A 72089-nucleotide genomic window follows, 5' to 3' on the forward strand; every position below is an offset into this window, starting at 1 on the left:
CAACACGTGATCATGTTGGGCAATGAGCCTGGAGAGAGCATGGAAACTTCGTCCCCTTCCCCATGATCAGTCCTCTGCATCTCTTCCATCTGACTGTTCCTGAGTTGGGTTCTTTAATAATAAACCAGTAATCTAGTAAGTAAAATGTTCCTCTGAGCTCTGTAAAGGGTTCTCACGAATTAACTGAACTCAAGAAGGAGGTTACTGGAACCTCCGATGGGTAGCTGCTCAGTCGGACATACAGGTGATAATTTGGACTTCCAATTGGCATCTAAAATCCTGGGAAGAGGCGGTCTTGTAGGACTGAGCCCTTGACCTGTGGGATCTGATGCTATCCGAGGAGAGAGTATCAGAATTGAGCTAAATTCTTGGACACAGTGCTGGTCACTGAGAATGGCTTGTCGGTGCAGAGAAAAACTTCTATACGTTTGGGGACCAAAAGTGAAGACTTCAGTGTGAGTAATAAAGGAGACTATGTCAAAACCTTTGACTGAGTGGACCACAACAAACTCTGGAAAATTCTTAGAGAGATGGGAATACCAGACCACCTGACTTGCCTCTTGACAAATCTGTATGTAGGTCAGGAAGCAACAGTTAGAATCGGACATGGAACAACAGACTGGTTCCAAATAGGGAAAGGAATATGTCGAAGCTGTATATTGTCACCCTGCTTATTTAACGTCTATGCAGAGTACATCATGAGAAACGCTGGGCTGGATGAAGCACAAGCTGGAATCAAGATTGCCGGGAGAAATATCAGTCACCTCAGATATGCAGATGACACCACCCTTATGGCAGAAAGTGAAGAGGAACTCAAAAGCCTCTTGATGAAAATGAAAGAGGAGAGTGAAAAAGTTGGCTTAAAGCTCAACATTCAGAAAACGAAGATCATGGCATCTGGTCCCATCACTTCATGGCAAATAGATGGGGAAACAATGGAAATAGTGACAGACTTTATTGTGTGGGGCTCCAAAATCACTGCAGATGAATCATTGCAGCCATGAAATTAAAAGATGCTTACTCCTTGGAAGGAAAGTTATGACCAACCTAGACAGCATATTAAAAAGCAGAAACATTACTTTGCCAACAAAGGTCCATCTAGTCAAAGCTATGGTTTTTCCAGTAGTCATGTATGGATGTGAGAGTTGGACTATAAAGAAAGCTGAGCACCAAAGAATTGATGCTTTCGAACTGTGGTGTTGGAGAAGACTCCTGAGAGTCCCTTGGATTGCAAGGAGATTCAACCAGTCCATCATAAAGGAAATCAGTCCTGAATATTCATTGGAAGGACTGATGCTGAAGCTGAAACTCCAATACTTTGGCCACCTGATGCAAATAACTAACTCATTTGAAAAGACCCTGATGCTGGAAAAGATTGAATATGGGAGGAAAAGGGGAAGACAGAGGATGAGATGGCTGGATGACATCACCAACTCAATCGACATGAGTTTGAGTAAACTCCGGGGGTTGGTGACGGACAGGGAGGGCTGGCGTGCTGCAGTCCACGGGGTCACAGAGTCAGACACGACTGAGCAACTGAACTGACTGACTGACTGAATAAAGGATACAGGCTTCGCAGGTGGCACTAGTGATAAAGAACCTGCCAGCCAGTGCAGGAGATGTAAGAGACACAGGTTTGATCCCTGGGTCAGGAAGATTCCCTGGAGGAGGGCATGGGTGCCTACTCCAGTATTCTTGCCTGGAGACTCTCATGGACAGAGGAGCCTGGTGGGCTACAGTCCACGGGGTCTCAATGAGTTAGAAACAACTGAAGCAGAGCACAGCACAGTAAAGGAGACTCCAAGGGAAGAAACATAGTATAGTAGAGCCGGGTTATTCCCTACATATAGGAAGGAAAACCTGAGGGTTTTTCCTATGTAACTTTACAGAGTCTGCCCTGACTCATAGCATCCAGACAACTGAGCCGTTGGGCTTGCAAATCAGAGAGGTAGGTCAGGGGCAGGCAAAGTATGTGTACACCTGCCCTGGTCTGAAAGCCACTTCAAAAGCAAGTGCCAGTCTCACCTTGTGAGGGCCCTGCCTGAACAAACAGGGCAGACTTCACAGGCTCCTCAGTGATATTCCATCTCCCTGGTTTCCAGGACTTGTAAGCCTTCTGCTTCCCTGATGGGTACATGGCCACTGAGTGCTTCTGCTGCCACAAGGGGCATGTCAAATAAAACACGGAGACCCAGAGGAGGGCTGTGCTGGTGGAAAGTCACAGGGGTGGATCTGGGAAGGAACCTGGGCTCTTGGACAGTTCCCTTGCTGTACATTGCCCTCAAATACATGTGCAAATCGACACCCTGGCTGCAGACATGCAGACATATGGCACTGTTCAGGCATCAAGTTCTAGAATTCCAGAGAAGAAGACAAGGTACTGCAGACTTCAGTGCAGTGTTTCCAGGTGCGGCCCTGGAACAGGGCTTCAAAGCTTGGAGAACACAGGATTAAATAAAGTGAACCAGTTTCTTCACTGCAGGATGTTTCAGAACATTTAAGAGCTAATGCATTAAAGAAGGCTGTCCAGGCTGGCCTCGCAGAGCTTTCTGAGCAGATAAACACCTTTGTATGGAGCACCACCTGGGTTAGCATTCTGAGACTCCCTGCAGATGAATGCTAATCTAGTCTAACCCTTGTTTCTTTCAGGTAACAGCTTTGTGAAAGTGTGTGAAAGTGTTAGGTGCTCAGTCCAACTCTTCGCAACCCCAGAGACTATAGCCCACCAGGCTTCTCTGCCCATGGAATTCTCCAGGCCAGAATACTGGAGGGGGTTGCCGTTCCCTTCTCCAGGGGATCTTCCTGACACAGGGATAGAACCAGGGTCTCCTGCATTGCATAACAGCTTTGTCAAGATTTAATTCATGTACCATACAGTTCACCTATATGAAGTGTACCATGCTGTGGTTTTCAGCATATTCACAGAGATATGAAACCTCCACCACTACCTAATTTTAGAACATTTTCATCACCCCAAAGAGAAACCACATACCTCTTAGGCATCATTCTTAATAATCTCCCCCTCTCAGCCCCGGGCAGCCACTAATCTCTTTTCTATCTTTACAGGTTTGCCTAGTCTGGACTTTCCCTATAAATAGAATCGTGTGATACTTGTCCTTTTGTGTCCGGCTTCTTTCACTTGGCATAGTGTTTTCAAGGTTCTTCCATGTTTCAACATGCTTCATTGCTGAATATCCTTGTGTGTTCCATTGTATGGATATACCACACTTTGTTTATCCATTCATCTATCTCTGGGCATTTAAGATGTTTCCACTTTGGGGCTATTGTGAACAGTGCTGCTGCAGACGTGGCTGCAAGAGGTTATAATGAGGAGTTGGACTTTTTTGATATTTGATCACTGACAACTTTTAAGCCTACCCCTAATCTCTGCTTTAGAGTAAACACCAGGTTTTTAAATAAGCCAGTAATCTAGTAAGTAAAATGTTTTCTGTGTGTGCTATTTCTGTGTGTGCTAAGTCACTTCAGTCGGGTCCAGCTCTGTGCGGCTCTATGGACTGTACCCCTTCAGGCTCCTCTGTCCATGGGATTCTCCAGGCAAGAATACTGGAGTGGGTTACATGTATTCCTCCAGGGGATGTTCCCACCCCAGGGATCCAACCCACATCTCTTATGTCTCCTGCATTGGCAGGTGGGTTCTTTACGACTAGTGCCATCTTCTAGCCCCTCACCATTCAAGTGGCCCTGTTCTCTGTCGTAAATGATATTTTACATCACAGGTTCCATTTGTTTGCCTTCCTCTGTGACTTACTAGAAGAACAGGGGCCTGTAAGAAAAGGCTGTCTGAAATTTAAGATGATGACACCAATCAGCCAGGTCAAGGCTGTGAAAGGCCATCACCCCTGGGAGTCCTGTGCAGCTGTGCTACCCACAACCCCCGATGACCCATCACTCGGGGCACAGGCAGCAGGCACTACACAACCAGACTGCGTACCGCTTTGAGGAGGAGGGTGTGGACAGCTTTAGTGTAGTGACAAAAATGATGCTAAATGCCCTCTAGCTTCTTCTTAACTTTAGACCGAAGAGTCTAAGGACACCGTATGGGGTATGAGACCAGTTTTACCAAAAAAAAAAAAAAAGCGCTTTAACTGTGAAGATGTTTCATGAAGAGACCCACACAAGAGGATAGTCACTAAAAACTTTGGTGACCAGTGGTGGCAGAAGAAGGGGACAGACGGCCCTGTGATACCTCCTGTAGAAGCCTGGAGGGAGTGTCTCCTCTCCCACAGGCACTGCTATCAAATGTGGGGGAGGAATCAAGTAGGAGCTTGGGATGAACACAGAAGGGCTTCCCTAGTGGCCTGGATGCTGCCTGCAATGCAGGAGACCTGGGTTTGATCCCTGGATCAGGAAGATCTCCTGGAGAAAGAAATGGCTACCCACTCCAGTATTCTTGTCTGGAGACTTCCATGGATAGAGGAGCCTGGAGGGCTACAGTCCATGGGGTCACAAAGAGTCAGATACGACTGAGCAACTAACATCTTCACATGAACACAGACACAATACTAGATTGAAAATAGATAACTCATAAGGACCTACTGTATAGCCTAGGGAACTTTACTCAGTATCTTGTAAAAACCTATGTGGGTAAAGAATCTGAAAAAGAATGAGTATATATATATATATATTTGAATTACTTTACTGTATACTTGAAACTAACACAACATTGTAAATCAACTATACTCTAATTTTAAAAAAAGAACAATCGGTAACAGAGCCAAGAGTCGCTGGGTCCCAGGATGTGCTGGACTCTGTCAAGACTAAGCAATCAAGTGTTCCTGGCACCTTGGGTTCAGTTTAGTTCAGTTCAGTCACTCAGTCGTGTCTGACTCTTTGTGACCCCATGAACTGCAGGTCACCAGGCTTCCCTGTCCATCACCAACTCCCAGAGCTTACTCAAACTCATGTCCATCAGGTCGGTGATACCATCCAACCATCTAATCCTCTGTCATTCCCTTTTCCTCACGCCTTCAATCTCTCCCAGTGTCAGGGTATTTTCAAATGAGTCAGTTCTTCGCATCAGGTGGCCAAAGTATTAAGAGTTTCAGCTTCAGCATCAGTCCTTCCAATGAATATTCAGGACTGATTTCCTCTAGGATGGACTGGCTGGATCTCCTTGCAGTCCAAGGGACTCTCAAGAGTCTTCTCCAACACCACAGTTCAAGAGCATCAATTCTTTGGCACTCAGCTTTCTTTATAGTCCAACTCTCACAGCCATACATGGTTACTGGAAGAACCATAGCTTTGACTAGATGGACCTTTGCTGGCAAAGTAATGTATCTGCTTTTTAATATGCTGTCGAGGTTTTCTTCCAAGGAGCAAGCATCTTTTAATTTCATGGCTGCAGTCACCATCTGCAGTGATTTTGGAGCCCCCCAAAATAAAGTCTGTCACTGTTTCCATTGTTTCCCCCTCTATTTGCCATGAAGTGATGGAACCGGCACCTCAGGTGCTAACCACTATACTGATCTCCATTTTAAAGGTAGGGAAACTGAAGTAGAAAAGTGTGAGCTGACTAGAGAGAGGAGCTGGGTAGCACCTGTGTAGGGCTGCAGTCAGGCAGGGAGCGTCCCTCCTAATATGACTGCAGACCCCACTGGAACATGTGTGCTTCCCTGGAGAGCTTGGTCCCCCACTGCCAAAGAGGGAAGGAGAGTTCTCTCCCAAGGGACTTGACATTCCATTGCAGGAGCCCGTGGTTTTCTCTTAGTTTTTTAACTTTTGTTTATTATTGTTGTGGTTGTGTTGTTGTTTATTGTTTTTGTTTTAATATTTTGCCACATTGCTGCTTCCCTCTGGTTATTGTACTAGTACTGAGGGGCCCTGCTGGCGCTCTGGTCAGTTGGCCTGAGAGCCTTTTGTTCCTCTCTGGCCCCAGGGCTTCTGGGCTGTCACCTCACCCAGGTGACAGCCATCCTCGCTCCACACCCATTATAACAGCATGGGTGCCCAGGTGCCCAGCAGCCCAGCACTGAACCTCCAAGGACAGACTGCAGCACCCTAACATGCCCACTGTCCTCTGGCAAACCAGAGGGAGGTGCCCCCCACGGGGTGTTTCCTGCTGTGAAGTTGGCTGAACCCCTTAGAAACAGAGATCACAAAACATAAGCATGGGAAGACCCTGCCCTTCCTTCACACAAGCAGCAATTATGACACTGCTTTAGGGGACTCTAGGCTGAATTTCTTTGTCTGCCATCAGACAGGAAATCCAGTCAGCTGAGGTTCTTAAACCAAAATCTGATGTCTCTTGGAGGTAATAGCTCTGCAGGCAGCTTGACTCTCAGGGCTGCTGGCTGCTTCTTAATGGAAAGAGATTAAAGAAATAAAAGGAGTATGCATGCATGCTAAGTCACTTCAGCCCTGTCTGACTCTTTTGTTACCCTGTGGACTGTAGCCTGCCAGGCTCCTCTGTCCATAGGATTCCCCAGGCAAAAGTACTGGAGTGGGTTGCCATGCCCTCCTCCAGGGGCTCTTTCCCACCCAGAGATCAAACCCATGTCTCACGTCTCCTGCACTGGCAGGCAGGTTCTTTACCACTCTTAATAGAAAAAGATAAAAGAAATAAAAGGAGCGGAGCCCCCAAAAAGATCTGTGTAGAAGCTGCTTGGCAGCCTTTCTCCATGTTTGAACATAGAAGAGGGAAGAGTTTCTATTATAAACTGGATTTGGGGCACAGGGAAGGAATCCTCAATCACCACAATGCTCTCGCTGGGCTGGGAGCAGGTGCTGAGTCGGGCCCGGGTTCGAGCAGCAAAGAGGGACTGGGCGCCCAGGGCTGGGAGCTGGCCCGCCCACATCCCTCTACCCAGGTGGCTCCAGGAGGCCCCTGCTGGCAACGATCCCCAGGTAAACCTAAACAAGCCTGGGGTTGAGGGAGGTCATGCCCAAATCCTAGCAGAAACTTGGCAGTCACAAGTCGAAGCTCTGGGCCCTGGGAACTCAGACCCCAGGATTTACACAACAAAGGGGCATGCCCCAACCTGGCTTTCGGCTGTGTCTTTTGAATTGTAGAATTCGAGCTGCAAACACCCGGAGGAGACACCACCACCCGTCCTGGCTTCACTTTCTCCCCACGGCCGATGCCTCCTGCCTTTGCAACACGTTCTGCCCTTTGCTCTCTCCTGGTCTGCCCGGAGCTGGCTGATTCCAGGATCCAAGGATCCGGCCGGCCTCGCCGCCCGCATCCCTCTGCCAGCGGCTTCCCGGAGGGGAGGAGGGTGGGGGGAGGAGAGAGTTCCGAGAAAGCCCTCAGCAGAAGGCAGGATTGCGGACTTTGAGCTGCACTCAGCCTCTGTTCCTCCTGCACTTGGTTAGCGGAAGAAGGTGTCGGAACGGCAGGGGGATGTGTCCTGGGAGAAGCAGTCCCGGCTGTCGGGCTGTTTGCGCAGGAGTGGGAGAAAGAAGGAAGGCGGTGCCAGGCCGGAAGTGCCCAGTTTCAGAGAAAGGAGGCGTTAGCGACCACGAGGAGCCCACAGGAGGCAAGGCAAACCCGGGCAGCCCCCGTGCCAAGGCAAATTCAAGTAGTTCTTCTGAATCGGCAGCTCCGCGTCAGCGTTCAGGCCAATGAATTCTGCAGAATTCATTCCCAGAGGCCTGGGGAGCCTGCAGGCAGGACTGAGGTGGCCTGAGTTCAACTGGTTTGGCAGAGCATCAGACCTCTAGAGCCTTCACAGTATTAAAGCGGTGGGGTCCCAGGGAACTGCTCCCTACCCAACTCAGGCATTCACTCAATTTACCACCTGAAACTGCCTCTGAGCGGCAAGATAAGCACCAAGGAGAGGGATTCTCTCATTTTACAGACAGAAGCCTAGTTCACAATGGTCCAGGCAAAGCTCAGGGGCATACAATCAAGGGCTCACAGCCAGTGCCCGTGAGAGCTCGGCCCCAAGGAGCTGCTCTCGGCCCATCCTGGGGTCAAGTTGAAGCTCCAGAAAACACACTGGGAGGCCGTCTGGTCCCTACCAGGCCACACCCCTATGAGATAAGAGATGTCAACCCATTTTACAGTTTGGAAAACTAAGCTTTAGTGGAATTAAATGACCTGCTTTCATCTCCCAGAAAAGGATACTTAAGAGACTGGAACCCAGGTGTCTTGGGGACCACAGTCCACACTCTACCCTCTCAGTAGCCCACAGCTGCCAGGAGACTTTGCATTTCCCCAACAGCCTCTGACACCTTTGGCACAGGCCCATAGTTCCCAAAGCCTGGTATCTAGACCTGCAACACCAGATGCGACATGTAAGCCCCAGTCTCCACGCCAGATCTACTCAGTTTGAGACTCTGGGGTGGGCCCATTGGTCTGTGTGGTCGTAAGTCCTCCAGAGTCTATTACACTCCTCCAGGTGAGAAGGGCAGGTGCTCTGGAAAACTAGGCCATGAATCTAGGGCAGAGCATTCCTAAAAAGGAAAGATATGGCCTGTGCAATACCCACACAAACCCTACCCTCAGCCTCACCTTGGGCTGCAGTGAGAACAGGGCAGCATCTGTGTCCACCTCCGGGTCTGCATGCCTGAGGGGTCAGCCCAGGTGGAAGGTGAAAGAGAGAACCCGGAACTGACCTGCATCTGAGCTGGCCTGGGGGCCAGGCTCCACCACCACCTCGCCTGTACCCTAGCAGGGATGGATGCCGCCAGCATGTGGCCCCAACCAGGGATATTTGATCATTTCCACTCTGCACTGTCCACAGGGTGGAGTGTACAACAGACAATTCCAGGGAGGTGACCTTTTCAACTAGGGAGTGAAGTCAATGTGAACTTCAGACAATTTAAAAATAGAATTCTAAAAATAGCTCTGTGGAAATGGGAGGTGTCGCAGAAGTTACTGGCGAGGCCAGGCAGGGTGGTTCCCACACAGCCTCCCCGCCAGAGTAAGCTGCATCTGACCCCCAGCAGGCCTCCAGACAGAGAAAGATGCAAAAAATTCGGATGGAGTATAAAAGGGGTGTTGTGATGGGAAAGGACTCAGAGCTTGGGGGTGGGAGCTTACCTCATTTATGTTACCCATGGGTTCACAGATTGATGGTCCTTTAAATTCTACATTTAGGTCTGGATATGCTGCTATGAGTAGGAACTGGCTAGTATATATATAAGCATGCAAGTTCATCATTTTTTACCAAGTTTTATTTCCCCTCCAGACTTTCCAGACCAGAACATTAGCATCACCGCCCCCAGACCCTCTGAGTCAGAGTCTGCTTGTTCCCAGGGCCCTGGCTGTCTCAGTGTCCAGGAAAGTCTGAAAAGCTCTGCTCCAAGCTCCTGGAGGCCTGCCCCAAATGCCAGGGCAGGGCTGAGGGTTCTGTGGGAGTCCTCCTGCAGTTGAGATCTCAGCACACAGGGCTGCTGTTCAGTGAAGGGGCTTCCTGCAGCCACAGAGGACTGTGAGTTGGCTTAGTGAGACCCAGTAGTAGCTCCCCTTGGATAGAGCACTGAGAATCTGGTCCAGACACCTCCTCAGGGCTCCTGTCCAGATGTGGGCAGGTGCCAAGCAGAACTGTGGATGCCTGCCATCGGTGCTGGGACACCTGAGGTCACTGTGAGCATGGGGTCTCCTTCTGCCTCCCTGCCCCTGTACACCCAGGGAGCGAGCGTCTAGCTCATGGGTCCCTCCACAACACTTCATAAAACTCCTACCTGGCTCCAGGCCAGGCTCCCCATGGGGAGTGAAACCTGCTGGGGATGGATGCACAAAGCAGGAAATGACAATGTGAAAGCAGAGGGGCCAAGCTGGCCTCAGGTGTTGCTGAACATGGAGAAGGACCAGCCAGGGGACCAGTCTCCTGTGAACAATCTGGCAAGCCTGGCGTTGGTGAGTTCCATATACGAAGGTTAATGTTTCTATGTCTCTAAATTGATTTTTCTCTTCTCTTGGAATTACTATTTATATTGAAGTACATTTACATATGGAACTGAGCACTAATCTTAAGGGCGCAGTTTAGTCTTGACAGTTGTATACACTTGTGTCACAGCCCCCACGTCAAAGTATGGAACATTTGCCACCCCAGAAATTCCTTCCAGAGATGACCACTGTTCTGACTTCCACCACCAGTGGTTGTTCTTGCATGTTCTTAACCTTCATATGAATGGACTTAAACTGTGTGAACACCCTATGTCCCAGCACAAGGTTGGTGAGATGAGCCCATGTTTGAATTTATATCCATTGTCCTTGCTGTGAAGGATGCTAGCATGTAGATAAAAACGCTTTATTCAGAGAGTGGTGGATGTGAGACTAATATCAATATTAGTAAAGCTGATGCTGACAGTTTTTTTAATTAACATTTCTTTTAATTTATTCAAATGAAATACACATTATGTGTTTTAAAATGAACAATTCAGTAACATCTAGTATCATTAGAGTACTTTGCATTCTTCAACCTTATCTAGTCCCAAAACATTTCCATCACTCTGAAGTAAAAACCCCTTACTTAAACAGTTTCTCCCTACCCTCCTCACCCTCTTTGGAAACCACCAATCTGAATTCTGTCTCTGTGAATTTACCTACTCTAGGAGGTTCACATCAATGCAATAATAGAATATGGCATTTTTGTGTCAGCTTTTTTCATTGAGCATCATGCTGCCCATATTCATCCACGTGGTAGTGTCAGCACTTCACTCCTTTTATGGCTAGAGTCTATTCCGCTGTGTGGAAGGACCACAGTTTGTGCTACAGACACTTGAATTCATGTGTTGTGGATTCAAGCACTCATTTCTCTATAGAGTAGGTATCAAGGAGCTGATGGCTGGTCATGGAGCATTTGTAGCAGGCATTTGGTTAACCCTCACTGGACACTACCAAGGGCTTTTCTGGTGGCTCAGATGGTAAAGAATCTGCCTGAAATGCAGGAGGCCTGGGTTCAATACTTGAATTGGGAAAATCCCCTGGAAGAGGGCATGGAAACCCACTCCAGCACTATTGCCTGGAGAATCCCTCGGACAGAGGAGCCTGGCAGGTTACAGTCCAAAGGGTCACAAAGAGGTGGACATGACTGAGCGAGTAAGCACAGCACAGATACCACCAATAGCTTTGACCTGAGAAGGTCACAATTCCTGGGTTCCTAAGCAATGGGGAAGGTCCTATGAGGGCTGGTCAGCCCTTGCAGTCAGCACAGACCTCATATTCCACTGGACAAACGTGGGCGCAGACTGGGAGCCTGTCGTCCAACCTCCCAAGGTCAGGATTGAATATAATGTGTGTTAAGGCTTCCCAGGTGATCCTAGTGGTAAAGAACCTGCCTGCCAATGCAGGTTAGATGTAAGAGACTCCAGTTCAATCCCTGGGTCAGGAAGATTCCCCTGGAGGAGGGCATGGCAACCCATTCCAGTATTCTTGCCTAGGGAATCCCATGGACACCAGAGACTGGCAGGCAGCAGTCTGTAGGGTCACACAGAGTCAGACATGATTGAAGCGACTTAGCACTCAAAGCTTAGACTCAATGGACTCCCCACCTCACTCAGCTTGTTGGCATATTCTGCAAGCATCCTCACATTAATGCCTTCTCAGACAGCTGGTCCCTCCATATAAGGATGGTGACCAAAGAGACATCTCCAACCTCACTGGCACTGAAGCCTTGAGGGGTCAACGCATAATTCCTTGCCCTCAGTCAGGGGCCCACTTGCCGGGCCCACTTGCCATGCCCACTTCAGGAGCCTCTCCTGGGTCACTGCTCTTCACCGCAGGACCTTGAAGCAGGAGACCGTTCACAGAGCAAAGGTGATCGAAAGGTGCCCCTGCAAGGCCTGGCCAGATATTCTCACCTCCTGTTGCATTTCCCTGGTTGTGCATTGCTTTCTGGTGCAGCTCCAAGGCAGGTGATGGAAACCCTGGCGGCCCACCCAAGCAGTAAGTGTATCTGGGCCAGTAGAGCCTAGTGCCTGACTACTCAAGTAAGGAGGCACTGAGACCCTCACCGAGCAGGTCCTGCAGAACAAGAACACCCCTCTCATTGTGCAGGTCTGAGAATGCACACAGTCTTCCAATTCCTTGTATTCCCTGAGGGTGCGGTTCATGGATTTCCTTTTCAGTAGAATATACATTCCAAGGAAACAGACACAAGATCTCACACAATGCAAGGTGTTTTCTGCACGATTTCTGTGGTAGCCCTTAAGTAAATAAATCAGTGACTTTTGATGTGCTTTCTGCTGAGGAGAAAATAGCTAAGTAAATACAGCACCTGCCACAATACAGGAGGAAGGCAGGGACATCCGGTGCATGGTTCTCTGCAAAGTTATTTATCTCTGACCCTCGGGAAGGCTCCCATTCTGAACAATTCAAGGGGCTGTGGCCTGCGTGAAAAACCAGCAGGACTTGGGTTGATTTTTAAGGTCCTATAGAAAGCTGTTTTCTCCCTCTTCTTTGATGTTTTCAAACATGTAGGATGATGCCTACACATTCATAAAACAGAACACAAGCACAGCTGGGCTAATTTATCCCCTACAGAAATACAAAGAGTTGGAAGGAGGTGGGTGATCCCAGATCAACCCCACCAGCCCCTTCTTCCTGTGAAGGAGCTGGTATCTGAACTAACATTTCCTGAGCATCTGAATGGCACAGAGAGGGAATTAGATGTTCAGGGTACCATGGCCCCGGGTCCCTACCTTCCAAGATGAATCAAAGCCAAAAGGAAAAAAAATCAATTTACTTATTACTTTATATGTGGTGGCTCAGAGGGTAAAGAGTCTGCCTGCAATACCAGAGACCCAAGTTCAATCCCTGGGTTGGGAAGATCCCCTGGAGAAGGAAATGGCAATCCACTGCAGTATTCTTGCCTGAGAAATCTCATGGATGGAGATGCCTACCAGGCTATAATCCATGAGGTTGCAAAGAGTTGCACATGACTGAGCAACTTCACTAAAGGATCATTCAAGTTTTGCTTCAAAAGCAGAAAGATGCCCCATCATTACCATCTCACTTTCATTCATTATCTTTAGCCACAGACATTTTCATACAGGTTACCTACTGGAATGCCAGGGAAGGGGGCCTTTCTTAATAGATTGTATGTGCAATGCAGAAGTCTGAACCATAGTCACCACCTGGATGGACAGGACAGAAAGTAATTAATTTGTTACTGATTGAGAAAATTATTCTAAAATGCAATTATCAAAAGAAATATAAAGTAGTTTTTTTAAAGTAGCTAAAATTCATCAAATGTTTTCTCTGTGTGAGGCACTTTGCCTTACCAGTATCACATTTGAAATAACATCTGAAAGGATGCCTTTCTTCCAACCATCCCCAGCATCTCCTAAACATCTGTTAATAACTGGGAGCTTTGACTGTCTCTGCAGGCATCTTCACGTCTTTGTGCTACTTCCCATCACCTCTAATCTCTCTTCAGAAGATGGTCATTGGCTTCGTGGGAAGTGACTTAAATAACCAGAAACAGGTTCATTTCCAAGATCGGTCTTTAGGGAGAGTGCAGTTCACCTGGAGCCCAAGCATATTGGGGAAGAGGAGGAAGAGAGAAGAGAGATGACCCCCAGGGCAGAGCCTAAAGTCACCAGCAGAGTCCTAAGAGCTCTTGACGCTCAGGAGAAACAGGAAGGCAACAGGCTCCTCTTTGAAGGGGCATCTGATATCAACACACCTCAAATCATCACATACATTTAACACAAGGGGTTAAACAGGAACCGTGGGCCTTTCTGCCTGCATTTACTGGCTTCCTTATTTGGCCCGTTACTGAGTCCCCATGGCTTTTCTCAACTGTCCTGTTTCCATGAAATGTCAAGAATCCCTCGTGAGCAAGCAGGAGCTGCCCGTGCAGAGTTGCTTGTTCTAGAAAATTCTCCCTCCCTCCACGCTCCCCACTGGGAACTCAGGCAGAATTGTTCTTCCCAAATCAACACTTGGTAAAAATAATCTGAGCCAGGGAGACACGTCACCATGGACTCTGAGGACCAGCTCCTGCTCTGCCATCTATTCTGTAGTCAGGATATCTGTGCATTAATGTGGGGCAAGGGATAGAGGGTGGTTGCTAGGAAGAAAGGAATGGTGAGGCCACCTGCCATGGAAGAGGGACTGCCGTGGAGCTGGACCAGTCACCAATATCGTGATCTTCATCTCCAGGTCATTCCTATACTGCTGACATCCTGACACTGCTTTCCTTGGAATTTGGCTGTCTTCAAAGAGGAGGGAGGTACATCTGGCTCAGTGTCTGGGCTTTATCACCTCTAACGTGCCTCACATATCCTCTAGGATGAGGCTGGAGGGGGATGGCGATTAAAGATGGCTGCCCTTTTTTTGACACTCACACACCCCATAGAAGGCGGGTTGCCTATGTCCCGTCCCTCTTGAATGCAGGTGGATCTGGATTTCCTTTCATCAATAAAGTATAGCAGACAGGACAGAACATGGCACCAAATTGCGGGCTCAGGCATTATAAGAGAGCTGCAATCTTTGCCCAACTCATGGACCCTCTTGGGAAACCCTGAAGCACCGTTAGACAGCCAGCCACCCCTGGGTGCTCTGAGGAGGCCCTCTGAATCATCACCCCAGCCAGGTTCAGCCTGCAGCCACCCCTGCCAATGTGCCAGATATGGGAGCCAAGAGTTTGGACCACCAGACACCCATTTGCCAGTGGATAGCCACCAACTGAACTCAGCCCATGCTACCTGGAGCTGAAAAACCATCCAGCCATGCCTGGCCAGCATCCCTGGCCCACAATATCCATAAGATCTAACAAACTGTCTCTAGTCTCTGAGTTCTGCAAATGTCATTCAGGAGATAACCAGGAGCACCCTTGCTGTCTTCCTCACACTATTTCCAGCTCATGTCGGACTGATGTCAAGGTCCCCCTTCACCCCATTAAACCAGAACAGAGCCCTGCTCACAGCTCTCAGGGCAGACCCACACACTTGCTGTGCCTGGAGCTTTCTGACATGTGGGGTTCCATCTCTAGGGACACAGGAAGGAAGGGCAGCAGCTGGGGGCAATGAGCCAATCCTAGGAGGCTTGGTGGGACATCTCTCCTCCTCAGAACCTCCGTGCACTGGCCACATGGAAGCTCTCAGTCTACTAAACAGAACCAGTCCTCCAGGCAGTCACGCAGAATGGAGTTTCTCAACCTCAGCACCATGGACTTTGGGGATCAGGTGATCTTCGTGGGGCTGCTTCTTTGTACCACAGAACACTTGGAAGCTTCCTGGCTCCCTACCAGTTGTGACAACCAGATGTGTCTCCAGCATCGTCCAAGTTCTCTGATGGCAAAATGTCACCTGGTCCAGAACTTCTGCCCTCCAGTGTTTTGACATGGCCAGGTAGAAGCGATGCCTGACTCCACGAGAACTTGCAACCCCAGCAGGCCAGGTCACAGAGCTTATTCCTTCAAATGCCACCTTGGGAAATCTTTGCCTTGTTTGGATCACTCGACAGATACTGATTTCCTCTCTTTTATGTGGTCCTGAAGGGAGAAGGATCCCAGGTGGTTGCCCTCCCCTGGAGGCACCATCAGGACCAGGAGGTCATGTGCACTCACCCACTGCAGCCTCTCTCCTTCCACTGGCACCTTTGAGCTGGGAGCGAGGATGCGGATGGCAGGAGAGGAGTGTCCAGAAACCAGTGCCCCAGCCCAGACATTGCCCAGGACTCTGCACACCTGCCACCAGCCCCCAGGCAGCTCTGCTTCGAGGAAGGTTGCTCCAGCTTCCACGTGAGGCTCTGCCAGCAAGTCCCCTGGGAACCACCCCTCCTTGGAAGGAGAAAGGCAGACAGGTCCCATCTCCTGCCATTTAAGTTTGTAGCTGCAATAATACTCCAACCCAGCCTGAGTAGATAAATGTTGTGAAAAATGGATCCTTCCTGCCACAAAAAAAGAGAATAACCTGTTGGCCTTTGGAATGATTCAGTTGGCAAGTATATAACCACTACACCTTTAATGCCAGGGTGGTGGCCAGAAGGGTTCCTAAGAGAAAGTGCACAGTCAAGAGAGGGGGACGCAGGGATGCCCTGAAGGTGCCTGTTTGGCAGATGCATGAAGCCCTGGGTGGCTGAGTGTGCCTTCTCTTGAGGGTGAGAGTGGGGTGAGGAGGGGGCACTGAGAAAGTCCATTCTCTCACGAATCTCACGAGAATGAGAGAGAAGAGATAGGAAGTACATGTGGGGCAGACTGGGTGACGGTGAGTAGTTGTTTAAAAGGAGACTCTTGATTGCATTTAGAAACGGTGAGAAAGACCCAGTGGTGGGGAGGGTGGAGTGTGTTGCTGAGAGGAGGCACCTTGGAGATGGAAGGGCCTGAAGACGCGGATGGATGGATGGGTGGGTGGATGGATGAATGAGTGGTTGGAAGGGTGACTGGGTAGGTAGATGGATAGCCAGACTTGGTGATGAGCTGCCCTGCAGGGCATACTCACCCATCCCAGAACTGGCTTCAGATCCAAGCTAACATCTCCATCTCCACCCATCATGAGGAATATGGTGGTCCCTAGATCAGAGTCCAAGACGTCTGCCCCACCTAGCCACAGTGATGCACTCTACTTGCCTCTTGATGGTGGAAATGAAAACTTAGGAGTATCTTTGCACCCAGTACTTCTTCATCTGAAGCTCAGTGCCCCAAGCAGAGTAACCATTGCTAACTCCACCTGGAGGAAGGACAATGCACACCTTTCGTATTCATAAAATGCATGTCCAGGAGGAGAGGCAGGAGGCATCCAGCTCAGAGCCAGAAGAAATGAGCACACGAAGGAGAAGTGCAGGCAGGGACTTCAACAGGAAGTTCCGGGGCTGCACGCAAGCACATCTGTGGGGCATCTGTGGAGGAAACTGAGGGAATGTGAGCCAGACTCTCTACTTTGTCCAGAGGGTCAGGGAAATAACACCTAAGCCACATTCCTAAAGGATGACATGGATGGCCAGCGAAAGCCTGGGTATTCACTTGCCAGTCCACTCCCAACTTTGTCCTTGCTGGTGTTCCTGTGAAGGAAAGTTGCCTGAACCCTTGTCACAGGCTTCTCTGCAAACTTCTGAGCACATCAGTGTCACAAAGCTCTTAATAGCCAGACTGGATGCTTCCTGTCTCTGGAGCAACTTCCTCTCAGTCTGTTTTGTTATCTTACTTTCTCTTATTGCCATTTGCTGCACAGAACTTGATGCCTGACTTGGGGCTGTTATTGGAATTTTGTAAACTGTGACATCACAGCATGATATGGTGCCATAGTTTTCTACATACAGGTTCTCTGGACAGATTTATATAAATTCAAGCCCTCTGCTTTCCTCTGAAGGTCAGTTACAACTCCAGAAATAAATGCATAGCCAATTTTAAAATCTAAAATTTACTTACAAAGTGATATTTTAAATGACGCACCATAAACTGTGAAATCTCAAATAAAAATTGTGCCTTGAACAATAACCTAAAATTGTCAAAAGAATTTTTCACAGCTTCATTTTATGATATTGTCCTCTGAGACAAAAGTACATTTATTTATTTCATGCATTCAGGATTTAAATTCCAAGGTATAAGTTTACTGAAAATGCATTTCCACACATATTTGAGTGTTTACACCTTGGTGCATTGAAACAGCATCCCCAAGTATTCAATTTCTTTGCTTTTCATAAATACAAAGCTAAAATTTTATTTGTACTTCTTTATACTCCAAATATACATTTGAGTGGGGCTTCCCAGGTGACAGCAGTGGTAAAGAACCCACCTGCCAATGCCGGAAATGTAAGAGACATAGGTTTGATCCCTAGGTCAGGAAGATCCCCTGGAGGAGGAAATGACAACCTCACTGTAGTATTCTTGCCTGGAGAATCCCACAGACAGAGGACCCTGGAGGGCTACAATCCATAGGGTCTCAAAGAGTTGGACATGACTGAAGGAACTTAGCACTCGAGCACATACCTTTGAGTAGTTTCCATCCTAATGAAGACAGAAGACTGGATTTACCATGCTCGGTACTCAGCACCTTCCGCTCACCGTGCATGTTCTACTACTTTAAACAGCCCTATACGGCTCCCCAGACGCACACACACACATACCAATCTCCTGTGCAGTGGAAGGAGAGGGTTGGAGGGCATGCCCCCTTGATCTGAAGCAACCACCCAGTCATGGTGGCAACTCTTGCAGGGCCCTGGGCTCCATCCTCCCCATTCTGGAGATGGCCTTGCCCTTAGCACCCACCTCCCACTCCGGCAGGTCTGTCCAGAGGTGGGGCCTTGCGTGACACCCTGCACAGAGACACTTGGAAGCCGTGAGCTGTCTGTCACAGCACCTGAGGCCATGCGCCACCCAGGCACCTCCTTTTCCCTGTGGAGACTTGCACGTTGAGAGACAATCCAGAATTTGTGACACCTTAGTCCTCTTTCCACAGCTTTGTCATGCATTTTCCATCTCCCCCGAAGCAGGGCAGTTTCCACGAGGAGACAGTGCCAGACGCATTGTATTTCATCACGTTTGATTCTCTGTCAGCCAAGAAAGCCTGTTCTTTTCAAAAGAGCAATTTGGAGCAGTCTCCCTCTCTCCAAACCATCTTTCCCAGGGCTCAAAGTTATTTGTTTATTGTCAAGAAGTATTCATACTGTTTTCCTGGTGCCACCACAGAGTGGAAAACTCTGCCCCACCCTCCTAACCGCAGGAAACAAAGTCACTCTCCCCTCCTGACCCCTACCTTCACTCATATTCATCCCGCTTGAGGAGTGTCTCGGGTACTCCCAAGAGAAAACAGGTGATTATTTCTTCCAGTGAGCTCCCCAAAGGCATGGATGCAACTTTTAGCCTTGCAAGGAGCTTGGAGGAGCCTGGGGAAGAGCCAGAGAGCTCCTAGGCCATGGTGTCATAAAAGTGATGATAATAGACGTTTCTTGAGTGCCTGCAGTATGCCAGGCACTGGATGCTCTTCTGTGATGACACACCACTCCCTAAAGAGGTGATTCTGTCCAGAGGAGGAGAGTCATGTAACCGAGATGTTTTCCAGATCTGGGGTTCATTCACATGCTGCTAGACCCAGATCTTACAGGTTTAACATCCTTTCTTTTTCTTCGTGAGAGTCCACACCCTGCAGAGGACCATGGGGAAACACACACGTCAGGCCAAGATAGTGCCATTAGGAATAGAAAGACTCATCCTCACAGCTTCGGCATAAAGGGCAGCAACAATGGGAGAACAAGAAGGAAACCAGGGAGGAGGTACCCTTGGCTCCCCAGAAGCTCAAGGCCAGCTCCATAGGGACTGGGATCCACCTGCTGGTAAGAAGCAGAGTCAAAAACTCAGAACTTTGCACTGCTCTCTGGATGCCCATGGGTTCATGATCAGCTACTGATGAGACAGTCTTATTTGAGACGGTGGAGTGTATCTGCAAGCTCCCCAGTCCTGAGAACCAAAGGGAACTGCTACACAAACTGGGAGCCAGAATCTCCCCAACTTGATAGAGGCCCAGAGAACGCCAAGATCTGGGTACCAGATCCAAGGCCAGAAAAGACGAGCCCTAGAATCCCAGTCCCAATATTCTGTCCAGAGTAGGCTGTGACAGTAGAAGACTCCAGAACACACTCTGCTATCTGCTATCTTGCAATCGCATTTTTTCCCAGGTGGGAAAGAAGGAAGCAGCAACTGCCTGCATCTCCTGGAGACCCTGCCAAGGGCCAGATGTTGAAGCAGACTTCCCAACACAAAGCCAACCCTCTGAGGGTGCAAATCCTGGCTTCCGGCTTGGAGAATTATTAACTTTGTGTTTTCAAACGCAGCCGCTTGCCTTCGGCCTTAAAGAGCATTCAAGCACGGAGCTCAGAGTGTGCAGACCGCTATCTTGCCAGGCCACGTGATAAACGAGAACACGATCATTGATGTCAGAACTCATATCCCGGAGCCCATAAAAGTGGGTAATAAAGCATAAGGAAGCTTTTCTCAGAAAGGCAGGTGGTTTCAGTTTTGCTGAACTTGGGGCACACGGGAAGGGAATGGCCAGGAAATGGATCGTTTGGGGTTGTTTACTCAGTGAGGCTGTTCTTATGAGTGGGTAGTAAATCCACCTCAGGTGGCTTCTTGTAAACCTTGCAGCACGAGTGTAAACAGATCAGACCAGGTGTCCAGACCCCACGATGGTCTCAGTCATCACCCTGCCAGCCGTGGGCTGGCTGCTCACTTTGCTTTTTGTACTTCTTGATAGCCCCCTCTGCCTCTTCCCTATAACAGATGCTTAAAGGAGGGTCCTAGACCAGCCCCATCAGTAAAACCTGTGAGCTTGTTAGAAACGTACAGTCTCAGGTTCTCCCTGCTTGTGCTGCTGCTGCTGCTGCTGCTGCTAAGTCGCTTCAGGCGTGTCCGACTCTTAGCGACCCCATGGACTGCAGCCTACCAGGCTCCTCTGTCCATGGGATTTTCCAGGCAAGAGTACTGGAGTGGGGTGCCATTGCCTTCTCTGCAGGTTCTCCCTAGACCCACTGAATATGAGTGTGTGAGGACAGCCTATGCCTATGCCCTAAATAAGCTCTCCGGCCAGTCTGATGTCCTTGAACAGTTAAAAAGCATGGATCTCCAGGCTAACTCCTAACTGCTTCTCTGACCCCAAAGAGTCCTTCCTTTAGACCAGGCTGTCTCCATACAAAGATGGGTGGATGGGTAGGATTACCACTCCCAAAGGCTTCCCAGGTGGCGCTAGTAGTAAAGAACCAGTCTGCTAATGCAGCAGACGTAGGAGAAGCAGATTTGATCCCTTGGTCAGGAAGATCCCCTGGAGCAAAGCTTGGCAACCCACTTCATTATTCTTGCAGGGAGAATTCGAAGGGCAGAGAAGCCTAGTGGGCTACAGGCCATGGGTCTCAAAGAATCGGACATGACCAAAGTAGCTTAGCACACACTCATATGCACCAATTCCAAACCTCAGCAACCAAATCATTCCCTCGCTTGGGTTCTGGAGGTTTTCCACTGCCTCCTTGGTAGATTCCCTCACCCCAGGGTTTTCATGGCCCTTCAATTTTTTTTTAATGGCGGTAAAATGCACATAACAAAATTTACTTTTCTGACCATTTTTAAGTGTAAGATTCAGTAGTATTAAGTACATTCACATTGTTGTGTAAGAGTTGCCATCATATATGTCTAGAACTCTTTTTCCTCTCTGAAAACTGAAAGTCTCTATGCATTTAGCAATTCTCCATTCTCCTCTCTCTGCAACATCTGGCAACCACCATGGTACTTTCTATTAATATCTCTATGAATTTGACTACTCTAGGTCCCTCATATGAGTGGAATTATACAGTGCATGTCTTTTGCGGCTGGCTTATTTCACTTAGCATGTCTTCAGATTCATCTATGCATGTCATAGCATGGGTCAGATTTCTTTCTTTCTGAAGCTGCATAATATTCCATCGCATGCCCATGCATTGCATGTGTGTACCACATTCTGTTTTGTTTATCCATTCAGTCAGTGATACATGCTGAGTTGCTTTCTACCTTTTGACTATTGTGAATAGTGCTGTTATGAACATAGATGTTACAAATATCACAATGATATTTAATATCTTTGAATTAAGAATGCATTTTTTAAAATTATATACTCCAGAGTAGAACTGCTGGATCATATGGTAATTCTCTTTAAATTTTTTTAAGAACTACCGTACTATTTTCCACTGGAATTGTACTTTACATTCCTACCCTCAATGTACAAGGGTTCCGATATTCCCATATTCTACCAACACTTACTGCCTATTTTTGAATGGTAGCCATTCTAGCCGGAGAAAGCAATGGTAACCCACTTCAGTACTCTTGCCTGGAAAATCCCATGGATGGAGGAGCCTGGTAGGCTGCAGTCCATGGGGTCACTAAGAGTCGGGCACGACCGAGCAACTTCACTTTCACTTTTCACTTTCATGCATTGGAGAAGGCAATGGCAACGCACTCCAGTACTCTTGCTAGGACAATCCCAGGGACGGAGGAGCCTAGTGGGCTGCCATTTATGGGGTCGCACAGAGTCGGACACGACTGAAACAGCTTAACAGCAGCACCAGCAGCAGCAGCCATTCTAGCTGATATGAAGTAGCATCTCATTGTGGATTAGATTTGCATTTCCCTAATGATTAAAGATGAGAAGCATCATTTTGTATTATGTAACTTCCTTGAGGAAATGTCTATTCAAGTCCTCTGCCCATTTCTTAAATCAAGTTGTTTGTTTTTGTGTCCTTGGGCTATAATGCTCTTCATATATTCCAGATATTAATCCCTTCTCAAAAATGTGATTTGCAAGCATTTTCCTCCCTTCTTCAGCTTCACCTTTCGATTGTGTCCTTTGGTGCACAGAAGTGCTGACTTTGATGTGGTCTGGTTTCCCCGTTTTTCTTTTACTGCCTACTCTTTTGGTGTCATACTTGAGAAATCATTGTCACATCCAACGTTGTGACATTTTTCCCTGTGTTTTCCTCTAGCATTTTTATAGCTTTAAGTCTCACATTTAGGTCTTTGATCTACGTGGAGTTTGTTTTTTTTATGGTGTAAGGTAAGGTCCCACCCAGCATTCAAAAAACCAAGATCCTGGCATCCAGTCCCATCACTTCATGGCAAATAGATGGGGACACAGTGGAAACAGTGAGAGGCTTTATTTTCTTGAGCTCCAGAATCACTGCAGATGGTGACTGCAGCCATGGAATTAAAGGACACTTGTTCCTTGGAAGAAAAGCTATGGCAAAATTATACAGCATATTAAAAAGCAGAGACCTTACTTTGCAGACAAAAGTCCATCTAGTCAAAGCTATGGTTTTTCCAATAGTCATGTATGGATGTGAAATTTGGACCATAAAGAAAGCTGAGTGCCAAAGAAGTGATGCTTTTGAACTGTGGTGTTGGAGAAGACTCTTGAGAATCCCTTGGACTACAAGGAGATCAAACCAGTCATTCCTAAAGGAAATCAAAACAGTGAGATTTCCTTCAGATGTATTCCATATGAATTTGGGGATGGATTTTTCTATTTATGCAAAAAATGTCATTGGAATTTTTCATATGGATTGCTCTAAATCTATAGATAGTCTTGGATAGTGTTGATATTTTCATGAGATTGCATCTTGCAATCCATGAACAAAGGATATCTTTCTGTTTATTGGTGTCTTCTTTAGATTTGTTCAACAGTCTTTTGTGGGTTTTAATGTACAAGTCTTTTACTTCCTTGGTTAAGTTTATTCCTAAATAGTTTTTCCTTTTTAATGCTTTTGTAAAAGGGATGGTTTTCTTAATTTCCTTTTGAATGGTTTGTTGTTCCTGTATGGAAGAACAACTGGTTTTTGTAGGCCAATTTTACATTCAGAAACTTTGTTGGATTTATTCATTAGTTCTAAGAGTTCTGTGGTATTTTTAAGATTTTCTACGTATAACTGCAAAGTTTTCTGCATGTTTAGTTCTAAGAGTTCTGTGGTATTTTTAAGATTTTCTATGTATAACTGCAAAGTTTTCGGCATGTATGATTATTTCTACATTATGAAATGGTGTTGAATTTTATCAGATGCTATTTCTGTACCAGTTGAGATGACCATATTTCATCCTTCATTCTGGTAATACAGTGTCTTATATCGATTGATTTTCATTCATTAAAATCGTTCTTGCATTTCAAGAATAAATTCCACATTTCGTGGTGTATACTTATTTTTATTGTGCTTTTGAAGTAGGTTTGCTAGTTTTGTTGAGAATTTTTGCATCAATTTCCATAGAGGATATTGTGGTTTTCTTGTAGTGTTTTCATCTGGCTGGGATACCAGGGCAATTCTGGCCTCACAGATTGAGTTTGGAAATCTTCCTTCCTCTTGAATATTTTAGAAGAATTTGAAGAGGATTGATGTTCATTCTTCCTCAGATGTTTGGTAGACTTCATATGGTCCTGGGCTTTTTTGTTGTTGGAAGATTTGTGATTACTGATTCACTCTCCTTACTAGGTATAGGCCTGCTCAGATTTTCTATCTCTTTATGATTCAATCTTGGTAAGTTTTATGTTTCTAGAAATTTGTCCATTTCATCTAGGTTATCCAGTTTGTTGACATACAGTTGTTTACAATTTTCCCACGTAATCCTTTTTATTTCTATAAGATTAGTTGTAAAGTATTTGTTTTTATTTCCATTTTTAGTTATTTGAGTCTTCTCGTTTCTTTAGTCAATCTAGCTAAAAGTTTCTCAAATTCATTGATCTCTTTGAAGACTCTTGGTTTCACTGAGCTCTCTACTGTTTTCCTATTTTCTATTTTATCTCTGCTCCAAACTTTATTATTTTCTTCTTTCTACTAACTTTAGATTTAGTTTGTCCTTCTTATTCTAGTTCCTTAAAGTGTAAATTTAGATTGTTGGTTTGAGATGTTTCTCTTTTAAAATGTAAGCCTTTGCAGCTATAAGTTTCCCTTTTAGCACTGTTTTTGCTGCATCCCATAAGTTTTGAATGCTGCCCTTTCCTTTTTATTTGTCTCAATGTATCTTCTAATTTCCACTATGATTTCTTCTTTGATTCATTAGTATTTTCAGAGTGTATTGCTTAACTTCCTTGTATTGGTGATTTTCTCATTTTCCTTCTGCTATTGATGTCTAGGGCTTCCCTGGTGGCTCAGTGGTAAAGAACCCACCTGCCAATGCAGGAGACGTGCGTTCAGTCCCTGGGTCTGAAGATCCTTTGGAGAAGGAAATGGCAATTCATTCCAGTATTCTTGCCCAGGAAATCTCATGGACAGAGTGTGGTGGGCTACAGTCCATGGAGTTTCAAAAGAGTCAGACATGACTTAGTGACTAGACAACAAAATTGATGTTTTGTTTTACTCCGTTGTAGTTGGAAAAAATAGTTTGTAAGAGTTTAACCCTTTTAAATGTATTAAGACTTATTTAATGATCTAACATATGGTCTATTCTAAAGAATGTTCCATATACACTTGAGAAAAAATACATATATCTGGCTACTTTTGCTGAAGTATTCTGCATGTGTCTGTGAGATTCAGTTGTTTCATATTACTGTCATGTCTTCTCTCCTTTATTGATCTTCTGTTTGGTTCTTCTATCCAGCACTGACAGTGAGATATTGATGTTTTCTACTATTATTGTGATCTGTTTCTCCATTCCATTCTGTCAATGGTTGCTTCATATATTTAGGAAATCTGATGTGTGGTGCATATATATTTATAATTGTTTTATTGTGATGAATTGACTTTTTTGTCATTATATAATACACTTCTTTGTCTCCTATAACAGTTTTTGACTTAAAGACAGTTTTGTCTGATCTCATTTGGGTAATACTTACATGAAGTATTTTTTTCCAACCTTTCACTTTCAAGCTATGTATGTCCTTAAATCTAAAGTGAGTCTTTAACTGGTTTCTAGAGTTCCCACAAAGTTGCTTTTGGTCTGCATGTCATTTACTTCATATTTCTATAGAAGAGCGAGGACTTACAACTTTCTAGTCTGCCATCTTGCTGACATTGCTCCCACATAGCACTCCATTTTTATTAAATCAATATGCCCTATTTCTCCCTTGGCATTTAACCTATACCTTCTAATCCCAGATGGCTCAGTGGTAAGGAAGCTGCCTGCCAATGAAGGAGATGCAGGAAGATCCTGGTTTGATCCCTGAGTAAGGAAGATCCCCCTGGAGTAGGAAATGGCAATCCATTCCAGTATTCTTGCCTGAAGAACCCCCATGGACAGAAGAACCTGGTGAGCTATGGCCCATGGGGTCACAAAGAGTCGGACATGACTGAACACACACACACAAACACACACACACACTCACATACATTTGATCCCTAGAGCCCTGTGACCACATCTTTTTCTTAACACATGCCTCATTTTGTTTGAGAATACTTTTTCTTCCTTACTTAAGTTTGAGAATCCCTGTGGACTTGATGGAAATTGATTCCCAGGATCATTTCCTTGTGAATCTGGGTCAGGCTATTTCAGGTGGAGCCCAGATATTTTTATTTGTAACTAGTGCCCGAGGTGATGGTTAACCAGACAACTCTGAAAAATAATGTAGTACAGGCTGCCATTGATATGTGAGCTGCCACTAAAGTTTTCCAGAAATAGAGCCTTGAGCTTATGTTGGTATTGCCCACACTTGATGAAATGCTAGATAAGAGTAGTATCTAACATCTTTTCTCACTTACTTCATGCCAGACACTCCAAAACTCTGCTCAGATCTCCCTCCTCTACAGATGGCTACATGGCCCCTACATCAAAGTGATGAGCTATGAAACAGGCCAATGGGAGCCACTTTGCTGAGCTGCTGGGATTTTATGGGGCGGGGAGGAATGGCTGTACATCCCCATCATGTTGCTCCCTGAGATGTGTACTTCCTTTCCCTTTGTTTCACCTGTACCTACAGTCCACTTTCACAGCCCTGACCCCTCACAACAAAAGTCAGTGTATTTGCCACCCTGCCCAGACTGAAATTTTCAAAGTCAAGGAATTTGTCTCTCTAGCACCTAGCATAATGCTTCTGCCGTGTGGAAGCTTAATAAATATGCATTCAAAGATTAAATGCAAAGGATAGAATGAGAAAAATGGAAGTAATCCTAGGTCAATTGTTCTCAAACTTTAGTGTGCATCAAATCCCCTAGAGAGTTTGTGGAAAGGCAGAGTTGTGATTCAGTATGTCCTGTGGGGCCATCAGCTGCTTGTCCTCTCACCTCACTTCAAGAGTCTGAGGATGGCCTCTTCCAAGCCATCTGTTTGATAGATGCTCAAGTAGAAAGTATGAGATAAAGAAATCATCTTTAAAATATCTGAGTCACTTTTTATCACCACCCCCAATTTCACCTACAGCTGCTGTGGCTAGTGCCAGGACAAGCCCCATCCAAGCACCACACAACTTCCGGCTTTCTAATGGCCTCCAACGATGGACAATCGTCATTACTAACCTCTAGAAGGGTCAACCAACACCCATACTAATGACTGTAACATGGAAAAATGGAAACAAAAATATAGAAGATCTCTAGGGGAAAATGAAATCTTGAATTGGTTTGGTGTGTGGGCGCCAACTATATAAAAGCACTGAAGTAAGTGTCAAGGGACCAGAGAGGAACTTGATGTTCTGAGGACCACCCCGCTCCAAGTCTACAAGGGAGGGAGAACATAAGTGGATGTGTTCAGGAAACCACGAGAAGCACAGCGGTAAAAGTGTCAGCAGGACACAGGAATGAGAAGTTAACCTTTGTTTCCACAAAGACGTGAAATCACGGAGAAGTTCTGGACAACACAGCTTCCAGCCTAGACCAGATGCATGAAGATGCTGGGGATGCTGGTCACAAAGACGCCTGGACCAGCCCCAGGGCAGCTCAGACCCACCCCATCACTCCCTGCCATGGACAGTCTGGCTCCAGCCATACAGAGACAGCATCTGCCCATTTGCTTTGCTGTCCTCTCAGAAATACACTGCATTCTGAGGTGCCTGCTAGATCAGGGGATTTAATAAAAATATATTTGTTCAAAGCCAGGAAGGTGAATTTCCTATTTCCTGTTTGTTTTATAACTTCTTATATTGCATTTTCCCTTTCCTATTCCTCAGTCAAAACACATGCTGTCGGGAGACTGAGGTCTCTGTTTTATGACATTATTTCCAGGGGGTGTCCAGCATTCCTCCTGTTCCAACAGGTGACTATCTGTTGACTTTCACATCATCTGTCCATCTTTCCCAAAGCATTTGACTAGCATTGATGAGACATGCTCACCAACCAGATCGCAGTTGCAGATGATTCTGCATTCTAGCCTGACTGTGCATTCCCATCACCTAGTTAAGTTTCTCCAAGAAAGCAATGGCACCTCACTCCAGTACTCTAGCCTGGAAAGTCCCATGGACGGAGGAGCCTGGTAGGCTGCAGTCCATGGGGCCGATAACAGTCGGCACGACTGAGTGACTTCACTTTCACTTTTCACTTTCATGCATTGGAGAAGGTAATGGCACCCCACTCCAGTATTCTTGCCTGGAGAATCCCAGAGACAGAGGAGCCTAGTGGGCTTCCATCTGTGGGGTCGCACGGAGTCGGACACGACTGAAGCGACTTAGCAGTAGTAGCAGTAGCAGTTAAGTTTCTAATCCACCAGTGCCCAGACTGGATCCCAGTGAGATAAATCTGTATCTGTAGGTTTAGTATCCAGACCTTGGCATTTTGTGTGTGTGTGAAGTCGCTCAGTCGTGTCCTACTCTTTGTGACCCTGTGGACTGTAGCCCTCTATGCTCCTCTATCCATGGGATTCTTCAAGCGAGAATACTGGAGTGGGTTGCCATTTCCTTCTCTAGGGCATCCTCCTAACCCAGGGATCAAACCCTGGTCTCCTGCTTTGCAGGTAGATACTTTATCCTCTGAGCCACCAGGGAAGCATTCTGTAAACTCCCTCAATGGTGGGCAGTCACGTGCAGACAATGCAGGAGTCACAGCTCTTTCCCAGGAGAACCGCCATCCTACAAGTGTGATGCACAGTGGAGATGTCCCCATGGAGAAAGGGCAGGTGACGGGCATGTCACTTAGCAGAATCCCCTCCTTCCATATGCAGAGACCAACTCGGCCATCTTTGTGTACCCACCGCAGACTCACACAGCATTTTTCAGCAGGTCATCCAAGCAGCGTTTGCTAAACCTGACCAAAACACCATTCCCTTTAAAAGAAAAAAGTTTATCATGGCTCTCCTGTCTGGCCTTTATTATTCTTATCATAATGTGAATTAAATATGTATACATTTAGGTATATATTTCATGAGTTTTCAGCTTTTATATAACTGTAAAACAAAATAATTTTCAAATCTTTTACTATAAAACTGCAGACCCAATAAAGTAAAAATAGGTCACATTAATGTAATTTGACAAGTGATGTCATTTTGCAGAAACTAATTTGCCAGTATTGGGCTTAGAACAGGAGGTTGTCTCTTCAGGGCTCATTTTATAGATAATATTTCTGGATTTTAATTTGAATAAAACAAATACAGGGGATGTCTCTCCTATAACAATGCTGTTTTGAGGATATTAATAACTCCTAACCTGGAGAATCCCAGGGACGGGGGAGCCTGGTGGGCTGCTGTCTATGGGGTCACACAGAGTTGGACACGACTGAAGCGACTTAGCAGCAGCAGCAGCAGCAGCAGGCTTTGTTTGCTGGCTCAGGATGGCCCATTCTTCCAAGCCCAGGCTCAGTCTCTCTGGAAACACTTCTTAGGTCTTCAGTCAATGTCCTAGGTAGGTCCATTGATTCATCTCTGTCCTCATTTAATACTAGGCAAATTTCAACAGCTCCCTTTTCAAAATACATCCCAACATCTCCATGTCCATCTTTTGCCATCCGTTGGCTGGACCACAGCCCTGTCTGCTCCACGATCCACCCACACCTAAGCCATCCCTCACATGTGTAAACAGAACACTGCCCTGCAGTTCTACTCCTGTGGGAGCCCCATGGGTTCTGGCCCTACCCACCTTCTCCCTGGCTCCCTGCCTTCCACCATCTTCTAGTTTCTTAGACACATAAAGCTCAGTCCCACGTCAGGGTCTTCACCCATGCAGTTCCCCCTGGCAGGAGTTCCTCCCCGTCCCCAGACCTCATGACTCATCCTTCAGCACTCAGCTTTCCTGATTCCTTTATCCTCCCATCTGAAGAAGTTCTCCCTAGTATTGACTCCCAACACTCCATATTCTTTTCCTTCATGGCCCACATTGAAGATGTCTTTCTCAGTTTACTTGGGGACATTTACTAAAAGCTTGTCTCTCATTAGGCTATCAGCTTCATGGAGGGAGACGCTCCATCTCTTTGTTCACCCCTGAACATCTACCCCATGACATTAGCACTGAGTACAGTAAGCATCCAATACATGTTGTCTGAATAAGAAGTAAATGAATGCATTGTTTAGCCATTTGAGTAGGCAGGCAATAGATGTTTGTTAAATGGATAACCCTTTTTCTGAAAAGGTGCAGTAATTACTGTCATAAGGATACTACCAAAATAAACATTTTTCTTTCCCTGAAAACATAAAAATAAAAAGAACACTGCCCCACAGCAGGCTGTAGGATTCCCACTGTGCACTTGGAATAAAATCCACTCTCTTCTTCATTCTACCCAGCCCCCACACTCTGACCATTGCCAGCTACTCCATCGTCATGAGGTACTTCTCTGTCCACTTTGGCTGATGCAGCACAACCCTGGCCTCTTTCTACTTCTCAAACTCCCTAGGCACCTCAGACCTCGAACCCTTATTCCAGCCCAAGTCTCTATGTGGAAGGCTTCCCTCAAACTTGTGTCAGCTTCAGGCTGCCTCCTAGAAGAGGTGAGAGTAAAACCCCCATGGCTGGCCACTTCCCAGCTCACCGAGGTCTGTGTAGCACTTGGTGCTCTCTGCTACTGTGTGTCTTCATTTCTTTATGTTTGGAGGAAGGTAGCCATGTAGGTGGGGCTTCCCATGTGGCACAGTTGTTAAGAACCCTCCTGCTAATGCAGGAGATGTAAGAGATGCGGGTTGATCCTTGGATAAGGAAGGTTCCCTGGAAATCCCTGGAAATACAACTCACCTGTGTATTCTTACCTGAAAAATTCTATGGACAGAGGAAGAGTTGGACCTGACTAAGCAACTGATCACACACACACATTCATTTAGGCAATGCAAGTTTCTGTAACAAGCCCCAGAATCTCATGGCTTAGTCAGATGCAATTAAAGTTTATTTTGTTGTTGTCCAGTCGCCAAATTGTGTCTGACTTTTTGTAACCCTATGGACTGCAGCATGCCAGGCTTCCCTGTCCCTCACCATCTCCCAGAGGTTGCCCAAGTTCATGTCCTTTGACTCAGTGATGGCATCTAACCATCTCATCCTCTGTCACCCACTTCTCTTGCCCTCAATCTTTCCCAGCATCAGGGTCCTTTCCAATAAGACTGTTCACATCAGATGACCAAAGTATTGGAGTTTCAGCTTCAGCCTCAGTCCTTCCAATGGATATTCAGGGTTGATTTCCTTTAGGGTTAACTGGTTTGTTCTCAAAATCAAAAATGATTGTTCCACTGGGCAGGTAGACCTCCTCCATACAGTGGTTTAGGGACCCAGCCCTGCCCATCTTGAACTTCGTCTACCTTGACCACCTGCCAGAGATGGGGAAGTAGACTCAGCTTCAACCCTTGGACAGCAACCTCTGATCTAGTTATTCCCACCTCAGCATGTGCCCTGTGCAGAATCGATTCCCCACCACTCTTCTTGCTAAATTCTTGTCAACTATTCACTTCCCTGGCCTTTGGCCTTTATTTAGTGGGACAAATGCCATGAGTCAACATGCAAATGCAGATAAAGAAGTCACAGAGCATGTCTGTGTGATGAGCATCTGGGTCATTCCTGATATGCCTCTATTAATCTTTGAAGTTATCATTAAAACCAATGCCCAAAATGTATGTGTCTGTGTGTATAAAATAAATGAAGTCCATCCAAATGAGAAGGACCAAATGCAATTATTCAAAGCTTGCTGTAGCCAGGGAATCAACCACCATTCCTTTCCTTTACCAGAGACTCAAACCTTCATAGAGAACAAGAAGAGAAGGTGTTAAGAGTGGAGGTGGTGGGCCTGGGGAGGCAGGAGATGGGCCAACAAGGAGGCATCCCATCTGATTGGTTAGGGAGCACATTTCACTTTCTCTGGTTGGTCCAGTGTTGGAAACAGGACAAGAAAAAGGGAAGCCAGTGGTCGTTGACTAAGTTTTGACAGTCCTGGGCTGGTTACTATGGAAACTCTGAGTCAGAATTCTGTTGCCAGATGTGGTCTGGCCATTGTTTGCATACTCAATATGCCACTCCATATTCAGTATATCAGTGTGTGTGTGTGTGTGTGTGTGTGTGTGTGTGTGTGTGTGTGTGTGTGTGCTTAGTCACTCTGTTGTGTCCGACTCTCTGTGTCCCCATGGAAATTCTTCAGGCAAGAATACTGGAGTGGGTTGCCATGCCCTTCTCCAGGGAATCTTCCCAATTCAGGGATCGAACCCAGGTCTCCTGCACTGCAGGTGGCTTCTTTACCATCTGAGCCCCCAGGGAAGCCCTCAATATATCAATACCTGTACACATACACATTACATACGCACACATCTTGTCCTCAATTTGATGGAGAGCCTCTATTCAAAAAACTTTGCATAGAAAAAAGTCATATTTCTCAGCACTTATAATATTGTATTCATTCACCAGGTATTTATTGACGATCAAGAATATAAGGATAGAAAGGAATCGGGCTGTCCTCTGAGGATACAGCAGCAAATGAGACACACATTGTCTCCAACCTCAATTAGCATGTGGTCTTACGGAAAACCCTAATTGCTTAGATTGTAACAACTTATGATTTCACAGTGCAGCCACCGGATCCTCCAGGAGGGCACATGTCATCTATGAAAGCACTGTGAGTGGGGGATGGGGGGGCGGGAAAAGAACAGAACCAAGCCTCCTGAAGAGGAGACCTGAGGGAGCAGGTCTGGGTGGCTGCAGAGCCTAGAGGTGGCCATCCAGAACCACTAGGGGAGCCTCATGAGTGCAGATGCAAGGAGGGAAGCCTTCTAATGAAAAGGTATCAAAACAGCCTGAAAAACAGAGAAAGCAAATGTTCACACTGACCTCTGAATAGAGGCTTCCCTCCTATCCACTGGGTCATGTATCCCACAATGTAATTTGTTCCTTTGGGCTTCCCACATGGCTGCTGGTGGTAAAAGGATCTGCCTGCCATTGCAGGAGAAATTAGAGACATAGGTTCGATCCCTGGGTCGGAAGATCCCCTGGAGGAGGGCATGGCAACCCACTTCAGTGTTGTTGCCTGGAGAATCCCATGGACAGAGGAGCCTGGTGGGCTACAGTCCATGGGGTCACAAAGAGTCAGACACAACTGAGCAACTGACACTCAATGTCCTGAATCAGGGCCCAGGGGTTGAGGACCAGCCATGGCCAAGAGACAAGTGATCTCACCTCTCATAGAAGGAATACCCTTAGGGTGAAACTGACAGCCAATCAGTACATCTTAAACACACACATTCACATGCACTCACATATACTCATACATCCTCAGACACACATTGTTGTTGTTGTTCAGTTGCTAAGTCATGTCCAAATCTTTGTGTCCCCATGGACTTCAGCCTGCCAGGCCTCCCTGTGTTTAACTATCTGCCTGAGTTTGCTCAAACTCATGTCCATCAAGTAGGTGATGCCAACCAATCATCTCATCCTCTGTTGCCCCCTTCTCTTCCTGCCCTCAATATTTCCTAGCATCGGGGTCTTTTCCAGTGAATCAACTCTTAGCATCAGATGACCGAAGTATTGGAGATTCAACTTCAGTATCAGTCCTTCCAATGAATATTCAGGGTTGATTTCCTTTAGGATTGACTGGTTTGATCTCCTTGCAGTACAGTGGAGTCTCAGGAGTCTTCTCCAGCACCACAATTCAAAAGCATTCATCTTTGGCACTCAGCTTTCTTTGCAGTCCAACTTTCACATCTGTACATGACTGCTGGAAAAACCGTAGCTTTGACTATACAGAAGTTTGTCAGCAAAGTGATGTTTCTGTTTTTTAATACGCTATCTTGGTTGGTCATAGCTTTTCTTCCAAGGAGCAAGCATCTTTTAATTTCATGGGTGCAATCACCATCCAAAATGATTTTGGAGCCCCAGAAAATAAAATCTGCCATCATTTCCACTTTTTCTCCATCTATTTGCCATGAAATGATGGGATCAGATGCCATGATCTTAGTAACAGTATTTATTAAGATTTTTAAAGGGCATATATTTTTAAACATGCATATATTTTTGAATAGCAATGCTACATCTGCATGTGCGTCTGTGGGTGTGCACACGTGCACACATGCATTCTCAGTCATGTCTAACTCTTTGTGACACCATGAACTGTAGCCTCTCAGACTTTTCTGTGCATGGGATTTTCCAGGCAAGAATACTGGAGTGGATTGCCATTTCCTACTGCAGGGAATCTTCCCAACCCAGGGATGGAACCCATGTCTCCTGCCTCACCTGTATTGATAGGTCAATTCTTTGCCACTAGTGCCACCTGGGTCCCCTATGTCTGTTAAGTCATCCTAAAAAAAGATTGAATGAATAACTTTACAGTTAAAATAAAGTTAATATAATCTTTCATATGCAAAACAAGCCATTAAAGCAATATTCACCAATATAGTTTTTTACTGTGAATGAAATGGTTTGTTTAAACAAATGAAAATACAAACAAACCAAAAAGAAATGAACTTGGTCTTGCTTATTCCAGATAAAATAATGGTTGCATCCAGTGACTATCAGTTCCTTCCTTAACCCCCCAAAAATCATTCAAAATCATCTGTTTGTGCCATGGACAATTGTCAAACTTACAAATTGTGGATTTCCAGAATCAATTTTTTATTTGCTTAAAACTAAATATATTAGCCCACAAAAATAGCTTTGAAATATTCACATTACCAATCTCCCAAATTTTAAAATTAGAAAATCTCTATCAAGATAGATGAAATAATCAATAAAGTATTAATAAATATTATGATTTAAATAATAAAAAATAACTTCATCATTGTTTCCAGACTTTATGACCACCATGCAGATATCCAAGTAGTCAGGTGACTTTGGATTCTAATTTCATGCTCATTCCAAACAATGGAAATCAGCTAATACTCTCTCTTTCTACTGGGACATAAATGCTTAATCTGGCCAAGTATCAAAATCAGCCTAGATGAAACTAAGGACCGGGGTATAGGATGGCATAGAGTGGTGAATTCTATGAGAACACATAGTTAAATGTTCAACCCATGCAATTAGATGATTGCAGAACTGATGTGCTAGACATCTTAGGTTCCTCTTGCTGCTGTAACAAATTATTATAAGCTATGTAACCTGCCTCTTGAGAAATCTGTATTCAGGCCAGAAAGCAACAGTTAGAACGGGACACAGAACAACAGACTGGTTCCAAATAGGAAAAGGAGTATGTCAAGGCTGTATATTGTCACCCTGCTTATTTAACTTCTATGCAGAGTACATCATGAGAAACTCTGGACTGGAAGAAACACAAGCTGGAATCAAGATTGCTGGGAGGAATGTCAATAACCTCAGATATGCAGATGACACCACCCTTATGGCAGAAAGTGAAGAGGAACTCAAAAGCCTCTTGATGAAAGTAAAAGAGGAGAGTGAAAAAGTTGGCTTAAAGCTCAACATTTAGAAAACAAAGATCATGGCATCTGGTCCCATTACTCCATGGGAAATAGATGGGGAAAAAGTGGAAACAGTGTCAGACTTTATTTTGGGGGGCTCCAAAATCACTGCAGATGGTGATTGCAGCCATGAAATTAAAAGACGCTTACTCCTTGGAAGAAAATTGATAACCAACCTAGATAGCATATTCAAAAGCAGAGACATTACTTTGCCAACAAAGTTCCGTCTAGTCAAGGCTATGGTTTCTCCAGTAATCATGTATGGATGTGAGAGTTGGAGTGTGAAGAAGGCTGAGCACCGAAGAACTGATGCTTTTGAACTGTGGTGTTGGAGAAGACTCTTGAGAGTCCCTTGGACTGCAAGAAGATCCAACCAGTCCATTTTGAAGGAGATCAGCCCTGGGATTTCTTTGAAAGGAATGATGCTAAAGCTGAAGCTCCAGTACTTTGGCCACCTCATGCGAAGAGTTGACTCATTGGAGAAGACTTTGATGCTGGGAGGGATTGGGGTCAGGAGGAGAAGAGGACAACCGAGGATGAGATGGCTGGATGGCATCATGGACTCGATGGACATGAGTCTGAGTGAACTCCGGGAGATGGTGATGGACAGGGATGCCTGGCGTGCTGCGATTCATGGGGTTGCAAAGAGTCGGACACGACTGAGCGACTGAACTGAACTGATGTGACTTCAAACATGAATTTATTGTTCTGGAGGTCTAAAGCCCTAAGTCTATTTCTCTGGGTTAGTCTCAAGGTGCAGACCAGCCTGCCTTCCTTCTGAAGGCTCCAGGGGAATCACCTGTTTCCTTGCCAGCTTCAGGGGTTCTTGCATTCATTGGCTCATGGCCCTTCCTCCATCATCAGATCACATTGCTCCAGCCTCTGCTTCCATCCTTTTAACTTTTCTCTCCAGCTCTACCTCTGACCCTCCTGCTTCTCTCTGATAAGAAACCTGGTGATGACATTGGATTCACCTGGATATTCCAGGATAATCTCTCCATCTCAAGATTCTTAAGTTAATTCCATCGTCAGAGGAGCTTTTGCTGTGTAATGTAACACAACGGCAGGCTCTGGGTATTAGGAATGTGAACATCTTTGGGGAGCCATTATTCAGCCAGTGTACTAAATAAATAGCAAGTAAAATGGTGATTTGGATCAGTCTACACATTTACTGGGGAATCACTATTTCCTTAAAACCCTTCAGGAACTCCAGCTAGAGGTAAAAGTGAGCACTTTAATGTCCTGAGAATTTGACGTTCCACATGCAGAGTTAAGAGCAAGAAAGAGACTGGGAGAGGCTTGAGTAGGCCCATGGAGCACTCGTCTCCTGGACAACAGCTGAGCTGGCTGGCAGGCACTGTGGAAACACTCTTTCTCTGCAGCTGCTTGGAAGGCACCTGCTCAATGGATTAAGGAATGACTAGATTTCCTTGGACTTGGAAGCCTCTCAAGCCCTCCTTAAAATAGATATTTCCAGAAAAGTAAAATGGAAATGAAAAGTGTTTATCTATTAATATTTTATAATGACTCTGAGACATGGATCAATGCCTGGATCCTTGGGAGCAATGAGAGGAGACACCAGAAAGATGAATCAATACCATGGTTCACCTTTCGCCTTTCAATGTGACCCTCTTCCCGCATCTCCCCACTATCTTCCATTCCAACAAATTTTTAAATTAAATCTCTCAGTTTTGAGTTCTCTGAAGTTCAAGGGAAGCCCCTGAAATCATTATTCAAGGAACTCTTATGCACATCTGTTGTGATATTTCGGAGAAGGCAACGGCAACCCACTCCAGTACTCTTGCCTGGAGAATCCCATGGACGGACGAGCCTGGTGGGCTACAGTCCACGGGGTCATGAAGAGTCGGACACGACTGAGCGACTTTCACTTTCACTTTTCACTTTCATGCACTGGAGAAGGAAATGGCGACCCACTCCAGTGTTCTTGCCTGGAGAATCCCAGGGACAGAGGAGCCTGGTGGGCTGCCGTCTATGGGGTTGCACAGAGTCGGACATGACTGAAATGACTTAGCAGCAGCAGCAGCAGCAGTCGTGATCTTTGAGATGCTCTGGCCATTGTTCACAAGAATCTTCACCAAGAGTCAATGTGTGCCACTCCAATGCCAGGTTTCCCCTGGTTCTTACCTGTCCCTTTTCCATATGCAAAGTCCATCAGCGAAGCAGCCAACTCTATCTTCAAACCATGTCTCAGACCTGCCCCCAGCTCTCCAATCCCATTGCCAAAATGCAAACTCCACTGCCCCGCCCAGACCACGTGACTGCTCCCTGACTGGCCTCCCCCACCTCCCTCCCTCCTGGCCTCTTCTCCCCCAGCTCCATGTGGGATGAGCCTGCTCCATCTCGCCAGCCTCTCCTCCATCCTTCCCTCATTCACTCTGCTATGATCTTGGCTTGCTTTCTGTTTCCAGCACATGCCCCACTCTGCCACACTGCAAGGCTCTGCACATGTTGTTCCCTGCCCCTCATCACCTTTCCTTTTCAGTGATGGGTCCTGAGCCACCAGCCTAAATGTCTCCTGGACTCTCCCGGAGAAGCACAGGCTCTCCAGTGACTCTCCTCCTCCCCTGGGTACCATTTGCTTCCTTCACGCTGCTTATCACTAGCTGTAATTGCCTTGATTGATTTGCTCTTTCACTTGTTTCCCTTCTGTGTCCTTAATTAGACTATGCAGGAAAACTGGTGCTGTTTCCTTTTCCTGAAGCTTCCTCCCACAGGAAGGGAGTTGCACCCAGGCTGACACCTCTTGGCGACTCTCCATCTCTCCTGACTCACACCTTCAAAGGGAGGGTGAGGGATTTTACTGGGAAAGAACTAGGAATACTTCGTGTTAGCACCCCTGTTGGCAGAGAGCAAAGATCTGATCTGTGCCCCCTTCACAAGCAGTGGGGGGACAGCTGATGCCCAGTGAGGCCTGGTCACAGGTGAGTGAGTCTCCATTTCCTGAGTGTCCAGACCAGCATCTCTTGCCTCATTTATTACTTAAACTTGTTATTTGTTGTTGTTGTTCAGTCCTTAAGTTGTATCCAACTCTTTGAGCCCATGGACTGTAGCACAGCAGTCTTCCCTGCCCTTCACCTTCTCCCGGAGTTTGCTCAGACTCGTGCCCTTTGAGCCAGTGATGCTATCTAACCAGCTCATCCCCTGCTGACCCCTTCTCCTTTTGCCTTTCATCTTTTCCAGCATCAGGGTATTTTCCAGTGAGTCAGTTCTTCGCATCAGGTGGCCAAAGTACTGGAGCATTAGCATCAATCCTTCCAATGAATATTGAGGGTTGATTTCACTTAGGATTGAACTGGATTGATTTCCTTGAAGTCCAAGGGACTCTCAAGAGCCTTCTCCAGCACCACAATTCGAAAGCATCAATTCTTCAGCACTCAGCCTTCTTTATGGTCCAACTCTCACATCCATACATGACTGCTGGAAAAACCATAGTTTTGACCTTTGTTGGCAAAGTGATGTCTCTGCTTTTTAATGCACTGTCTAGGTTTGTCATAACTTTTCTTCCAAGGAGCAAGTGTCTTTTAATTTCATGGCTGCAATAACTATCTGCAGGGATTTTGGAGCCCAAGAAAATAAAAACTATCACTTATGATGCCAATATTCTGACTGTTGTATATGTGACCTTTTGTCTTATTTGTCAAATAGTTGAGCTATGATCCCTAAAATGCTTTTTGTCATCCACTCCCCATGCCAAACCAACAATTGACTGTGTCCTCAGTGAGAGCCCAGCACATGCCCAGCACAGGGCTTGGTCCCTGTGGTGACCCACAAGCTGGCACTGCATCACTGGTCTGAATAGACTCGTAGGCGATGAACTGAGTGAGTAAGTGGAAAGTGATGGGAAGAAATGCTTCTTGAGCAGGACGAAAGCCTTGATGACAGAGAGAACATCCAGCTCCTGCTCAAGAGGGTGACAGCCCACAGGATCCTGGCCTGCTCAGCCGGGGCTGGCTCAACTGGCCATGGGCCTGCGTCATATGCATGTGAGCCCAGTGTTGGTGGTCAGTGGAAGCTGATAAACAGCCTCACTGCCCCTCTCCCCTGTATCCACTTGGTCTTGCATTAACATTTGATTCCACGTCTTAGTCGACTCTAGCAGCCTTAAGAAATGCCACAGGGTAAGACAATTTAACCAGAAAACATTCACTTCTCACAATTCTGGAAGCTGGAAGTCTGAGATCAAGGTGCCAGCAGATCCAGTGTGAGCCCTGTTTCTGGTTTGCAGGTGGCCACCTCCCTGCTGTCCTCACATGGCCATGTCTCTTGCACAGGCACAGAGGGAGAGAGCTGGCTGACTCGGTCCCTTCTCATAGGACCAGCCTTCCTCATGGATTCGGGAATTACATCCTTAAAGCCCTGTATCTAAATACAGTCAGTCACATTGGAGGTTAGGGCTTCACCAGATGAGGTTGTATGTGCCTGCATGCTAAGTCGCTTCAGTTCAGTTCAGTTCAATTCAGTCGCTCAGTCATGTCCGACTCTTTGCGACCCCATGAATCACAGCACATCAGGCCTCCCTGTCCATCACCAACTCCCAGAGTTCACTCAGACTCACATCCATCGAGTCAGTGATGCCATCCAGCCATCTCATCCTCTGTCGTCCCCTTCTCCTCCTGCCCCCAATCCTCCCCAGCATCAGAGTCTTTTCTAATGAGTCAACTCTTTGCATAAGGTGACCAAAGTACTGGAGTTTCAGCTTCAGCATCATTCCTTCCAAAGAAATCCCAGGGCTGATCTCCTTCAGAATGGACTGGTTGGATCTCCTTGCAGTCCAAGGGACTCTCAAGTGTCTTCTCCAACACCACAGTTCAAAAGCATCAATTCTTCAGCGCTCAGCCTTTTTCACAGTCCAACTCTCACATCCATACATGACCACAGGAAAAACCATAGCCCTGACTAGACGGACCTTAGTCAGCAAAGTAACGTCTCTGCTTTTGAATATGGTATCTAGGTTCAGTTGTCTCCAACTGTTTGTGACCCATGGACTATAGCCTGCCAGGCTGCTCCATCCATGGGATTCTCCAGGCAAGAATACTGGAGTGGGTTGGCATGCCCTCCTCCAGGGGATCTTCCCGACCCAGGGATCAAGCCCGCATCTCCTACGGCTACTGCACAAGCACATTCTTTACTGCTGAGCTACCAGGGGTGCCCAGATTAGTTTTGGGGGGGGGGCACACAGCTCAGTTCATTACAGCACATGAGATGCCCTCACTGCCTTTCCTTAACCCAAGTCAAATGAAGTGCAGCCCAGTAGTGAGTCCATTCCATCAGAAGAATGTGATGACAAAGGAAGGACAGCTCTTTCCTTGGACACCAATCAGAGCATTCTCTGAAGATGACATTTTAGATTCTTTTGAATTACCCTTGTACTTCCCTTGAGATCCACTTGAGCCCAAATTGGAAAATGGGCCCATCTGCTCCTCCCTTCATTTCTTTGTCTGATTTAATTTCACCACAAGAAACCGGGGAGCTTCCATAGAAACCTACATGGATGATGATTTACTTTTAAATACCACATCCTCAAATGAAAATCCAATTTAAAATGGAGAGCAACAACAATATTCTCAGCAACTGGGGACTGACTTCTGATGAAAGCATCTTTTTCAAATCATTACTTTGCTCTGAAACCTTAGATTTCTGTCTCTGTCTTCCCAAAAGACTAGAATTGAGCCATGGGTACTCAGCCTTCACCAGTAAAGGGAGTTTCCCTCTTGCCAGGGGTCAACTGAACAGGCCAGCAGTATCAGGGGCCAGAAAACAGCCCTGAAGTTTGGGTGCTCATAGGATATGCCAACTGCTGTAACAAGGTTCCCATGAGCGTGCCAGGATTAAAAGCAAACTCTCAAAACTGACTTCCTTAAGCAAACCCATTCCAGGAAGTCAGAGATGAAAAAACATTTCAAGAGAACAGCTCAACCCGTGTGGAGCAGGAACCAGGAGATCCTGGATGCTTTAAGAAGACAAAAAAAAAAATTCACTTGAATCTCTAAACTCTGTTTAAATATTTGAGGACATGAAATAAAGCTGTGTGACTCTTAAGACACTTACAAAGAGACGAGGCTTTTTCTCCATTTTTACCCAGTATTTTATTGATGTTTGTATTACAAACATTTTTAAAGAACCACCCAATTCTTTGCCTTCAGAGTGCAACCTGCAGTTGGCCTCCTGTGCCTACTCAGGGCATCCATAATGCAATGTTCACAGGCTGGGCTGTAAACCTAAGTCCAAACAGGGGCCCCCAGCCTCCTCCTGCCTCCTGCCACTCCACCCATCATGCTCCAGAGTCCCAGAGACTCTCTGCTGTTTCTCCAACATTCCAAGAAATTTCCATCTCAAGGCCTTTGCATTCTCAAATCTTTGCCTGGAACACTCTCTTCCTAGAGACCCACCTGGCTGTCTCACTCATGTTTACTCATGGTATCTATCTACATATCTCCTTTCATGAGGCATCTCTGACCATACACTGATCCGCCTCCCCCTTTTGTCACTCTTCCTCATAGCTCTTATCACCATATGCCAGGTAATGCTGACTGTCCCATATCCCACCCAGGAAGTGAAAGCTTCAGGACAGAGACCTCATTCAATTGATTCTGTTGCTTGCTGTATCCCACATGCCCAGAACAGAGCCTGAACATAGCAGATTGTCAGTAAAAACTTGCTGAGTGAATGAGCAACCATATCACAGGCCCCACTATATCAGGGACTTCTAGAAAGCAGACAATGTCTCATTTATATTCACATGCCCAACCTGTGGATCAGTATTCAACAAATGCTAAGATCTGATTGCCTGCAGCTCTTCCATAACTGTGTATGTGATGACTTTGTTTGTGTTTGTCTTATCTCAGCTAGAGACAGGGCTATACTCTGCTTTGGACCTCTATAATCATGTTTGTAGGTGAGACAAATGTCAGGTATGTGATAGACACCTGCAGACCAATCAAATCTGCAGAGATCAAATGTTAGTGAATCTTTAATGCTTTAGAGGTCACATCCAGAATGTTTAGGAACTCAGGATTTTCATTTTCTATTGTTTTAAACTCAGACAGCTGGAGGTCTGGGAGCGTGGGGAGGTTCTTATCTGCTTAGATGGAGGGGAAAAAAAAAAGAAATACCCCTATTTTTCTGGAAAGCTCTGTTAGGTGTTCATACATCATAACAGACCAATTACACTGTGATAATGGCCCAGCTTATGTCTCAGTGGTTTAGCACAGCTAGCATTCATCTTGCAGTCGTCTCAAGTCCACCAGGGAACCAGTTATTCCTTTGCCTATCGGATTGGCATTCTGAGTCACCTACAACGTGTCCATATCAATATACTCTTCCTCAGTCAGAGAGGCAGGAAAGGAAGAAAGACAAGCACCAGTAAATAAGTACTTCTTGGCCTAGAAGGGACACATCAATGCCCCTCCTGTTCCACTGATAACAGCAAATTCAGGAGGTACCACTCTCTCAGGCAAGTACAATGTGGAGCTCACGTTTGGGCACAGCAGAGAGACCTGCCTTGGGGGTCATTCCACTGTTCTTTAACTTCAGAGAGACTACCCTGGGGTGCAGACCCCTATGAAATCCTTCAGGGAAGGAGCCCTATCCATATGAACCACAGAACAGTTACTTACAGGTATATCCACCATAGTATCACCTCATGGCAACTATGACCCCAGGTTCACACCACTCTGAGTCATGGTACTACACAGATGATCAAGAAAAGGGCTGAACAAAAATGGGCAAAATGATGCCCTGGGAAGTGCCAATGTGTGGAAGTAGAAAGATCCAGGAAAGGCGCTGAGAATAAGCAGCTAGTAAGATGGGAGATGCAGAAAATGCCTCCAGGAAGACCCTGAAGACCATGTTTCAAGGGGGAGGGAGGGAGCCCCTGTGCCAAAGGCTGTTCCCAATGTGACTTTGTCACTTCCTCGACGGGGGCAAACTTTATTTCTCAAGCTCCCTGTTGAGTCCATGACACTTTGACCATCACAACCCAGAAGAAGGAGCCCACACCTGCTCTAGATGGAGATTTAAGTGACCTGGTAGTTTCTGCTTTTTGTCTCCTAAATGCTCACCTTTGAAATGCTCTCTCTTGGAACCCAACATCATTCAATGAGAAGTCCAAGCCACATGACGAGGCCATGGGCAGGTCCTGTGGTTAAGGTCATGCCAAGCTCCTAGCCCACGGGCAACACCAACTGCTGGTTGGATGAGTGTGCCATCTTGGATGCACAGCCCAGTCTTGCCTTCAAGTGACTTCAGCCCCAGAAACCATGTGTCAGCAAACTCATGAGAAGCCCAGCTAGAACTATCCAGCTGGGCCCAGTCAACCAATGAAATCATGATTCATCACAATATATTGTTATTTAAATTGGGGGGGGGGCACCTTTGTCATGCAGTGGTGGATAGCTGGAGCCAGGACTGACCCCTGGATTTAGCTTTGTCAAGGTCAATGGTGACCTTGGAGGGGAGAAAAATTGGACTGGAATGGACTCAAAGGAGGAAAGGGAGAGAAATGAAAACAGAATTGTTCAAGGAGTTTGCTATAAAGAGGAGCAGAGAAATGAGGCAGCAGCTGGAAGGAGTGGATAGAGATTTATTACAGCATGTGTAAATGCTAATGAGAATGATTCTGTAGATAGAAGAATTGATGGTGCAAAAGAAGAGGGGAAATTGTTACAACAAAGTTAAGGAGAGCCGATGAGTGTGGGGGTTGAAGGAGACTCTAGCTTTCTGTAGGAGTGCTGATGGCTCACCCAGCGGTGAAGGCCGTCTTCACCCTGCGGGAGGCTGACACATCGCCAGGAGACAGGGCAGTGTCCACGGCTGCACATGGAGGCTGACTGATGTGGAGGAGAGCAGGTTCATATCTGGAGGCTTGTACTTTCTCTGTGGAAGATGTAAGTCATGTCTTCAGTAAAGAGTGGGAAGGGAAAAGATGGGTGGAAGGTGTGAGGAGAGAGAAGGGATGATGTAGAAACTTCAGGGAGCCAGGCAGGGAAGCGGAGGCAGGAACTGTGTGTGCTCTGAGTGCTGGAGGAACATGGGCGAGTTCTCCCTCCCCAGGAGGATGCTGGAAGGCTTCACAAGGAGGTGACATTTATAGGGAATTTTAGACAAAGGGGAAGAATTTGCTGAGTGGATGTAGGTGGAGGTGTTGGGTTCATATTTAAGAAAAGACAATGCAGGGAAACATGGAAACAGGAAGAAATGAAACTGCTTTAATGCAAAGACCATCAACATGTGCTGGGTCAAGACTTTCCCCAGCCTTAGGGACAGGCAGGATTCACACAGGTGCAGAGTACAAACACTGGTGTCAAATACACTGCGATAAACCTACTATTTTGGATATATGACGAACATTAATCAACCAGGACATTTATTCATTCGTCCAACAAACTGTTCTCATGTTCTATAGTAGTTGAAATTTGTTTTGCCTTTAAATACCAAGAAATATGTTAGTCTCTCTGTCACATTCAACTCTTTGTGAACACATGGACTGGAGCCTGTAGGCGCCTCTGTCCATGGAGTTCTCCAGGCAAGAATACTGGAATGGATAGTCACCCCCTTCTCCAGTGATCTTCCCGACCCAGGGATCAAACCCAGGTCTCCAGCATTGCAGGCAGATTCTTTACCATCTGAGCCACCAGGGAAGCCCATTAGCTTGAACAAAAGAGAAGTCTGTTTCTCTTTTTCGTAAAAGACAACAAGACCTATAAAAGAAGTGTGGAGGTCACCAGTTTGGTTAACTAGCGGGGTAAATTCAAAATGCTATCAGGAGCATGAGCTTTATTCTAGATTATACCCAACCATTATAAGCATTTTGCCTCTTCCTTGAGTTTCCAAATAGCTACCAGAGCTCCAGCCATCACATCTGCATTCCAAGGCACACCCACTCTTTTTAAGGACATGTACTGAACCCAGTTTTTGTCCTTCCCTAGATTGCTAGGGCTCAGCTGCTTCTCTGTCACCTCCTCTCCTAGACTGGTTATCTCAGCATCTCTGGGGTGAAGGCAGGCTGCATCACAGGCTCTATTGCTCCCACCAGACAGCATGAGCAACTCTGGTACCCATGAAGACTCTGACACTTTCCCTCACTCCTGGGCTCAGATGAAGCCCCACATCATTGGGGGTTGGACCTAGCCTTCCCCAAGGCTACCTCAGAAGTGATACACACAGGAGAAGAAGTGGGGAGGTCATACCCTATGGTTTAAAATTTGAAAAACAAGAGGTTTGAGACAGGATGCTGGCATATACACTGGTTTCCCTTCCCCTCTCCCCCAGATGGACTGTTATTTGGAGAGGAGTTCCGGATGACCGAGTAAACTGGCATGTTTCTCTGGGAAGCTTTGAACAGCTCCGTGAGGCATCTCTGTCTCTCCTGCCAGAGTCCCTTTTCCTGCCCCTTGCTGCTCTGGGATGACACCTCCCAATGAAGTCTCTGTACATCCACTTTTCAGGCTGTCGCCCAGGGAAGCACATGGTGCTTCCAGAGTCCACACAACGCTCAGGACCACATCTCAAGAGGGGGATGTAGGAGCATGGCTATAGCTAGCCATAAAGGAGCGGGGACATGTGGCACTGACTGCCAGAACGATCCCAGCTAAAACCTGGAGCTCTTGTTACTAAGGAGGAGGAGAGAACGGCCATCAGGGGAGATAAACTGTGGGCTGGAGCAAGGCACGTGTTCAGGGAGTGGGCCTACCTCACTTAGAAATTTTAAGCACTACAAGCAATTAATGCCATGTACTGCTAACACAATGAGCTTGTGTTGGTAAGCAGGTGGGTGGGCTTTTCAGTGTAAAGCAGCACTGAGACACATCTTCCCGGAGCCTTGAGTGGTGGATGCCAGAGTGACCCAGGTGATTTCCGAGGAACCAGTGAAGAAGAGAGAGCTGTAAACAGATCCAGCAGCTCCACACCCATACCAGGAATGACACACTTCCAGAGAAAGCTTAAGATACAAATTCCTCGTATTTGCTGGCAGTTAAAACCCACACTAGTATCAGTCCTTTTTGTAGAAAAAGCAGTCCTGGCTGGGTGACAGGAAGGAGGGATTTGTAAGTTCCTGCAGCTCTGCACAAACACCGTGGAAATGTGGAAGTGTCAGTCTCTCAGTCGTGTCCAACTCTTTGCAACCCCATGGACTGTAGCCCACCAGGCTCCTCTGTCCATGGGATTTCCCAGGCAGGAATTCTGGAGTGGGTTGCCGTTCCCTTCTCCAGGGGATCTTCCCCACCCAGGGATTGAACCAAGTCTCCTGCACTGCAGGCGGATTCCTTACCATCTGAGCCACCACAGGGTGCCCTCCAAATGCATGGTGCCCCTTCAGACACTCTGCTTACTCCCAACTGCAGGGCGCCCCCAGAACTTCTGCACACACCCAAACACAGGGTACCCCATGGAAACCTCTGAGACACTCACTGTTTCTGGGAAGAAAAACATTCCAGTTAATAGTCAATTGAAATGCATTTAAAAGAATGAAGGAGAAAAAGATTGAAGCAATTAACCAGCATTTCCACTCCTCTGCTGACCTAATTACATACCACTTGCAGACATACTCAGGCCTGTGACATTCAACATTCTGGGACAGAGTGCGGTTATCACATTGGCTAATTTAACTGTTTCTGGATTTGAAGCTAAAATCTCTTGAGTTTTCACTAAAGGTCCTTATTTGGGACTTGGAGGTTTTCTAATCAGAGATAAAAAAATACATGAAGTCTCCATTCATGGAAAACTGGGAGTCTGTGAAATGGGAATTGAACAAAATGACTTTCAGTGTATCAGGACTTAACTTCAGAGGAACATACGTTAAGATGGCCCAGCTTTCTGTCCCACGGGAAATGGTATTTCAGGGAAGCTGGACAACTGTGGTGAAACAAATCCATCTGGTGTCAACCCAATAATGTGGAACAGATGAGCAATCCTGTCATTCCAGTACTGTCATTTCAGCCAACCCAGCAAGCAACGTTGTCACGGCAGGTTCCCATCCCTAATTTACAAATGAAGAAACTGAGGCTCCGGAGATGCAAGGATCTTCTTTGGGCTAAACAAACACAAATTTGCCATTTGGTCTTTTTGAGTTGAAATCCAACAGTATTTCCACCGTGATCCAGAAACAAGCTTTTGGCAAAATAAATTCATTTGTGTTCATCACTTTCCAAAGGGAACCACTGACCCACATTCCTGCAGGATCCCTGGAGTGTAGTTAGAAGTTTCAAGCTGCAGCCCTGGGAGAGTTCGAACCTGTCTTTTGTGTCTCCACTTCCAGCAGCAGAAAAGTAGTCTGGCAAGAGTAAATGATCAGGACACAGTATCCCTCACCATCCAAACTGCAGTATCAAAGCAGGAACCGAATATTATTGGCCCCTGAAGGACAGAACTGTCCACATTGAGTGAAAGGCACAGGTGTAGATGCTGAGGAAGAAAGAAGAGAACTTTCCATGCACAGAGAGGTCTGGTTTGCTTGCCTGCATCAATCAACATATCATCAGTTTCAACACAGTATGATTCTTGTATTGGACAAAAAGGAACAAAGTCATGCTGGGCAGGTTCATATTTTTCATCAGACCCCCTACTTGCCCATGAACAAGCCGTTACTGAGAACTAGAAAGTGCCAAATGGGATGGAAATAGAGGTGAATCCTAAAGAGCCCCGCACGGAGGAGAGCTGTTAGTCCAAGGACGATGCTGCTTGGGGCCACAGAGCATGCCTTAAACAAATATTCTGAGTCTTACCTGCTGTCAGGTTCATTGTTGGCCTCAAGTGTTGGATGCTAACCAATGCCCATCTCTTCTCCTGGTGGTATCCTTGGATCCACAGCATTTCCCACGACGTAGGTATCCCTGGATCCTGAGCTGGCCTGCTGATGAGACAATCTGTGATAAATTCAAGCAAATGTACCAGGGTCACATCCCACTACTGGGACTAGGATTTTCACTTGCATCTTTGGTATCTAGGTCTAGAGTTTGTTCCCTTTCAGCAATGCCCTTTCCTGAATTCTAGGTTTTGTGGACAACAGTTTCTAAGCAACAGTTACTAGGTCAGAAAATCTCACATTTTTTCTTGCAAATGCACCATTTATACAAACCTGTGATGAATGCATCACCAGCTGGCTCCTTAGAAACCTTACACTGGGGAAGGCCATAGGACACACCAGCATCCGATATGGGTATGCATAGTCCCTTTTAACTACCTTTGAGAAGACCTTTGTACTATTAAAATTAGAGGAAATGTGAGCTGCAAAAGTCCCACTGAAGTGGCCCTTGCTCTCAGGAGGAAGTATGGACTGTGATACTGAGTCTGTCTTCTTGGGCCTCTGCCTTTTTAAATTTGAGGGAAAACAAAATAGAAAGGTAGAATATTTACAGACAATCACTTTTAATTAAGAACAAAGGGACCCACCAGTCCCTAATCAGTACTAAAACATGTCAGAGGAAACAGCACAGAGTGAAAGGAAAAGAATACCGGCCTTTGTATTCATGTCTGGGAACGTTCCCAGACGGCATCATTGCTCCATCCACCCAGGCTCACTAGTAGGTCAAGTGTTATCCCAAATGCCTTCCAGGCACCACTTGGCACTGATATCTCTGAAGACACTGCCTGTGATTCCTTCAGAGGAAAACAGTCTGATGATAAGAAAATGTGAGGTATTTAGTGGTAATGTTCTTAAAAAAACATCTTTTTAAAAAAGCGACCTGGTAAAGAATGGGAAGATGGCAGAGGAGGCTTTAGCCAAGACACCTGGCAAGCGCCTAGGAGACATAGCTCTCTATCCCTGAGGGCAACACCATACACCAGGAGCCCACATCACTCTGAGACAGGTGTCTGAGCAATGGACACATGTCACCCACCCAGCTTCCAAGAGGCAGGAGAAGGTCCATGCAGGTGACTGCACCTGATATGTTAAATATCACAAACATCAAAACCTCCAGCTATGGGCATCTTCCCCCCACAACACAGAGAATCCAGCTAGGAGCCAGCATCCCGAGAGAAAGAGCTGTTCCCCATGACCCGCTCTCATGGATAAAATGAAACCCCACCAGAGATGGAAAAAGAGAACATATAATTTTATGGTGCCCAGGTTAACAAGAAGGAGGAAAAGGGAACAGATTTTATATGCTGAATATGACTGTCTTAAGGCTTCCCTGGTAGCTCAGCTGGTAAAAAAAATCACCTGCAAAGAAGGAGCCCCGGTTTGATTTCTGGGCCAGAAAGATCCACTGGAGAAGGGATAAGGTACCCACTCCAGTATCCTTAGGCTTCCCTGGTGGCTCAGATGGTAAAGAATCCACCTGCAATGTGGGATACCTGGGTTCGATCCCTGGGTTGGGAAGATAACCTGGAGAAGAGAACAGCTACCCACTCCATTATTCTGGCCTGGAGAATTCCATGGACTATTCATGGAGTCACAAAGAGTCGGACATGACTAAGCAAATTTCACTTCACATGACTGTGTTAAAAACCTTTAACCAGGCTCTGAAGAGGGAAAACTCAGTTATTAGATACCAGAAATGAAAAACAAAACAAAAGCAAAACAGGAACAAAAAACTATGCTTCCCAAGGCCCCATTACCTGGAAACAGGCACAATGATATTCTGGGTGGGAGGCGGGACACGGACCCACTCAGGCCACTGAGATCCCAGTGCCCAACGGTGAGAACGAAAGGGCTGCCCATAAACGACCATCCCTCCCTGTGAAAAGAGGAGGCTAGAGGAATTCCAGCTGCCAGTCCTGGGATGTGTCAGGCAGGATTGCCATCTGCCTGGGGCCCTAAATGAGAAGAAAAAGGTTTCCCATGAGAAATCAAAACCTCAGTCTGTACCACATGCATGTAAGGATTCCAAATCTGCTCTGTTCATATGGTTTGGGGGATCTTAAGCCAAGAAATGAATGTGGAAACTTGTCCTGGACGGGTGAAACCTCTGGGCCCCCCCAACAGAAGAAAAACAAAGTCATTCCATGGGAATATTTTCACAACTCAGGATACACGTGACTCAGTCCTCCCACACGTGATTCGGGCCCCAGTCTGCTCAAGGCTTGGTCTCCACACGCCATTTCCAATTTCTTGTTAAAACTCTGCTAAGCGTGCAGATTGCAATCTCTGAATTTCCCACAAAAAGGGACCAAGGCTCCTTGAGGAATGGCTGACTCTGCACCAGAGCAGAAAGTGTACAAGACACAAGGGGAACAATTGCTCTGACCTGAAAGCAAGGACACTAATAAAACATGAGGTTTCTGCAAAAAGGAAATAAGGAGCCACTGAAAATGGGATCTAATCACCATAGAAGGAACAGTAAGAGCAACACCAAAGATCGTAAGGACAGAGCAGCAGATTAAAACACAAGAAGATATTTAAATCATTGAGTACATAATAGTACTTTCTTCAAAAGTTATTATAGGAATGATCTCATTATTTTAAAAACTGGCAAATAAAGAAAAAGCATCAAAGATTTATCCTGGTTTCCCTAAATAAACTCTTTCACTAGGTAGCTAATGAGAGAAAATGTTCTCTTCATAGTAATATTCCAGCTACTAAATGATGAAAAAATGCTGGAACTAGAAATCTAAATTTTGTACTGTTAATGAGATTATGTATCTGGAAAATGAACATCAGTGGCTTTTGACATCACAAAGACAGACAAGCAAATATTATATATTGTCTGATGGAAGTACACATCATCCATGAAATAGTCTGGCCCCCAAACAAATCAATCAATCAATTCAATCTAAATGCAAAATAAATCTCTGAATTGGACTAATAGTTTGTAAGAAATACCGAAGACAGAGGAACAAGTAAGTTAAATAAAAATATGGGGAGGACATCAACAAGATCCAAACAGTTGGGAATTCTACAAGGCAAATGACTGAATTTGAGAAAATAAGCCAGAAAGATAAAGAGGGAAGTCACAGATTAAAAGAGAGTTATAAGGCATAGCAATCTTTTCCAATATAAGAATCTTATCTAAATGTTGTTCAGTTGACAGTCATGTCCAACTCTGCGATCACAGGGACTGCAACACGCCAGGCTTCACTGTCCTTCACCATTTCCCGGAGCTTGCTCAAACTCATGCCATCCAACCATCCCATCCTCTGACATCCTCTTCTCCTGCCTTCAATCTTTCCCAGCATCAGGATCTTTTCTAATGAGTTGGCTCTTCGCATCAGGTGGCCAAAGTATTGGAGCTTTAGCTTCAGTATCAGTCCTTCCAATGAATATTCAGGACTGATTTGCTTTAGGATTGACTGATTTGATCTTCTTGCAGTCCAAGGGATTCTCAAGAGTCTTCTCCAACAACGCTGTTCAAAAGTGTCAATTCTTCAACACTTAGCCTTCTTTATGGTCCAGCTCTCACATCCAAACATGACTACTGGAAAAACCATAGCTTTAACTATACGGACCTTATCTAAATAGTCATTCAAATAATTAATAAAAAATTTAATTATACATCATGAGTAAGTGGGATTCTAAGGTACATAGGACTGATTCAATATTTGAAAATCAATTAATCTATCACATCAACGGGCAAAAGAAGAAAAAGTATACCATCATATCAATTGATGTAGAAAAAGCATTTTAAAAAATGCACATATCTATGATTTTTTTAAAAATTGGCTAGTAGGAATAGAGTAGAACTTCTTCACCTTGAGAAGAACATATACCCCCACTACACACACACAAAACAAATTGAAACAGAAAGCTGCTATAGTTAATATCATAGTTAATTAATAGTAAGAAAGTAGACGTTTTCCCCCTAAGATGTGAGATAAGGCAAAGATGTCTCCTCTTACCACTTCTACTCAGCGTTGTATTAGAAGTGCCAACTAGTACAATAGGAGAAGAAAGGAAATAAAAGAATGAATTAGGAAAGAAGAAATAACACTCATTTTACTCACAGATAACATGATTGACTACACAGAAAATCCCAAAGAATGAACAACAACAACAAAACACATCTTGAAATTAATAATCGAGCTTAGAAAGATTGTAGTATACAGGTTAATATAAAAAGTCAATTGCTTTCCTATCCTGGTAATGAGTAATTAAAATTTGATATTAAAAACACAGTGTCATTTACAATAACATCAAAAATGAATTTATGTATAAATCTAACCAAAAATACACAGGATGTATACGCAGAAAATGACAAATTATTAGGGGGAAAAAATCAAAGATTGTGATTGGAAAACTCAATATTGTTAAGAAATCGGTTCTTCTCAACTTGATTAAAGACTCAATGAAATTTCAATAAAATATCAGCAAACTGTATTTTCTGAGTTTAACGTTTATATGGAATAGTCAAAGATCTAAAATATCCAAAACAGCATTGAAAAAATAAGAGCAGAAAGAAGCAGAAGAGGAGGAGCAGAAGAACAAAGGTGCAGAACTGATACTATTTCACTTAAACCCGTAGTATGGAGCTACAGTAGTCAAGGCAACATGGCAGTGATGAAAGATTAGACAGAAACAATGGAACAGAATAGAGCCTAGAATTACCTGATATGAATATAGTCAACTCAATGTCAGTAAATTGTTGTTGGTTTATTGTTTAGTCACTAAGTCATGTCTGACTGTTTCACAACCCCATGGACTTTAGCCCTCCAGGCTCCTCTGTCCATGGGATTCTCCAGGCAAGAATACTGGAGTGGGTTGCCATGTCCTCCTCCAGGGGATCTTACCAACCCAAGGATCGAACCCAGGTCTCCTACACTGCTGGTGGATTCTTTACCATCTGAGTCACCAGGAAAGTCAAGCAAGAAAACTGGAGTGGGTTATTCCCAACCCAGGAATCGAATTTGTGTCTCCTGCACACATCTCCTGAGTTGCAGGCAGATTCTTTATAACTGAGCAGCCAGGGAAGCCCTTTAATCAATTAGCAGAGGTAATTTAGTGGAGAAATGATAGTGTGTTTGTTTGTTTTGTCTTTTAATTTGGCCATGCCGAGCAGCTTGTGGGATCTTAGTTCCCTGATTAATTGAACCTAGGCCCTCAGCAGTGAAAGTGTGGAGTCCTAACCAATAAACCACCAGGGAATTCTCAATAGTCATTTCTTTTTTTAATGGTGCTGGAACAACTGGATGTTCTTAATGAAATCTAACATACCAAAGGGAAAAAAAAAAAAAAATGATGAACATAACATACCTTACACCTATCACAAAAATTAACACAAAGATCAAAGACCTAAAATGTAAGACTATTAAATTTCTAGAAGAATAGATAAATACTCTAGGTGATTTGGGGTTTGGCCATGAGTTTTCAGACAGACCAAAAGCACAAACCATGAAAGAAAAATTTAGACTATATTAAAATTTAAAACTTCTGCTCTGAAAAAGACATTGTTAAGACAGTAACAGGTAAACCATGAACTGGAAGAAAAATATGGAAAACACATGTCTGGTAAAGGATTCAGACCCAAAACACAGGCATATCTTGGAAATATTACAGGTTCAGTTCCAGATCATATCAATAAAGCAAATATAGCAATAAAGTGAATCACATTAATTTTGTGGTTGCTCAGTGCACATAAAAGTTACGTAGTCTATTAAGGGCATTAATTGGACTTCCCTGGTGGCTCAGATGGTAAAGAATCTGCCAACAATGCAGCAGACCCAGGCTCAATCCCTGTGTCAGGAAGATCCCCTGGAGAAGGAAATGGCTACCCCCTCCAGTATTCTTGCCTGGAGAATTAAATGGACAAAGAAGGCAGGCGGAATATAGTCTCTGTGGTCGCAAAGAGTCGGACATGACTGAGCAACTAACAAAAAGTGTATAATAGTTTCATGTCTGAATAAAGAATATGCATACTTTAACTAAAAATACTTTCTGGCTAAAAATGCTATCATTTGAAACATTAGTGAGTCATAATCTTTTTGCAATATTAATATCAAAAATCTCTGATCACAGGTAACTGTAACAAATACAATAATGATGAAAAAGCTTGAAATATTGCAACAATTACTAAACTATGACAGAGGCACATGAAGTGAGCAGATGCCACTGGAAAAATGACACCAATAGACTTGTTTGACCCCCAGTTGCCACAAACCTTCAATTTGTAAAGAGCATGGTATCTGCAAATCTAGACAAAGCAAAGCACAGTAAGATGAGGTATGTTTGTATATCCAAAAATACTCTGAAAATTCACTATTAATTTAAAAACTACTTGTTTTAAAATGACTACGAAATCTGGATAGACATCTCATAAAGAAATATATGTAAATGACAAATTAGCACATGAAAAGATGGAGAGCATAATCTGTTGTTAAAGAATTACAAATTAAAATAACAATGATGGACTTCCCTCGTCCACTGGCTAAGACCCCATGCTCCTAATGCAGTGGGGGCACTGGGGACCTGGGTTCCATCCCTGGTCAGGGAACCAGATTTCACATGCAGCCACTAAGACCCAGCACAGTCAAATGGGGAAAAAAAAAAAAAAAAGAGTTTTTTAGAAAATAGCAATGAGGTATGACAACATACCTATTAAAATAGCAAAAACAGACTGCACCAAATGCTGGTGAAGATGTGGAACAATAGAAACTCTCATCCATTGCTGGCGGAAATGCAATGGCACAGCCACTTTGGGAGACAGTTTAGAAGTTTCTTACAAAGTTAAGCATAGTTACATGAGACTGCTTGGGCTTCCATAACAGAATACCACACACTGAGTAGCTCAGACACAACAGATATCAAGACAAAAGAGTAACAAAGAAAATCATAGCTTGATGATAGAATAACTTTCCAAGGATTTATAAAACTATTATCTTTGGGAAGAACTAATAGCATAGCATCAAAAGAATTAAAACAAATCTAACATAATTTCCCAGAGAAAGTGAAAAATATGCAATCATACTAAGAAATTATATTACTCTCCCAGAAAATACAAAAAGAAAAATTTAGGATTTTGTTTTGAATCCTGTGGTTTTTCCTGTGGTCATGTATGGATGTGAGAGTTGGGAAGAAAGCTGAGCGCCAAAGATGTGATGCTTTTGAACTGTGGTGTTGGAGAAGACTCTTGAGAGTCCCTTGGACTGCAAGGAGATCCAACCAGTCCATTCTGAAGGAGATCAGTCCTGGGATTTCTTTGGAGGGAATGATGCTAAAGCTGAAGCTCCAGTACTTTGGCCACCTCATGCGAAGAGTTGACTCATTGGAAAAGACTCTGATGCTGGGAGGGATTGAGGGCAGGAGGAGAAGGGGACGACAGAGGTTGAGATGGCTGGATGGCATCACTGACTCAATGGACCTGAGTCTGAGTGAACTCCAGGTGTGGTGATGGACAAGGAGGCCTGATGTGCTGTGATTCATGGGGTCCCAAAGCGTCGGACACGACTGAGCAACTGAACTGAACTGAACTGAGTATACCTATCTAGGAGTCATATGCAAAACCCTGCACCCAACAAATGGAAATTGCAATTGTTATTTTCCAATATGCCTGGAATGTTTTCTAAAAGAGACCACCCACTGGACCACAGAAGTCTCAACCCATGCTCCAAAATCAATATCATATTAACCACATTCTTTATCAGATGGCAAAGTCAGAAATCAATAACAATAAGATAACAGGAAATAGCCTAATATCTAAAATTTTTAAAGCATATTTCAAAAACATGTGTGTATCACCAGGTCATCTTGCCTTTCACTATGTCACTCCATGGCTGCTGACTTCCGGTTCTAAGCTGCTCTCTCTGTTCTCAGTGAGATGAATGAGAAGCTTCTACAACTCACTCATGATGCTAGGATCAAGGGCACAGTGGGCAGGAGAGGGTTGGTGGGATGTGTTGCAGCTGACACATCTAAATATGCACCATTGACATTTCCCCTTAGAGGGAAGCTTTCCCTCACCGAGGGGTATCCTCCAAGAGACCCAAAAGGGACTGGATTCCACCCTGCTGGGAGTCTCTCACATGCATCATTTTTCCTGGAGAGAACAGAGCCAGAAAACACACAGCTGACCAACTGCTCTCCCTTTTCCCTCAGAAATCAGGTCTATCTGGAGTCAAATCTACCTGATTCTTCTTCCTGGCGTCTGGAAACTTGTCTATGCCAGGCACTCAAAGCAATTCTCTTCTTTCCCGGTGAAAAAGATGTGGGTTGAAATTCATGTGTAAAGGCTACAAGAGAATACAATTCATAAGAATTATTAGTCTTACTAATATTAACTACTAGATATTTTTAAATCTCATTCATGCTTTCAAAGTTTATCCCCATTGTACTTACCCATACTGGAACAGGGAAAAAAGTCCATACATGATGGAGGAAGGAAAGATGAGAGGAGGTAACGGTGAGCTAAGTTGCTCATGCTTTTTAGTGAGATTTCAATAAATAGTGTTGCTGTTCTTACTGATGTTTCTGACAATGCTAATTAAAAATTTGGAAATTTTGGCATTATTTAAAGAAAACCAAAATAAGAAAAAAAGTATCTAAATTACCAAAGTAAACAAAAAGGAAAAGACTACAGAACTAAAGAGAGAAAGCAAGAGAAATATTTTTAAATAAACAGTAGATACCAGTTAAAAAGAACAAATTGATTTGATATATTCATAAATGTGATATAACCTTATTTGCTTAAAATAGAAAGAAGTTCAGAATAGGTAAGTAAATAAAATCCAACTATATGTTACAAAAAGAAACATACAAAATAATATTCAGAGAAAAACTTGTTAGCCATTCATATTTATATTCAGTTCAGTCGCTCAGTTGTGTTTGACTGTTTGTGACCCCATGAATCGCAGCACACCAGGCCTCCCTGTCCACCACCAACTTCCAGAGTTCACTCAGACTCGTGTCCATTGAGTCAGTGATGCCATCCAGCCATCTCATCCTCTGTCATCCCCTTCTCCTCTTGCCCTCAGTCCCTCCCAGCATCAGTCTTTTCAAATGAGTCAACCCTTCACATGAGGTGGCCAGGAGTTTCAGCTTCAGCATCAATCCCTCCAAAGAAATCCCAGGACTGATCTTCAGAATGGACTGGTTGGATCTTCTCGCAGTCCAAGGGACTCTCAGGAGTCTTCTCCAACACCACAGTTCAAAAGCGTCTGTTCTTCAGCACTCAGCTTTCTTCACAGTCCAACTCTCACATCCATACGTGACCACAGGAAAAACCATAGCCTTGACTAGATGGACCTTAGTCAGCAAAGTAATGTCTCTGCTTTTCAATATGCTATCTAGGTTGGTCATAACTTTTCTTCCAAGGAGTAAGCATCTTTTAATTTCATGACTGCAATCACCACCTGCAGTGATTTTGGAGCCCCCAAAAATAAAATCTGACACTGTTTCCACTGTTTCCCCATCTATTTCCCATGAAGTGATGGGACAGGATGCCATGATCTTCGTTTTCTGAATGTTGAGCTTTAAGCCAACTTTTTCACTCTCCTCTTTCACTTGCATCAAGAGGCTTTTGAGTTCCTCTTCACTTTCTGCCATAAGGGTGGTGTCATCTGCATATCTGAGGTGATTGATATTTCTCCCAGCAATCTTGATTCCAGCTTGTGTTTCTTCCAGCCCAGCGTTTCTCATGATGTACTCTGCATGTAAGTTAAATAAGCAGGGTGACAATATACAGCCTTGACGGACTCCTTTTCCTATTTGGAACCAGTCTGTTGTTCCATGTCCAGTTCTAACTGTTGCTTCCTGACCTGCATATAGGTTTCTCAAGAGGCAGGTCAGGTGTTCTGGTATTCCCATCACTTGAACAGTTTTCCACAGTTTGTTGTGATCCACACAGTCAAAAGCTTTGGCATAGTCAATAAAGCAGAAATACAGGTTTTCTTGGAACTCTCTTGCTTTCTCCATGATCCAGCAGATATTGGCAATTTGATCTCTGGTTCCTCTGCCGTTTCTAAAACCAGCTTGAACATCTGGAAGTTCACGGTTCACGTATTGCTGAAGCCTGGCTTGGAGAATTTTGAGCATTACTTTACTAGCATGTGAGATGAGTACACTTGTGTGGTAGTTTGAGCATTCTTTGGCATTGCCTTTCTTTGGGATTGGAATGAAAACTGACCTTTTCCAGTCCTGTGGCTACTGCTGAGTTTTCCAAATCTGCTGGCATATGGAGTGCAGCACTTTCACAGCATCATCTTTCAGGATTTGAAATAGCTCAACTGGAATTCCATCACCTCCACTAGCTTTGTCCATAGTGATGCTTTCTAAGGCCCTCTGGACTTCACATTCCAGGATGTCTGGCTCTAGGTGAGTGATCACACCATCATGATTATCTTGGTCATGAAGATCTTCTTTGTACAGTTTATAGATATTTATATTACTAAATTAGAAACAATTTGAATGAGACAGCTCAGTTTAATCTAAAATAGAATATTATATAAGTAAACATATATTTTGGAGAAGGAAATGGCAACCCACTCCAGTATTCTTACCTGGAAAATCCTATAAACAGAGGAGCCTAGCAGGCTCCTTGGGATGGAGAAGTTGGACACAATTTAGCAACTGAACAACAATAACAACAAATATATATTTGACAAATCGACCTAAAAAGAAATAGGAAATCTAACAAATCAATAACAATGGAAGAATTTGCAGAAATAAAAGTTACTTTGATCCCAAAATGCCTCATCTAGATAGTTTTATGTGGAAAATCTTCAAATTTTTCAAGGACTAAATAACTACTATCACAACTTATTCAAGAATACAGCAGACAAAGAAATCATCCAGATTCTTTTTTTTTTCAAGGTCAGCAAGACGCTAATAACTTAACTAATAGGAAATAGAAATAGACCAGCCTTACACGAGAAAGCAATGTCAACATCTTCGTAAAGAATTAGCAAATATAACTTTAGTAGTGTTTTAAAAGGAGAACACACTCTACCCAAGTTGAGTTCATTCCAGTAATGCAAAATTGTTCAGTGTTAAGAAATCCATTGATGTAATTCACTGTATCGGTCAGGGTTCAGTTACAAAAACCAGAATCCTCTCTAGCTGGTTTAGAACAGAAAGAGATTCACTGTGGACTGTTGAGTGGCTCACAGAAGTCCAGGCAGGGCCAGAGAAACAGACACCAGGATGGGCTTTTGAGAATAGCTCCCAAAGCAGCTAGGAAGGGGCTGCTTCTCCCTCTTCAATGAGAAACCCACTGGCTCTCCAGCATCACCCTGACACTGCCAAAGAATGCCACAACCAAGAAACTGCCTCCATCAGAAAGCCACTAGTATCAGGAAAGTCTGACTGGAAAGGCCACTGCCAGCTCCAGGGTCACACCACCCTGCTGTGACCCATCGAATGGGTGCCCTGTGTCCTCCTGGTCAGGCTTCGCAGCCCCAGAAACTGGACCTTGCTCTGCCCTGCTCATCCCTTCACCAGCAAGTCACCGTCTCCACCGCCATGTTTGTTGGCAGAAACAATAGTTGCGGCCAAAGTGCAGCCCTCTTGGCCCTCTGCTTTGCAAATCTCAGGCCAAGTCATCTGACTTTAAACCAAAATTGAACATAGAAGCCCAACTTGAACGGGGTCCCAGAATCATGCATTTGAGCTCTCCTGTCACTGCAATGTGGGAAGGCTAGGAGGGAAGAGTGGAGCCATCGTATCCTCTGAGCCCTCCTGCGGCTTCTCAACATCCTTCCACGCCATTCTCACAGTAATCACGCCCCAAGTGACAGCCCCAATCTGCTCCTTCAAAATGCAGTCCTCCCCACCTCCAGGGAACACACCCACCTCTTCCAGAAGTGAAGACCCGGGTCTCATCTGTGACTAGGTCTACAGCTGAGAGCTGCTTTCTGCTCACCTAGCTCCATAAAAACCCCTGCTCAGTATCCTGGAATAGTCTAAGAACTAAACTGCAGTGTTAACATCAAGAGCACACCCTAAATAAAACAGTGGAAAATAGCAGAGGAAATTGGTTAACATGCTTAAATGTAAACCATGCAAACAGTCCTAGTTTCACCAATCGGTCATGAGGCCAAAGTTAACATGAGATGAGAAGATAGAAGACTGATAGGCAGAAATAGATAGATGATAGATCAGTTTATTGTTAGCTATATACGTCTAACCAGTCAAGCCGGTGTGAATGCTCAGTCATTTCTGACTCTTAGGGACCCAGTGGACTGTAGCTGGGCAGGCTCCTCTGTCAATGGGATTTTTCAGGCAAGAATACTGGAGTGAATTGTCATTTCCTCCCCCAGGGGACCTTCCCGACTCAGGAATTGAACCCTGGTCTCCTGTATTGCTGGAAGACTCTTTACCCACTGAGCCAATTTGTTGTAAATCATGCATTTTAATTGGACATATTTATAATTCTTGCATTTAACTAAACAGTTCAGTGGTTTTTAGTATATTCACAGACTTGTGTAAACATAATCACAACCACTTTTAGAACGTTTTCATTATCCCAAAAAGAAATCCCGCATCCATCAGCAGTCATTGCCCACATTGCCCTAAAACTCTCCCATCCCAGCCCTAGACAACCATTATTCTATTTCCTGACTCTTTAGAGTCACCTGTCCTGGATATTTCATATAAACTGAATTATCTATGTGGGCTTTTTGGACTAATTTCTTTCACTTACCGTATTTTCAGGGCTCATCCATGCTAGAGTGTGTAGTCGAGTTTCGTTAATTTTCATTTCTGAATAATACTCCATTGTATGTGTGTACCACATTTTACTTATCCATTCATTAGTTCCCATTTTTGTCTATTCTGAATAATTCTGCTACCAACATGGGTATGTCCGTTTTGGGGTGGACATGTGCTCCTTTATTCTTGCTTGTAGCCTCAGAAGTGAAATTGACTAGTCACATATTAACCTATGTTCAACGCTTTGAAGAACTCTCAGACTGTTTTCCAGTTCCACTAGCAGGGAATGAGGATTCCATTTCTCTTCCATCTGGTGTTGGTCCTCACCAATATTTGTTATTGTTTGTCTTTATGATGACAGTCATCCTCCTGGGTGTGAAATGATAGCTGATTGTAATTTTGATTGTATTTCCCTGTTAGCTAATGATGTTGAGCATCTTTTCATGTGTTTATTGGCCATTTTTATATCTTCCCTGGAGAAACATTTTTTAAACTTGATTGCTTAATGTCTTTATAAGAAGAAAGGAGAGCACATATACAGTAATGGAGTTATTAACCTTCCAGTTCTCATCTCAGATTTCTGCATCTGTTCCTGTGGATCTGAGTTACCATCTGGTGGCATTTCCTTGCTTCAATACAATCTTGTGATCTTATTGTCAAATATATTACATTTCTGCTGGAGACAAGTAGACAGACATCCTTCCAGGGGAAACTGGTTAAATAAGTCCCAATCCACACTATGGAATACACTGTGGTCTCTTAAAAAAATCAGGTGAATCAACATGTGCTGATGCGGAATCGTGTCCAGAATATAATGTGATATAAAACACACATATGCTGAAAGCAAAACAGTAGCCACTTATGGCTTCCATCTGTGCAAAAGTGCATAACACATATAAATTGAGGCGCCCCCCAAGTGCTGTATACTAAACAGTGACTTCCTCTGGCAATGGCATATGTGAGCTTAAGGAGTGACCAAGATGCTCACATATCCTTCATGGGAATCACGGGTGCTTCTGGGGTTATAAGGAATATGAAATTTATTTTATCTTTTAAAACCTGATAGTGACTAAGACAGCCATGTCCTGAAAGGCAGGCATTCTCTGTGATGAGAAAAGGACCACACAGCCAGACTGTACTGAGCTCATGAGGGTTCATTCAGAGTCTCAGCAGGAAGAAAGTCTTCAGGTTTATTGTCCTGATGAGAAATGACCAATCTCTTAGGGAGCCTTGGGCTTCCCATCCCAGAACTCAGGCTATTTCAGTCATAAGGACTAAAGGTCAGTAGGAAAAGAGAACCAAAGTCATTTTACCCACAGGGAAAGGCTCAAGGGTAAGGGATGACCCTGAGCAGCCCCCTCCCCTACCCCTGTAACTGCCCCGGGGGACAACGCTTGCTTCACACAGGATGCCATGCCCTTGTGCAGGTCCCTCAACCCAGGTCTCTGATACATCTGCTCTCCTCCTATGCCATCTCATATAACTTTGGGCAAAGCTGCTCTTGGGAGAAACGAGCAGCTCATTCATTAGGGCCATTCACAACCTGTGAGAATGAGAGAACCAATTCTTCCAGGAAATTTTGTTGCTGTTGTTGTTCAGTCACTAAGTCATGTCTAACTCTTTGCAGCTTCATGGACTACAGCACACCAAGCTTCCCTATCCTTCATGATCTCCTAGAGTTTGCTCAAACTCATGTCCATTGAGTCAGGGATGCCATCCAACCATCTCATCCTCTACCACCTCCTTCTCCTCCTGTCCTCAATCTTTCCCAGCATCAGGATCTTTTCCAAACAGTTGACTGTTAGCATCAGGTGGCCAAAATATCTGAGCTTCAGCTTCAGCTTCAGTCCCTCTAATGAATACTCAGTGTTAATTTCCTTTAGGATGGACTGGTTTGATCTCTTTGCTGTCCACGGGACTCTCAAGAGTCTTTTCTAGTATCACAATTGGAAAACATTGATTGTTCTGCTTTCTTTACTGGTGCAACTCTCACATCCACACATGACTACTGGAAAAACCATAGCTTGGACTATCCAGACCTTAGTTGGCAAAGTGATGTCTCTGCTTTTTAATACACTGTCTAGACTGTCATAGCTTTTCTTCTAAGGAGCAAGCATCTTTTCATTTCATGGCTGCAGTCACTGTCCACAGTGATATTGGAACCCAAAAAACAAAAAACTAATTTTTTTTATTTTTTAGGAAATATATTTTACTTTAAAAACCTCAACTCAGAGACTACACCAAAATGGTGAAATGAGAATTGTGAGACCACACACATACGCACCCTTGGACAACATGTAGAGGGTCCTCCAGTTGGACTTGAATTGTGAGAAATTTCCCAGAGGATAAGGGACAGAGGGTTGAGTGTCTTGAGCAGGGGATGCCCCACATGGTAGCTTAGGCAGGCCGCAGGAGCTGTTGTCACTGAAAGGCCGACCACCACACCATCAGCAAAACAGAGGCACCTCCTCTCTGCAAAGCATCACAGGCAGGCTGAAGCCCTGGACTAAAACCCCAGACCTTCACTGGGAAGAAAATGAATCCGGTACCTGAGAGGACAACTGGGCTTCAGTTAGCTGTCAATTGACGTGAGGGACACAGAGGGCAAGATAGATATCCTGTCTTCTCTGCACCTGGCCCTGGAGTCGAGGGTGAGGGGATATAACAGGGGGCACATGCAGGCCATGCCCTCTGCATCCCGCCTCGATCCAGGTGGGGCCTGCCTGCTGCCCAGGGAGCCCTGGCCCCACCCACAGGAGCCCAGCAGGTTTGCCAAAGGCTAGTGTTCATTGGCACTCCAGTACTCTTGCCTGGAAAATTCCATGGATGGAGGAGCCTGGTGGGCTGCAGTCCATGGGGTCGCTAAGAGTAGGACACTACTGAGGGACTTCACTTTCACTTTTCACTTTCATGCATTGGAGAAGGAAATGGCAACCCACTCCAGTGTTCTTGCCTGGAGAACCCCAGGGATGGGGGAGCCTGGAGGGCTGCCGTCTACGGGATCGCACAGAGTTGGACACGACTGAAGCGACTTAGCAGCAGCAGCAGCAGGGCCCTTTAGAAGCTTCCAGGCTGACACCCCATGCCATGTCCCTATCGTAGCCTCTGTCAGGAGGAAAATGGCAGTGAGGTTCCCATTCAACTGTGTGCCTTCTCAGTTTCAGAACCTGAATAGAGAGGAGGGTAGGCCCCTCACTTTCACTACCTCCCAAGCAGGCGGCGTCCCTAGCCCTGTTCTGCAGAGTGCAGGGAACTGGTCGGAGCTACGCCCTGGCTGCAGTGGGAGAGGCCCTTGTCCTAACCTCCAAGACACCTTGTGAGAAACAGGAAGCACTGGCCTGAGTCTGCAGTGCTCAAGTGCAGCCTGGGAGCCCCTGGGAGTTCCCCAAGCCTCTCTTGGAGCCACGTAAAGTCGGTTGTTTTCATAATAGTACGTGATATTCCCCTTTCATTCTCATTCCCCAGTGAGTATGCAGAGGTGGGCAGTGGATATTTCTGGAGGGCGTGTGAAGTGTTAGCAAGTCCATCACTCTGGCAACCACATCCATGCAAAAGAACTTGTGTTTTAAGACTTTTTCAGTTTTGATAGTTCATGTAGTAAATACTGTTAGATACACCTACACAAACAAAAGTCTCAAGGGGTTCTGCATGATTTTTAAGAGTGAGCCCAAAATTTGACAGTCAGACATGCAGATGACTCTCCATGAGCACCCCCACTTCCTCAGTGTTCACTCCTTGGGTAGATGAGGAAGTCCAATGTGGGGTCCCCATGGCCTCTGCTTCAACTCAACAAGAGACACTGTGAACATCTGAGTCAGAGCACATCCCACTAAAATCCATTCAGAATAAGATTCAGAATCTGACGTGGCTGAGAAGTTCTTGGGGGAAACCATTCAGCCACTAGCAGGAGGCTGGGGCTCCTCTGCCTGGATCTATAAGAAGTACCTGGGATTGATCTCACCAGTCTGCTCCTGTGGTCTCAACTGGGGACTCTGCCCACACCTCTGACCTCCTCGTACCACCTTCCTTCTCACCGACTCTAAGCCACCACGCTGGCTCTGTTGGCACGGCCAAGTTCAGGCTGGGCCTGGACTCCATGGCTTCCCAACTGCGCCCTTGCTCAGAATGCCCGTTACCTGAGAAAACCTGTTGAGAAGTCACCTCCCCAGAGGGCCTGGCCTAAATCCTCACAACTCTCCAACAGTCCATGTCACTTCACACGTTCCTGGGCCTCGTCACAGCAACATGTTCACTTGAGCTTAGGGGGCCCCAACAAAGGGGCTTGCATGGTCTGGTATGTGCTAAACAATGGGATGGTCCCATGAGGAGGATGCATTTTGTATGATGAGAACTAAATAGTGGGGTATCTTCTACAGAGACTGCTGAGCTTTTCCAGCAAATTTATCTCATCCAATTGCCCTGGAGAATCCCCATGGACAGAGGAGCCTGGCGGGCTACCGTCCCTGGGGTTGCAAAGAGTCAGACACGACTGAGTGACTGAACACTCAAGTTACCTCTCCCAAACACTGTTTTAAAATTTTACTTTATCAATTAAAACATATCCACTGTATTTTGAAAAGAAAACTAAAAGTGATGAAGTATTACTGAAAGAAATTGAACAAAGTCTAAATAAACAAGAAATATGTCAGATTCCCGGGACACGGTTACTATGATGACTCTCCCCAAAGTGAAGCGCAGACTCAATGCAAGAGACTCCAGAATTCTCTATCATGAACCCTGATTTCTTGTAAGTCAAATCCAGTTTTGCCATTGTCTGCATTCAGCCCACACCGGCACAGCCCACCCTGACCTCAACACAAGTTCCCGCTGCTCCCACGTCAGCTCCAGCTCACTGTCACCCTGTGGTCCCGAGGTCACCCTCTGGGCTCTTCCTTGTGGGAAGCCCTGGGGCACTCCTGGAGCTGTCCCTCCTACTCCTGTTTCCACAAATGTTAAGGTCTGTCCTTTATTTTCCTGGAAGTTCACTCCAACAACACTCCCTCAGTATTCCCACTGTTTCACCAAGACCACACCTGCCAGACTGAACCACGCTCCCCACCAGAGCTCTCCCTGGCACACCTGCCCTATCTGCCAATGGCCTGAATCACTAACTTCTGAGAACTCTGCTGTATCATTTAAGTAAGGCGCAAAGTGTGGTCCCAGTGAACCTCCAAGAGCCCTGTCTTCCCAACAACGCTGACACACTCCCTGTCCTCCAGAAACAACGGTGCCTCTATAGCCCAATCAGCCCATAGCATGCTTTCACCCAAATTCTTGCTTAGTGTAGGAATTTCCTCCTATCACTTTCGGGTCCATTTTCCTATTCACTGTCCTCCTTATACAAACCTTCCTTGGCCTTCAAGGGCTAGCTTGTATGTCAGCCTATGCGTGCATGCATGCTAAGTTGTTTCAGTCTTGTCCAACTCTTTGCAACCCCATAGACTGTAGTCTGCCAGGCTCCTCTGTCCATGGGATTCTCTAGGCAAGAATACTAGAGTGGGTTGCCATTCCCTTTTCCAGGGGATCTTCCCAGCCCAGGGATCAAACCTGGGTTTCCTGCGTTGCATGAAGATTCTTTACCATCTGAGTCACCACAGGTCTTTCCGTTTCTGGAATCCTGATCCAGTTTCCTTCTATACCACATGCTTTGGAGTTAACCTCCCTTTAATGATAACATACATTGTGCCTTTGACATAAGATTTTCTTACCTGTCATGATGGCCAAGGGCACTGAGGAGCAGCCCCTGGGAGAGGTTTTCATTTGAAAAGGAAAATGCAAACTGTGCCCCTCAAGTGATTACACATGAAAATTAAGGATCACAATGAATGATATTCAGTAAATACAAGGCATATCATTTCAAAATCATTATAATACCTCACCTTATTTCTCAAGAATTATTTATCTAAATGTATAGATCATAGCAGAGAGCCAGACCTTAGCAAGCATCTGGTGTCAGTATTTTCCAAACTTGCCAGAAGAATCCACTGGGGTGCTTGATTTAGCCTCCCCCCATCTCTAATCCAGGAAGGGGCCTGGAAATGTGAATCTGTATGAGATTTTTAAATGCTTTTTAATTTTTATTGGAATATCCTTGCTTTACAGAGTTGTGTTAGTTCCTACTGTAACTATTGTTTCTACCGTTCTACTGTAGTTGTGTCCAACCCTTTGAGACCTGCTCAACTGTAGCCTACCAGACTCTTCTGACCATGGAATTCTCAAAACAAGAGTACTGGAGTGGGTTGCCATTCCCTTCTCCAGGGGATCTTCCCAACCCAGGGATCAAACCCGGGTCTCCTACATTGCAGGCAGATTCTTAACCTTTTGAGCCACCAGGGAAGACCGTGTATACATATATCCCCTCTTTTCTGGATTTCCTTTCCAATTAGGTCACCACAGAGCAATGAAGACTGCTCCCGGTCTCATTGGGACTGTATTATGCAGTCCCAGTCTCCCAATTCATCCCATTTACCCTTCCCCCTTGGTATCCATGTGTTTATTCTCTGTGTATGAAATTTTTTTTTAAGGGAAACATTTATTACCCTGTTTTACAGATGAGGACATTAACTGAAGGTCAGAGTGGTTCAGAGAAACACCCGAGGGGCAACCTTGGAAATGGTGGGTTAGAGATCCAAGCTGTACGCTCTGAACTTGCAAGTCTAGCACTTTGCAGTAATCCAGTGTTTGCATCTGCAATTCCCAAGAGACAGAGCAAGAACTCCTACCCAGCGGGCTGCCGTCTGCCCTTTATCGCACTCTTTTTTGTTTTTCCCTTGCCTGTGTGATATAAAGGAAGGCCACTAGCATTTATTAGAGGTCATTAATAGGCAGAACACAGGCAATGCCACTCCAGTACTCTTGCCTGGAAAATCCCATGGACGGAGGAGCCTGGTAGGCCACAGTCCATGGGATCGCAAAGAGTCAGACATGACTGAGCGACTTCTTTCACTTTTCACTTTCCTGCACTGGAGAAGGAAATGGCAACCCACTCCAGTGTTCTTGCCTGGAGAATCCCAGGGATGGCGGAGCCTGGTAGGCTGCCATCTCTGGGGTCGCACAGGGTCTGACAAGACTGAAGCGACTTAGCAGCAGCAGGCTAGGTGAGTTACAGGTGCTGCCTGCCCTCATCCTAGCCACGGATCTTTGAAGCAGAGTCTACCTCCAAACTGTGGATGAGAAGCTAAGAAAATTCACATACACATTCATACTCAAAACATGAGCGTACGATCTGCTCCTGGCAGGGTGTAACACTGGCAATTGAAAGACAGCCCTGCTGGCCTTCAAGCTGATGAGCTTATAGGTGAGAATCAATGCATTTGCCGGGGAAAACGAATATAGGTTGTGATCAGTCTTATCAAAGAAATAAAGAATGTAGTGATAGGGAGCAAGCCAGGCCTGCTCAGAAAAGGAGTTGGTGAGTGAGAGGAAGGAGTGTTCTGGACTTAGAAGGTCCCAGCCCCACCCCTGAGGTGCCCACTCAGCAGGTGGGTGGGTCCGAAAACACGTATTTCTAACCAGTTTCCAGGGACCCACTTTGAAAACCAATTTAAACCACGCTGCATCAAAAGCTCCTCTCCAGTCTTCTCTCCAGTTTAGGATTTCCTTCTTAAATGTTAGAACACGAAAAGCAGTGAATGTGGACTGGAGATAAGTCACCTTCTTTCAACAGAAGCTGCTTCCCTGAGCCACATCTCCCACTGGTTGGGCAGAGGCTTCAGTGAAGTGAGGACCAGCCCAAGGGCAGCGGCTTCCTGGAGCAATTCTTTCATCGGCTAACACTGTGGCTGCCCCAGCTTTCCAGGAACTGACCTTTTCTGCTCACATAAAAATAGCCATTTCTCATAAACTATTTAGTGAGACTCATCTCACAGCTGGAACCATCAGCCTCACAAAACAGGAGCTTTGCTAGTGGCTGGAAGAAGCGGCCCAGAAGGGCACAACCAAGGCCAAAGTCGCGTCTCCCTCTTGTGATATTTAAGGCAAGGAGGCATTTTAGCTCTGGGTCAATGAGAATGGACTAAATGCCTGAGGGAGGACAGGAAGGTGCTCTGAGCATTGGGGTGGCCCTCTGCTCTGATCCCCAGCAGCAAAGCCAGAAGTCTGAGCCTCGAAATGCCCAGAGCTTTCCATCCTGATCTGGCCACAGATGGAGCCGGCCTTCAGCTCTCGCTTTGACCTTTGCATTTGTGCTCCTGGTTCTGGTGCTCACTTTCCCCTGTTGGCAGTGGTTTCATCAGAAGTGAGATGCAGATGTGGACAGAACAGACTGTGGACACAGCGGGGGAGGGAGAGGGTGGGGGGAACTGAGAGAGTAGCATGTGCGTATATACACTATCTTGTGGAATATAGATAGCTGGTGGGAAACTGCTGTGTAACACAGGAAGCCAAGCCCAGTACTGTGACAACCTAGAGGGGTGAGATGGGGTTGGGGGATGGGGAGGATGGGAGGGAGGCCAAGAGGGAGGGATATATAAATATATAGTTATGACTGATTCTCATTGTATGGAAGAAACCAACATACTGTAAAACAATTATCCTCCAATTAAAAAATAAATTAAAAAAAAAAGAATAAAAAGAAATCTCTCACTCTGTCATCTGCAGTGGCATAAACATGCTTTTCGTAGAAGGGCCTGTTACAAGTTCCTAGATTTACATCACCACATGCCAGCAAATTTCAAATTGCTTTCAGGAAGGCAGCAGCAATACATAAATAGTATAGGTGGGCTGTATACGTGTGGATGTGCATGCGTGTGTGTATGTGTGTGTTATGACCTCTCATACGGCTCCTCCTTAAAGGATTTCCAAATACTCTTTCTAAATGTGAATGCTACTGAAACTGCCAGCCCCACAACCCCACCTTTCAGGTTTAAATATACTTTATTTATTTATTTTGCTTCCTTTGCTTTCAGACGGATCTTGTGTCAAACTCATGTGCTAGATTAGCACTTCTTTAAAATAAAATTTTTTATTCCCTTCCCACACTTCCCACACTCAGGAAATAATGTAGCTAACACCATCTGAGACTCAAATTGTGCAGGAGTAAAAGGACTCTCAGCTTTCTCTCTAAAATACATCTAAACTCCTCTATCATGCTATCATATTTTAGACTTCTCCCAAGAAATCCAGATTAACTTTAGGTCATCATTTAGCAAAAGTGTCTTTGCTAGGATTTGTAAGTTTTTGTAAGCCCTTAGACATGCAGGGGTATCTGTTAAATATTGCTTCTGCCATGACTGGGCCTGCAGTGGCCTCCCACATAAAGCTAAGCCTTGTTATGGGGTGACCAGGCCTGTCCACTGTCCCATTCTAACATCTGAGCATAGAGGGCAGCTTTGCATCTTTGTCCCAGGTCCAAGTAGGGAGCAGGCATTAGGGCCATGAATTTAGTGATGAAGAATACTGAGTGGATTAGCCAGGGATCTTCAGAGAAATGGAACCTGTAGGGTATAGACACAGATGCAGAAAGTTTTATTATAAGGAATTGGCTCCTATCATCACAGAGGCTGACAAGACCCAAGATCTGCAGACAACTAGCTAGAAACCCAGGAAAGCTGATGCTATAGTTCTGGTTTGAATCCCAGCAAAAGTGATGATGGAAGTTCCAGTCTGAAGGCTGGAAGACTTGAGACTTAAGAATAGCCAATATTTCAGCCTGAGACCAAAGGCAGTGAAAGATTGATGCCCCAGCACAATAAACAAGATGAAAAAATTCTCTATTCCTTTGCCTTTCTGTTCTGTTCAGATCTTCAAGTGATTGGATGAGGCCCACCATACTGGAGAAGTAATCTGCTTTATTCAGTCTACAGATTCAAGTGCTAATCTTATCCAGAAATACCCTCCCAGATACACCCAGGATCGTGTTTGACAAAACATGGGCATTCCTGGTCCAGGTAAATTAACACATAAAACTAACCGTTAAGTGAGAGATCACAAGAGACTCCCAGATGGACTGCCCAGGGCAGGGTGGTAGGGGCTGTTGGACAACTGAAGGCAGCGGGTGTATTTGGTGTTGCAGACTCTGGTAAGGGGGCAAAAGGCCAAAAGTACGTGGCCCCAGATAGTGCCCTCAAATCTGCGGTCACATAACCACGGCCACCTCACCCAGGCCCAGCTACACTGACCCAGATTTCCCAACATGTTCACGGGAGACAGGCCAGGAGTGCTTGCGTTACCAATGCACCTCTGAGCCACCCTTCCCCCTGATGGGACTGGAGCCCACATCAGCGCTGGGATCCCAGGGGCTAGGCTCAACTCAGAGGCCAAAACTCAGCCCCATCAGAACCCGAACAGAGCCATCCACTTGCTCCACTATGCTCAGCCCTGATGGCCCTGGAAACATCAACAGCCTGAACTGGGCTTGAGAGACGCTCTCCTCCACTCTGCCTGAAGGTGCTCAGCCTCCCAGTCCTCTCCTAGTACAGACATCTCAGGGCCCATCCTACAAGTTATCCAGACGGATAAGGATGTCAGCACCCTAGATTCCTTAGAGGATCCACATCCTCCACATCCAAAGGAGTGAAATAAGCGCAGCAAAGGAGACGGTCGTAATCCAAGAGGCAGTATGGCTTTCCCAAACCTAGCAAGTGAAAAGTGTTAGTTGCTCAGTTGTGTCTGACTCTTTGCAACCCCATGAACTGTAGCGCACCAGGCTCCTCTGTTCATGAGAATTCTCCAGGCAGGAATACTGCAGTGGGTTGCCAGTCCCTTCTCCAAGGAATCTCCCAAACCCAGGAATCGAACCCAGGTCTCCTGTGTTGCAGGCAGACTCTTTACCATCTAAGCCACCAGGAAAACCCCATAATCCAAGAGGCAGCTTGGCTTTCCCAAACCTTGAAAGTTTCATCCCAAATGGGGATGAATTTGAGAAAGACACCAAGGGCTCTCTTCCATTCCGGGGGCCAAGTTGCTTTCTGTCAGTACAGGAGGGGCACCTTTACACCCATTTGTGCAGAGGGATAGGAGGCCTATCCTCCAGCAAGGTGTGAGATCAGGGCAGCACCACAAAGCTGGGTCATGGCCTCAGACAGCTCTTGTGCCATGAAAGGCACCCCCAAGTATCAGGGCCACCCGCAGAGCCTGTGCCTGAGACCCACCGGGTCTGGGTGCTACAGGGGCACATGGGCCAAGGAGGTGGGCTTTCTGGAGAGAAGGAGCCCAGCCCAGAGCCTCCACCCCATAGTGTCACTGCCTCACCTGGGCCTCAGCTGTCAATGAATGTGAACTTTGGTTTCCTTCGGTGCTGTCCTGAGAGTTTTGCATCAACTTTCCTAGTTGCTCTTTCAGCCACAGAACATCAGGGCAGGAAGGAAATGGAGACTGTCGGACCTGCCCTAGATAGGCTGTCTCACCTGGAACTAGAAATGCCCCTACCTTGCCCTCCTTCCCACTCTCACCTCTCCCATCCCATCTTTTCCACCCCCATCCCACCCCATCACCTCCCCCAGCTCCACCTTCCATCCGCTTCCCCCACAATCTCA

Source organism: Capricornis sumatraensis, chromosome 6, assembly GCF_032405125.1.
Source record: "Capricornis sumatraensis isolate serow.1 chromosome 6, serow.2, whole genome shotgun sequence".
NCBI classification, from domain to species: Eukaryota; Metazoa; Chordata; class Mammalia; order Artiodactyla; family Bovidae; genus Capricornis; species Capricornis sumatraensis.